This window comes from Rhinolophus ferrumequinum, chromosome 8, assembly GCF_004115265.2.
Source record: "Rhinolophus ferrumequinum isolate MPI-CBG mRhiFer1 chromosome 8, mRhiFer1_v1.p, whole genome shotgun sequence".
NCBI lineage: Eukaryota > Metazoa > Chordata > Mammalia > Chiroptera > Rhinolophidae > Rhinolophus > Rhinolophus ferrumequinum.
In genome coordinates, this window is record NC_046291.1 from 24,165,479 (window position 1) to 24,237,567 (window position 72,089).

General features: G+C 37.2%; 2 pseudogenes; one reads left to right on the top strand and one right to left on the bottom strand.

Moving 5' to 3' along the window:
- The first annotated feature begins 10,387 nt into the window (after window positions 1–10,387).
- LOC117025958 (gamma-crystallin F-like) lies at window positions 10,388–14,101 on the top strand (annotated as a pseudogene).
- Window positions 14,102–14,201: 100 nt separating this feature from the next.
- LOC117025959 (developmental pluripotency-associated protein 2-like) lies at window positions 14,202–41,660 on the bottom strand (annotated as a pseudogene).
- Between the last annotated feature and the right edge of the window lie 30,429 nt (window positions 41,661–72,089).

Consider the following 72,089-nt stretch of genomic DNA (forward strand, 5'->3'; position numbering starts at 1 on the left):
ATTGATTCAGCCCCATGAGACGTCAAAGGAGGTTTTATAGGAGTGATGACTCCTGAGCAAAATGGACTGTTGAAAATTGCCAAGTGGAAAAATTTCACTCAACAGCACAAGAGAGACACAGTACAACTGGCAAACAGGTATGCATGTGGGAAGACATTAAATCAGGAGCCTACGTCATCTGCTCAGGGAATAGTAAGTATTGAACCACTTCTCTGGACAAGACCTGGGGATAAAACTAGTTGAGCGTTTTGCTTTCATGGCTTTGTCCTTCAACACGGAGCCACCTGCCAGCTAAAGCCAGAAGGCTATTTTCAGTCAATGTACTCCTGAGTCATTTATTAGGCGGCTGCGCTCTTCTTCAAGCTAGGCTGCCAAGATGTGGGTGCTTGTGAAAACAGTGTGGACGGGTGACCAGATTTATGCCAACGAAATCAGTGCCCCAGAGAACCTGCTGATGATGTCAGCAGAAAGGTCTGTCTTAAGGAATGCCGAGACAGACAATGCACAAAGCATATATTTAAAGCCTGACACAAATTACTGTATTCACTATTTCACTACATTGAACCAAAGTGGCTCTACACTTGTACATCTCAGAGCCTTTCACACTGTATGTCCCTACACTCTATTTTAACCTCATTTTCAGGTACTGGTACCATAGAGTAAGAACAATCAAAGTCAAATTTTATTTGGAGAAAAGCCTCCAGGGTTTTTCTAAATTTCTTTATTTAGAAATTCATAAAAGAAGAGAGTAGAAAATTTTCTGTTTAGGATAATACTGAATAAGACATGAAGTTTTTTCCTCAGTGCAATTAATATTGTTTTCCTTTGACTGGATTGGATTGAATTATAATGCAGCGCCCAGACCAGCCCAGGAAGTAATAAAGGAGGCACCCAAGTGGTTATGTTTAAGGAGGAGAATGAGCTCATTCCAGGGAATACATGACGGTTGAATTGGGAGAATATCCCAATTAAAGCTAAAGCCATGTCAACCAGGAACATCTGGCGCCTTTAACTTCATGGATATTTATTCATGGATATTGCCATAAATAAAATGAACTGACTGCCAACACTGCCTTAAAATTCCCCTCAGCTTGACCAAACTTTAGGCAGGCTTCTTTCGGCCTCTAAGCCTGACCTACCTTTTCTTAGAGCACTTTCTTTAGATATCATATACAGGCATGCAATTCTTTCTTTGCTTCTTTGAGATATAAATCTTTTCTAAAAAACTTCTTGCCAGTTTTACAAACCAGAACAGTCTTCCTCAAAGACCTGGAAGTCATCTCTTTGAAACGTAATTATCAGGGAGGGTAGCGGCCCCGTGTCCCAGTCTCTGTGGGAGAGTAGGAGGCTATGTTTGGTGACGTGTCTTGCTCTTAACTTGTAAAACTATCTGCTGCCATGAAGATATGAGAACGTTCTTTTCTCCCTTTTTGGTAAAGCCAGTTAGCAAACGCACGTGGCCTATGAGCTCTCCCTCACACCAGCATGTCAGTGAGGCTTAAACGAGCATAGCAGTTTTTTAAAGGAGCAATTTGTCTGTATGACTTCTCACACAATACCTGTTTTTAACTTTATTTATATTGTACTTCCAAAAATTAGAGTGAAACTGAAAGTACCAAAACAAAACAAAACAAAACAAAAACACAGCCACTATGAAAACAAGACAGAAAAGAATCAAGTTTTAAAAAGGAGAGTCAATAATGGAGGAACATGACAAAATTTTCTACTGCAAAATACTTGTTTTGTTCATAGATTGCTGCTGTGAGAAACTTGACTATGTGCCATAACATTCTTTCTATCCTTGTCCAGCTCAGTTATTGCCCCTTCCTTTTTTTTTTTTTTTTTTTTGGTCTGCTTGTTAATAAACACTTACATTTAGCCAAATTTTACCTCCTTACCACCTGGTGGCTATTTAAGGTTGGGAAGAGGATATATAGGCTCCATGTAATTCCAGTCACCAGAGGCCAGCGATGTTTCCCTGGACTTTGTTAATCAGCCAAACAGTGAAGGGAGTGTACAACAAAGACGCAGCCGATTGAAGCAACATACAAACGAATATAATTGGAAGTTCAGCATTTTCTTCTGAAACCTTAGTGACAGCCCTTTCTATTGGTTACCTCTCTTACTCTGTGCCCTCCCTCCTGTCATCAGTCACAACATGTGAGGTTGACAACTGTTAGGCAGTCTGTTTTCTTCTCTTACGTTGATTTTCATAAAAACCAAAGCGGGGGCCGGCCCGGTGGCTCAGGCGGTTAGAGCTCCATGCTCCTAATTCCGAAGGCTGCCGGTTCGATTCCCACATGGGCCAGTGGGCTCTCAACTACAAGGTTGCCAGTTCAACTCCTGCAAGGGATGGTGGGCTGTGCCCCCTGCAACTGGCAACGGCAACTGGACCTGAAGCTGAGCTGCGCCCGACACAACTAAGACTGAAAGGACAACAACTTGAAGCTGAACGGCACCCTCCACAACTAAGATTGAAAGGACAACAACTTGACTTGGAAAACAGGCCTGGAAGTACACACTGTTCCCCAATAAAAGTCCTGTTCCCCTTCCCCAATAAAATCTTTAAAAAAAAAAAAAAAACCAAAGCGTAGTTCAAAACTAGACATGGTTCCTAGACACGGTTCCTCAACTCTAGAAATGTAATTTATCTCATGAAGAGACATGAGAAAAGCAAAGATGTGTGTGGGTCTGGGAAAGTGAAATTTCTAGGTGCTGACAGGATAAAGGCAGGGGAATAAAAACTCACTGTCCACAAGAACAAAAGACCAGCACCTTCAACAACGACATTTTTGCCTCCCTCTTCTGTAGAAGGAACTTGTCTAGAGACCAGTGACCAAAAGTCGAAAACAAAAGACTAAAACATATCTCAGAGCCTTGAAACAAAGATAACAAAAATGTTAATAGGAACAAGAACTAGAAGAAAAATAAAAAATAAGAAATAGAAATTTAAAAAAAAAAAGAAGACCAAGTAGAGAAAGATTTTAGGAAAGTATTTGCCTTTCTTGATCCCTTTCAACCAGAGAGCATTCCATTTCTTCTGCAGAACAGAGATGATATTAAAGAATTCATTTGATTTGAGCTATTAAAAATGACAGAGCTCATTGAAATGAGAGTTTAAATAAGTCACCAAAAAGACCCCTTTAACCTTCAGCTCCTCCTACTCTGTTTTAGAGCACTCTGTTCTTTCTGTCCTCTTATTATACCACAAGTATTTTTTTTATACCAATTACATACTGAGCACCAAATATAACTTTAAAATCAATGAGTGAGAGGTCAGGGAAAAAATTGATTGTCAACCAACAGATTCTGTCTTCTCCCTAAGAAATCACTCTTGCAGGGAAGAACAAAAAAGAGGCCCTTTTTTAAAAATTGCAATTTGAGGTGGGAAATGATTCCATTTAACTTTGGCTTGAATGAGCTCTGTCCTTTTTGTATTGCATTTTCTAAAGTTCAGGAGTCAAAATCCATGCATTTTTATTTTAATAGCACATCCTCATGACTACATTTCCTTGCTTTTAAATACCATTTCAGATTCTGGCTTTAAATATTTGGAGCCGGCAACTTGAAGGGTTGTGTTGCTAAGAGACTAACTCCTAGGTTGAAAATCAGAAATCCAGGCTTCTGTTTGCACATCTGTTACTGATTGTGTAGGACTTAGTGGAAACCACTTCTATGTTCTGCACATCCATTTGTTCAGAAAAATTATCTTTTTATTAACTTCACTGCTAAAGGATCAAATGTAAATTCTATTGTAGAGCAGGAAATTAAAGAAAGTTATTAGTAAGAAAAGACAAAATTGGTTTTAAAAATTCCAAGATTCTTTTGTGTGTGGCATTGTGAGCCGTATACCCTGAAGCCTTCCTCGGTGTTTTTGTTAAACAGCTTTATTAAGATATAATTCACATACCACCACTCACTCATTCGCCCTATCCCTGGGCAACCGCCAATTTACTTTTCATCTTTATAAATTTGTCTGTTCTGAAAATTTTCTATTAATGGTATCATGCAATTATGATCCTTTGTGACTGGCTTCTCTGGTTTAACAAAAAGTTTTTAAGATTCATCCATGTGTAGCATGTACTTTTTTTTATTATCAAGTAATATTCCATTGTATGAAAATATATTTTGTCTACCCATCATCGGTTGATGGACATAAGAGTTGTTTCCATCGTAGGCTATTATGAATCATGCTGCTATGAGCATTTGTTTTCTTTTTTTTTTTAATGTGGACTTTTGTTTTCATTTTTCTTGGGAAAATACCTAGCATTGGAATTTCTGGGTAAGTGGTAAATCTATGTTTAACTATTTGAGGAAGTGCCAGACTGTTTTCCAAAGCAGCTATACCATTTACTTTCCTATCAGCAGAGTATGAGGGTTCCAATTTATCCACAATCTCTCCAACCTCTCCTTGTTATTTTCTGCCTTTTTAAATTATAGCCACCCTAGTGAGTCTATAAATAAATTATTGTCTCATGGGGGATTTGGTTTGCATTTCCCTGATGGCTGATAATGTTGAATATCTCTTCATGTCCTCATTGGCCATTTGTACAAAATCTATTCAGGTCTTTTCACCCATTTTTAATTCAAGTGTCTTTTTATGACTGAGTTGTAATAGTCACTCTGTGTTATTTCCAAGTTTCCAAGTCCTGTAACTCCCAGCACAGTTGATTTCACTCGATGAAGGACAGCAGTCACTTGTCCCCTGCATGCCACCTTCTCCCGGATATGCATTTTCCAGCACAAAGTCCCTCCATTTATAAACAAGGATCCCTATGGGAAATTTAAGCTGGGGTTTCAGTCTAAGCAAAAATTTACTTCTAATGATGACTGAGCTCGGTTTAATTGTCAGAAAATAAAAGCTATGCAGCCCACTATGTTTTCTTTATTTGCAGTAGATGCCAGAGAGCTTGGAGACAATGGTTCACTGCCCCTAGATCTGCTCAACTAAAGTGCATTTTGTTTACTTCAAATGAAATCTGGTTTGTCTTAGAATTAAATGCCTCTTCCCCCATGTACTTTAATCTCTAAATCATCTCAATTCCTTTCAGAAACAGATATTACAAATCTTTAGGGGAAAAAATGCTGGAAGATGTGAAAAAAAAAAGTCACTTTTTGTTCCCGTTATGCCATAGAAAATGAGCAGTGCCCCTGAGAATGAAGTCTAAAACTACCTGTAACATATTAAATCATAGAGATCCAATCGTCTTCACCATTGACAGCAAAAAAAAGCCATAAAGTCTTTCTGAATGTGAGATGGTAAAGAGTGGAAGGAGCTTTTGAATTAGTACAAGTGAGGTACAGTGAATTGTATTATTAACAGTGGCCTGGTGCTGCATCTTGCCCATTACCTGCCAGAGCCTTTTGTTATATGCAGGTATCACACAGTATCTATTCTCTTCCTCCCCACAGGTAAGACCGAGGCAAGATGTCAGATTAGATACGGATTTCTTTTTTCAGATCGACAAATCCCTCCCCTTTCAACAATCATGTATTTGACACAATCTCTTTCAGTTTTCACTTTCCTCACTTTTTTGATAAAGCACTACTTTAGTAGATTATTCAACAACACTCCCAAGCAGAAATATTTGCATTTTCACAGAATATTCTTAAATAGGTGGAAGCTTCCATAACCAAAATAATGCATTTCTCGTAGTAGACTTATATTCTTCTAGGACATAATAATATGCATAAAAACTTGTCTAAATAATGACATTGTGCAAAACACTGCCTGAATAAAATTTGGTATCTCAGGCGGACCTCTCTAGAAATAATCAGATTTCAATTTTAAAAGAAATTCATATTTACCTGGTTTCAATTTTGGACTTGGATCTTGCAGGGACAAGATAATGATTCATCATCCATGAAGGAAGAAAAAAGTGAAAATGCAAACAGGAGTTAAATAAATTAAATCAAATACATGTGCATTATGGTCCTTAAAGTTAGTAACAATATTATCAATTGAATTATTATTATTATTTTACTATACTCATCATTAGTATTGTTATCTGATCCTTTGATATCAAAACCACATTCTCACAGTTGACCATCTTTTTTCCTTTTTGAACATTATGATAAAATGAGGATACATAGATGAATCAGATGAAAGAAGTGACAGACCCTCACTTGCACCTCTCTTCTATCTTGATGATGTTCAGTGAATTTTTAAAGTGCCAAAAAACCTAAACCCCATTTTCTCTGCATTCAGTCAACACTTTCTTTCAATCAACATTTTGTTCCACTGGATGAGCATTCTTTTATCCAGTTTAGTTCCTTGTCCCTAGAAGAGACCTTTCCATTTCATACTTGTTTTCATATCACAGTGCATTGATGGGCAATATTGGCATCTGCAGCAAAGGAGACAAAAGAACCCAGAAGTTTGTTTCTCAGACTGAAGCAGATTTCAGTTCCAATGTTCACTCCCTCTTCCTGGGTCCTTCCCTTTCTCCATTGATCTGCTTCCTTTCTGACAAAGGAAGAACGGAACCAGAATAAGTGAAACTTTATAAATGGATGATAAATCCTGATTGTACTAAGAAAATACTTTATAGGCTGGAATAATTTACTAATGGAGTTAAAATAAGAAGACATTGAGTGTAATTTTATCAATATGTCATGGAGACATAGTGGAATTCAGAGAACCAAGACTTGCTGTTCTAAGTTATTTTTCTATTATTTTGTTATTTATTGATGGCAACTCATCTGATAATACAAATCCAACAGTGGAATGATTAGATTGGTATATTTTGTAAGTCGAATACAGTCAACTCTTAATCTCACATGCAGTCCCTTTAAATTAAGGAAAGATCGCTTCTCAGCCTTTTGGCTAAGATCAAGTGTAAATTAAGGAAAGAAAGAAAATCAAACTAGCATTTATTAGAAGTCAGACACTATGCTAGGTGGGTTCCTTTTTCTCAATATCCTCATTTTACTGATGAGGAAATGGGAGGTTTGAAATCCATGATTTTCTTAATGCCTTCCACATAGCAAAATGTTCTACCATGAATCACCAGGTAAATAGAGCAATCAATTTCAGTGAGGAAAGGAAGTAACGGGCACGGTTATTAAACACCCAGTCTGCACCAGGCACTGTGCAAGGCAAATAGATACGATGTCTCACTGTCCCTGTTTTACAAAGAAGTGAAGACTTTGAAAGGCTTGTTGGTGTGCCCAAAGCCCCAAGTCTGTGCCTGGAAGAGCAAGGAGCCAGAACCAGGTGTTCCCGACTCCCAAGACCATTCTCACCTCACTACGCCATGCAGTAACTTGGGCTAAAGCTATTAGGCCAACAACATGCAGGTGTTTTACTGGAGCTAAGCTCTTAATGTAATGGGGACGACTATTCAAAACTACAAAGCTCATAGGCACAATTAAGACAAGGACATGGGAAAGGCATTTTTTTTTAATGCCCCTTTATAAGTGGAGGAACGTGTGATATCTCCTCTTCACTAATCAGTGCTCAAAGGCAGGCTGCATGTAGCTGGAGAGTTTCTGAGAAAGTAATTTAGAAAATGTTTCACTGCCTTCATTTTACACATATAAAATACAAAGTTGTAAATAAACTCTTGAATCCTGTGGACAGATCTACTTTCCTTTCTGCATTTCAGTCTCCTTTATCCCCTCTCCAATTTGACACTGTAATTGATTTGGCTAACATCTGACATAAACTTGTGAGTGAAAATAAGCAGTATCAGTGTATCACAAACAGTCCCTTGTGTGAAAGGAATACTACTTGTAAAGTTAAGCTATTATCAGTGTGTATTTGTTAAGAGTCAGATATTTCCATTTTCTCCTTCTATTGATTAAGTATAGCATTCAGCTCCTTTAGTGGCTAGGGCAAAGGGTTTTTCATGAAACTAATCAGTACACATAGCTTTTACTACAGTAACTCTTTATCTCTCAAGTGCTGTAAAGAAGTGATCGCCTCAACATTCAGAATCTTTCGTCAAAATTCTAGTTTCCATAACTGTGGAGAATTTAGTCAGTCAGCCTGACAGCATCTTTATAGCTACAAATATGCCAGGGTACAAATAATTGAACGTCAGAACAGACATCCTGGAATCTTTCTATTGGTCTCATCTTGTAAAAAAACACAAAAACAAACAAACAAAAAAAACCTGCCTGAACTGAGTTTTGAAAACCAACACCTGATTTAAAAACAAAAGAGCTTTCCTCTCTGATAAGTCTTTTTCTTTGCCTTTGGTCTATTAGCATAGCACTTTGTACACAAAGGGCAGCATGCAATATTTAGGTTTTTGCTGGGCATATTAATAAGTAGGTCATAGATTTCTCAAATTCTCCAGGTTTTATTTTTCAAATTCCATAAAAAGCTACCTTCATCCAGCTATGTGACAAACATTTTCAAATGTTTCTGCAAAATCTCAGGGCTTGCATCTTGAAGGGAACATCTCTCTCTTTTTGAATTCCTCTATAACTGAAATGCAGGGTTTTACTGTTTTCCCATATTTGGGACAAGAATTTATTCCTTGGACCTAGCAAAAAAGCCTATGGATGCGCCAGTAACATTGATAGAGCAGGAGGCATCTGGGGTCCCTATAGTTTAATTATCTTCCCTCCCAGGCCATATACATCGTTTATATTTCAGGCACCCCAGTTAGACCCCAATTTATCTGAATTTTTTGTTCTACAGTTGAAAAGGTGGAATGAATACAAAGAGGGAAAAACAGCTCTTGTGTATTAATGAGACCTGGTGTCCTCTTGTTAAACATTTGCACTCTGAATCTTATGCACAATACCCTCCGTAACCTTTTTTAAAAAAGAATTGTACAGTTTGTATTCAGCTCTCATTCCTTTTGACATTTCATCATTGGTGCTCAAGTTCAGGACCCCCAACTGTTCTTTCTCTTTTTCTACCATACTTATCATTTTTATCTTTTTAGCAGTTTCCTACACTTTTTCCTCATCATTACAACTCTTATAAAATGTGGTTATTCTACTAAATACTAGCATGTGATCCTGCTCAAAAATGATTAAGGCACTGATTTGGCCAGATTTGCCCAGAGTGGTTAAAGAGTCAAAAGTGAAATTTTTTAGCCAATTATTTTTCATGCTCTTTATAAAATCTGTAATAATGTCAACAGTGTTTGAAAAGTTAAGGGAGAAATTAAAAATCTTGTTTTTCTTTTAGATTTTTATTGTTTCTCTTCTTTAGTTTATTTGCTTTGTTTTTTTGCAAAAACAATAAATGATTTAAGAGAAGAATCAGAAAATATAGACAAGTAAACTAAGAAAATAAGGAACATATAATCTCACCTATATAGAGGCAACCACTGTTAATATCATATAGCATATTTTTGTCAGATTTCTTTCTATACACACATGCATACATATATAATTTCATGCCAATTTCTATACACATTTGTGTGCACACATATAATTTTAGTGTATCAAATCTGATTTTAAGAATTTATCTTTGACTATAAGGTCCATCTCACTAAATATTTTTAAATGACTCCATGGTTTTTAATTTATGGATGAATAGTTATTCGTAAAAAAATACTTTGTTGGTCTTCACGTTAGTTAAAAAGCTTCTTTATTACAAATAATACAGAGCAGCCAAGATTGAATAAAGATGGGTTTGAAAGTTAAAAAATCTTGAAGAACTGACAAAATTGTTTAAAAGCATAAAAGTTTGAAATATAACCCTTGGTTTAATAAATTTTCAAACTAGTGAGCAAAATGGTAACTGGCAATAATGATTTCCAACTGGCTTTAATTTTTTTTTTTTTTTAAAAACAATTTGGTTTTATCAGCTTAGTAGGAATTTTCCTAGTCTGTGGTCCCTCATCTCTCCCACACTCTCCTTGGATATGCCAGACAATTCTATGGGTTTAACCATTACCTCCATGAAGAAGTTTCCCAAGCCGACAGCACTGAATATATTCATCAAAGGTCTTTCAAGATCACTCTGCTCAGATAATCAACAACTCACCTTGATCCTGAGATACACCCATTTTATGTTCACTACAAAACAAAAGTTTGGTGTGAATATGTGTATTTTACAAAAGCAAAAAAAATGAAAAACATGTAAACTCTGTTTTCAGCAAAACTATGAGAAGGATAAAATATGAGAACATAAAGCTATACCTCAGGGGTGCTAGAAGTAGTAGACTCTGCCGAAGCTGTGCACGGAGAAGAAATGCAGCAGACGTGGAGAGTGCAAGAGGGTAGAGAATAGCACAAGGGGGCAGATCTTTGCAAATTCCAGCACCAATCTACTGCTTGTTACTCATGGACTCAAGAAAGTGACAATGCTAGATCTTTGCATAAAACAAAAGTTTCAAGACCAGGAGAAGGACAGGGTAGAGGTTAAACAGAAGGCAAACAGAAAAGACACCTGAGTGTCTTCTACCACCTTCTTGTGACGATGTACATGGCTGCTGAACAAGACCAGGCAAGGAATTATGGTGAGATAGTAGCCCAGCTTCTGGCTGGTGAGTAGTCACTTCCTTCCATCCTGCCTATAGCTCTTAATACATTTTAAGTTCTACTTTCAAATTGGAGAATATGGTTATATTTGGTCCCCCATCACTGTACACCAGCAACTTCTCACATTCCCGTTACCTCCTTGGCCACCCAAAGCATTTAGGTTTACTCCTTTACGTAGGTCAAGGTACTGTCTACAGAAAGAATTTTTATTTTTATTTTTTTTGCATGTAACTCTTTTATCCCAAATCTTCAGAAACCATTGATTCACATGCATGTTTTCCTTTTATGATTATGTTGATTAAACATCATTGGGCCTGCTTCGTACTAGGCACATTCAGCTAGATCCTTTGGAAGATACAAATATGTTTGAGACACTATCCATAACTCTAGAAGTTCAGAATCTAGAGGCAAACTTTCAGCTTCCAGAATGAAAATGCTATAACTGAAGTGCCATCACTGAGCAGAGAGAGGGAGAGTGGGAAAAATTATCTGAGGAAAGAAGAGACTTGTGCCTATAGAATGGAGGGTCATTCACATTTGTTGTCAAAACTTCAATTCAGTGTGGTTAATGGAACAAACAAGGCTAAGACCCACTTCCCACATTAGTCCTACCTTTATTTTTGCTGAGCCCTTCCGAGGAGCCTGAAAGGAAAACAGGACTACATGACTGCGTGAAACACACAGGAAATATTTTATTAGCTTCCAGATGGAGAAAAGGGTCCAGGAAAAATATTTCAGTAGAAATCCATGGCTCTCCTCAAAGAGCCCACTCTGGCACTCATGGCCCCCAGTCATGGTAGCGCCTGTAGTCCCCACTTTAAATGGCCTATGGGAAAGGCAAGTTCATTCACTGTCCCCCAACCCCCCGCCCAAAGTTCCACATTCTCACCCCAAGAAAATGCTCTTTAATCTAAACGCCTCACCCTGTATGTAGCCCTTTCTGACCTCAGACCTGGTCACTACCCTGCGTTGTTACTCAAAAGCAGATCATTCTGAAATTTAAAAAGAGAAAATATGTGATTAAGATTATTAACTCGGTTAAGTGCCTTGGCCCAGTTCCAATTTTCTGAATAAGTTTCATTTAAAAGCTCAAGGGGCACCAAGTGACAGTTTTAACCCTGGTTATCAATTCGAAAGCTCTAGAGAGTTTAAGAGGAAACATACAATAAGTCCCCCGTCTCAGCCCCACAGTCATTACATAGAAAAGAGAGAGACAAAGTCCTCTAGCCCTTTTGCGTTGTTCCTGCCAACGCAGCAGCCATCCTGCTTTGTAGACCCGCGGCGCCGCGGGCCCATCCTGCACTCTCTCCTTCCGTGCCAACCAGCCTTGGGGAAGGTGAGCCCAGCGCCCAGGCCGGGAGGGGCCCCTGCATACGGGGGCGGGACGAGGCCTCACCTCTGAGCCTCTCTCCCCTTCCCTTCCTTGCAGATCACCTTCTACCAGGACCACGGCTTCCAGGACAACTGCTACGAGTGCAGCAGCGACCACTCCAACCTGCAGCCCTACTTCAGCTGGGCAACTCGGTGCTCTTGGACAGCGGCTGCTGGATGCTGTATGAGCGCCCCGACTACCAGGGCCACCAGTACTTCCTGTGGCTCGGCAACTACCCCGACTACCAGCAGTGGATGAGCCACAGAGACTCGGTTCCCTCCTGCCGCCTCATCCCCCACGTGAGTCGTCCAGTTCCCTGCGTCCTTCTGTGCCCTCCCCTCACACCAGAGATACTGATGCAGTATTCATACTATGAAATGGTAGCCTTCTTTTTCTGGTTCTAACTATATTCTCTTTTCCTAGAAGTAATGCAATGCTTCTAACTGGAAATTTTATTTTACTTTGTTAAAATTAAACTCACTTCTACAGGGAACAGGTAGTTAGTGCATGGTGTTAGTTCAGAGTGTCTATGCAACAGGTGATGAATAAGTAACAGATCAACTTATTGTCAGATGGCCTTAAGCTAGTAAATTAGACTATTTCTCTTTCCTCATTTGTAAAATGGGGCTAATAAGAGTAGCTAATTCATAGAATTGTGATGAGGATGAAAGCACGGTACCTGGCACATGTCAAGCCACCCCCTCCCCAAAATATAAACTATGATTATTAACATCAAGGGTCTCTCAAGGCCTGCCTTTTGATTAGGCAAAACAAGTAACCAACAATGTGACACCAACAGCTCCTGCAGAGCCCACTCTTACCCAGCTAACGCCCCAGCAGCCCGGAATTCCAGTTAGTGATTCTGTAACTTGACTGTGACAGAGTCCTGGGAGAAATATACCACTTTCAGGAAGGTTGAAACCCCCTCGGAGGGTTAATGCCTGGATAGGACCCAGACTGGCATTAGGAGCCTGAAAATCTGGGCTTCCCCCTCTCCAGTCCAGACTCTTCTAATTACTGACCGCAAGCCCTGTCGGTAGTTTTTCATAAAAGAAGAAAGAGCTTATAATGGTCCTCCACAGGTGTCGGGCTGTGGTGAAGATCAAGTCAGAAAACATACACTTGAGTCCTTTACAAACCATGGATGACAGACACCTTATACTGCAGACTGAATTGCTTGTGAGAACCTTTCCTAAAGAGGATTTAATGGTGGAAGAAGAAAGACATTGAATGGGTACCTGCTGAGAAGGAAGATAAAAGAACAAGTACTCAAAAAGAGACTGACAGGATCTGTTTAGGACAAACAGCCTAACTTCGTGTTTTTCTAAAGGTTTTATACTCCTTTGACTCTGGACAGGCCTCCCTCACCATCTGGAACTTCCATTTTTGTTTATTATCCAAAGCAGATTCACAGGAGCACATATTACAACTGAGAACTGAACCTAATCTTTATGATGTTTCTTGCTTCTCAGGATTTTAGAGTAGGTCTGCTTAAAGCAGAAAGGAAGGGATTACGGATTGCCTGGTCTGAACTCTTTTCCAGGTTTGCCACCAATCGGTGACCTCATATGGGGGAAAAGAAATTCAACTTCCTTTTCCCTTACCTTCTTCTAATGTTATTGAGATTCAGACTGATACCCTTTTCCCAGGGATCTTTTCTTTTTGTAAATTAAATACTTAATTATTTTTATGTCATACAAGAAGCATCTCAGTCCACCACAAGCCTATGAAGAAGAGAGCAAAAAATGTATAAAAATATTACTTAAGAATGGTACTAAATAGAGCCCATGCATAGTTCGTGTAGCTTTTGGCCCTAGAAAACTCTAGGGAGCACCATTTATATCTTGATCTATGTGAATGATACCCCCTTCAGTTTTGCATGGTAAAACCTACCCAAATGCATACAGTGGTCCTGGTGTTGGCTATCTTTTTCATTTGTCACATTTGAAATAGAAAAGATAAAGACATGGCCATCCCCCCAGGTCTGTGTGTGATTGGTTGCTAAACGCTAGGTTTTCTGACTTTTCTGACTTTTGCTGATTGCCGAATCCACAGAGCAGCTCCCACAGGATCAGACTCTACGAGAGGGAAGGTTGTAGAGGCCAGATGGTGGAGTTCACTGAGGACTGCTCCTCGCTTCATGACGGCTTCCAGTTCAATGAGATCCACTGCTTCAACATGCTGCAGGGCTAGTGGGTCCTCTATGAGATGCTCAACTACCGGGGGCGGCAGTACCTGCTGAGGCCGGGGTGGGATTTTCCTCCAGGAGAACCTCTCTAGGATCCTACCTGCTGCTAAGTGAGTGTGGCAGGTATCACTAACACCTGAGGAAGGATGACAGGGGTTGGACCGTGAGGAAGCCCTGTTTAGGCTCATGGCCTTAGCTCTGCTCCCTGGGACTGGGTGGGACCAGGGACATCTGCAGAGACATCCCCAGGGCTTCAGCTCTTGCTCCCATCCCACAGGCAAGGAAACCCTTGACTTTGGAATTCATGAGGTGACTCCCTGGTGATTATTTATCACACTGTAACTATTTAAATAATGTTTGTTTGTTTGTTTTGTTGTTGTTTTGCATCTAGCTGCTGACAAATGCAAGTTGACTTGCAAATAGAGCAGCATTTAAATCCCACAATTTTACAAAGCTTCTGCCTCCTCTGCCTTTCCCAGCCCTAGTCGGTCTCTCGTTAAAGCTCTGGCTCCAGGAACTGCAGTGTTCTTCTTTCCCACTCCACCAAGACCCACAGGAGCTCTGGGAGCCCCATTCTCTTTAAAGCAGGCTTTCTGGACCTCAGCACTATTGTGACATTTTAGGCTGAAAACTCTGTTGAGGGGGGCTGTCCTGTACATTGCAGGATTTTTAGCGACATCCCTCTTCTCTACCCACTAGATGCCAGTAGCACGCGTTTCTCCCTCCCCAAATTATGACAACCAAAAATGTATTCAGGTACTGCCAAATGTCCCCATGGGGGACAAACTCATCTCTTGTTGAAAACTACTGGTCTGAAAGTGCTATACATCTGCCTAGCAATTTCACCATTGTTCACGCCACTACAGTAATGAGGTGGTTTGTAGACAGTGTTTCTGGAACTGCAGAAATTCTTCAGCAGTGTTCTGGGGCCAGCCACTCAAAGAGAAAGTGGGAAGAATAGGAGTATAGTGTAAGTCCTGCTAGTTGTTTTTTTCTTTTTTTTAATGCAAGTGACTGACTTAAGCTTTGATTGATGCATCTACTTCAAAGAAGTGCACATTTCAAAGATCTTGAATAAACACTTTGCCAGCCATATGACTAGATGAGGAGCCAGCCCCCTACCCTCTTTGTTTTAGAGATCTTGGTTATTTTCCATAAGTGACCATTTAGGCCTCCAGTTTTTTTCTTTTCCCAAGCTTGAAATTCCTGCTCTTTTGTTTTGAATTCACCAATAAAGAATGAGCCTAAGATACCGCCTTTGACCCCAAGAAAAACAGAACCCCAGACTTGTACCCTATCCACCTCTCCACTTCCCCCTGACCTTGCTGTGTGGCCTCAGGTGTGCCATGGAATTTCTAGGACCTGTAAGTAATACACTTTTTGTTCAAAGTTTCCTGATGATTATTATTGAGGGCATCTTGCAATCAAAATAAGAAGCGCAAGGGCTGGTCCTGCCACAATATCGGTTATCGATAGGCTGCGACCAGCACAACAGGGGGAGGGCCCCTGATCTTATTCCCTCACTTCAACCAGAGCATTTTCAAGTATCTGTTTTATATAAAACCTGATTTGAAAATAGGTTTTATTGCTGGATAATAATAATTTTTTAAAAGTAAATATTTAAAACCATTGGTTTTAGGTATTGTGACTCTCATAATGCCCTTTAAAATACATTACCTACTAACCACCGTAATGAAAGTGCCATCCTTTTACAGATCAGTGTAAATAAGTTTCCAGGACAGCTGGCTAATTCCCGGTGAAAAGATCTTGAAATAAATTTTAATGTGATCAAGTCTGGAAACATTGGATCATGGCACCATGCTAAAGAGAACAAGAAAGAGGTGAATACCACGTGGAAAGTTCTGGACAGAGTTAGCCTATGAACAGTGGGCTCACGAAAAGGGACTCTGGTTAGCTGACCAGGAGAAAGTGGTAAAACTGGGCTTTGACAGATTCACAATCTGCTCTAGAAGCTGATTTCAGTTGGGGGCTCTATTTTGATGGTTTCTAAGTGATTCTTTAAAGATGAAATGGTTTCATTTCATGACGATTTTAAGGATTTATTTATTTATAATCATTGAGAATTAGTTTCATGATGTTTTTTAATTTCAACTTTACTTTCCATCTTCTAACATGCAAGGCTTAGTGCTGAGAAGATTTCTTCTTAAGTGAAACTTTCCAGGATACCAGAAATGAATAACAGCAATTTTCATTATCTCAGAAATATGGAGAAAGTTTTTATTACTGAATGAACAGAAAAAGACAAATAGTATGGAGACATTGAGCACAGAGCTTAGCAGGAACATAATCTGTTTTTATCCTCCCTCTCCCAAATGCTCTACTAAGGCACTTAAGCTTTTCCTGCAAGCTTTTGAGGAAAACAACAACAACAAGAAAACCAGTCCTTTAGAAAATAATTCAGGATAAAATGGGGAATTGGAGCACCATAAAATAAAGCATATAATACCATGTATGTTGGCAAGAGAACACAAAAGACTTGAATCACCAGGATCTTTCTTCTAAAGGCTTATAGCATGTTGTCCCAAAAGGGCGTAGCAAGTTTTTTTCTAGCTGACTGTTTTATTATTTGAAACTTTTGATCAATGTTTATTTTCCCAAGATAAACATCAAATAATGAATTCCCTACTAACTGTATTCTTTCCTGAAGTACTTTTAAGGCATCCTGAGGATAAAATATTTAAAGCCAACAAGTTATATTTTGACTCTAAATCATATGCCATACAATGAAATTCTATAATTGAGTTTGTTTCAGAAAGAGGCGGCTGCAATTCCCCAACACTTATCACAGAATAGTACCAAAGTTCTCAAAGGAGCTAAGTGTGTAAATATAAAGTGTTATTAGCATGACTATTAATCATTTGAGGCAGGAATAACTCTGGCCAGCACACATGTCTTCTATCAAGGCCTTACAAACCATCTGCATATTTAATATGAGGACTATTTGCTTTTAATACATTTGTAACATTCATGATAACAGCAGAAAATAATTTAAAGGCAATTCATGCTTGATCAGTTTGTGATAACAGTTGTGAAATGAAGACTATACAAAACGTATAAAAAAGAAACCTGCCCTTTATGTCAGCATGCTAAAATAGATGCTAAAAATAAAGTTAAATCTCCAATTTTGAGGCAATAAGAAAAAGAGGAAAGAAGAGGTACATTCCAAAATGTGGATTTTAGGATATTTAAATTATAAATACATCTGTGATGAAAATACATTTAATAAAAAAAGAATTCTGACCCCAAAATGGCAGAGGAGAAAGTAAAGTTATAATTGAAGTTTAAGATTTTTTTCATTTTAAAATTGACAACTATTTCGTTTTACTGAAAGGATTAAAATATAATACATTTTAAACATCTGATTTCAAATAATTCAAAAAAACTAAGAGAAAAGAAATTTTAAAAAATATTCAGGGAGCAGAATTGGTGAACTTTTTTAATGGAAAAATGTTAGTCATTACCTCTTTTCACCAAATAGTCAGTGACAGACTAGGAATTATAGCAACTGTCTTCTGTGATTTTAGTGACTGTCCAAATATGATATCATTGCCTGAAGAGTATCAGGCAGAGGAGAGAGAGGCTCCCATTGTCAGGGGTGTGTACTACACTAAGCATCTTTAATCCACCCAGCATGTCTGGTGTTCTAGAATATGATTTCCATTGGTTACCACGGACAGTTGCAAATGGAATCGAGAACCTTCTGGTCAGGGACCTTAAGAGTTCCTCCAGCACTTCACCCTTATACTCTTTTGGAAGTCTGCACATACCATAGTCTGGGGAGCTGATTTTCCCTTCTTAAACTCTTCTGAGAAGAATTCTCAACTTCCGTTGGTGAAACATTTAGTTAGGGAACATGTCCTTGAGATTCAAATTCATCTTTTCTATGTTCAGTTGGAAAAGAGCATGTTAATATATACAAAGCCATTTCAGAACTCAAAAGGACTTTGGAAGTCATTTGGGGGACCATCCTCATTTTGCAGATGAGGTCTCAAGAATTTGTATCAGAATCCAGAACAGAACTTGGTTTTCTTTAGTTTTACGTCAATGTTCTTGCCATTGTGTCATTTTGTCTCCCTATAGCTAAACAAAGCTCCGTATCTCCTAGCTTCTTTCCATTCGTAGTAGGAAAGTGGCACATTTGTAGGTCTACCATCAAACTTTCAAAGTTTCCAGAATGTTCAATGTTACCATTCAACAATATTAGTATTAAAAAAAAAAATTCTGGAGAAATGAACCTCCCTAACACCTGTCTATAAGCATTTAAGAAAATAAAATGTTTTCTTAAGGGAAGAGAGTAACTTGTCAGTGTTTCCATTAAGTCAGTCTATTAATGCCATCGCTATTCTGTTCCACACAAGAGACCAAATAAAAGGAGCTTTATGATTCTCAAAGGAATCTGAAGACTTGTGATCTCAGGTGAGAAAGTTTCACAGATTTTTCTATTTTTCAGCCCTTAGGGCATCCCAAAATGGGTTTTTGTTGTTGTTGTTGTTGTTATATAAAGTATATGTTCTTAGGAAAACAGAACTAATGCCAATTTAGTGCAATTTTAAACAAAGCATAGCTTTTGAGGTAGTCCAAACTTAACCCCTATGGAGGAGCGCCATCCTTAATAGCCATGGGAGCTATGACCTGGGTAATTTTCTTAGCCTGAGCCTCCGTTACCTGGTCTGTACAATGAGATTAATAATACTGCTTTGAAGGTCTTTTGTGAAGAAGAAATGAGATAATCTATGAAAAGTGCTAGAACAGGAGCCTCCTGGGGAGTGGCCACATGGTGATCTCCCAGCCTTAACTGAAGTAGTCCCATCACCTGGTCCAGATGCACCAAAAGCCCATGACTCTGAATCTCTTAACAATTTCTCACTTTTTGATGACATATACTTGTGGGGGTTTTTTTGCTGTGAATTTCTAAATTTTTGCAATTTCTAAGGCAACATTAGTGATGCAGAGATGAAGAGCCTGTCCCATAGTGTGGTTGTCAGGCCCTAATGAGCTGGTGAGAGAGAATTCTAATTATTAGCATTTCTGGAAATGTTTGGTGGGGAGGGAGGAGAAGTTATTTCTTCAGGGCTTAACCTGATTAATAAGGTGATAGGTTTGAGATCATATAGGGGTAGGGTGTCTGCTTTCTGTCTGTTTCCCAAGGCACCTAAGTTCCTGGGTTAGTATTTTTATTTTTATTTTCATTTTCTTTTTTATTGATAGTTTTGCTCATTTCTTAAAACTTAAGAGACAGAGATATAAATCTTGAGTAAGTGTCCCAGAAAGGAAACTTTTAGCAGCAGCAAAGCCAATTTCCTGTTCCACAGAACAGCTAATAGTCATTGTCCAAAAAGCTGCTTTACATACTAGCATGTCCAGGACTGAGCTGAAATTTCTACCCAGGAACTAAAGAGGTAGTAGAAAGTCTTCTGCTCTGAGTTATGCATCACTCTTCAGCAAAAATTGATTGGACCAAATTTACTAAAGAGCCATCTGTATAGTGAAGCAATGGTTGAAGGGATTAGAAAATTCTAGCACACAGAAAACAAAAAACAAACAGCAGTGCAGGACCATCACAGCTGGTTGAAATGTTTTAAAAGATAGCATTGTTATGTACATGCCCAAGTGCATAGTTGACAACATGAGTAGAAAACAAGGAGCGTGATTTCCGCTGTAAGTAGAACTAACAAGTCAGCCTGCCCGGAGCTGGCATGATATACTTTATGAGAGAGTTGAGTTCTCTTTCAGTAGGGTGAATAAACACGTTGTGTTTCAACAATCAGCACAAGAGAATAGATGGGATGTAAGTGTCTGTAAGTGGTTAGACTACATGACCTTGAAGAACTTCTTGCACTCTGAAATACTAGCATTCAAAAAATAATTCATTAACTCAAGAAAACATTTGAACTGCTCGGTGCTAGCTCCACAGAAAGGAGAAATCGATCCCTATCCTCAAGGGACCTCTAAATGCAGAAATCTGCACAGATCCAAGCTTCCAGGGAACAATCAGAACCAAGGAAAAGAACTAAGGCAGCTCTACTATGCATAGAATTTGGAGGAATTCATTTCACAGAGTAAGGTTTTCTGTGAGAAGAATACGCTGAGAATTATGAAGTAGGAGGGAAGGCTAGGAATTCAGAAAAGACAGTAAAGAGAGTCATGACTATGCTTCTACTCAGTGAGGAACACAATGTCATGATTTCAGGGCTAGAAAGTGACTTCGGTGACGCTAAGCTTGGAAGGATTTTGGTTCCCCCCCAATTAACAACCCCCATCCCATGGTCCCCATCTTTGTATAAAGTGCAAACACAGTTTTGTTCCGCAAAATGAGGTGTATACACATACATGCTAAAAATGAAGAGGTTTCTTTTTAGATTTCTTTAACTGCAAAACTCTATATAACTTCATCAAAGTTGAATGGTTGTGTGTGGGGGGGGCGGGGTTTCCTTTCTTAACAGCTTCCCTAAGCACCCTATGATTCCCTGAGCTTTTGTGGGAGACAGAATAAGTACTAATTATTTTAAATAATTTGGAAAAATAATTTTGTGCATTAGTCTACTTTTCCTGGCTTATATGAAAGCAAAGTTGACCTCCGCGCAGGGAATGCAAACTCAGGTCTATAGTGACTAAGTGTGAAGCATCAATACATGAAGGAGGACAGCTGTAGCTTGACAGATGCTATGCTGCCTGCACTACCAAGCACCTGCCTAGTGACCTTGCCTTTCAAGCCCTGTACAGGTCTGTATGACCAAACAAAATACTTCTGAAGATTGGTTGATTTAAGGGTCATTAGTTTGCAACAAGAAGGTTTCTAATATTCAGTTCTTCCCAGAAATAAACTGAAAACCTGCCTAGCAAGAAAAATTGGCAAAGGCTCACAAAGGTGGACAAGTAGCAAAAAATCCTCAGGAAAAATGACCAAGAATTAAGAGGCTGAAGGTGCCATTACTGCTTTCTGCATTTAGCTGTTTCACCAGTTCACCATCTTGTGCTCTGGACTGTACGGTGATGGTCTTGGAGATTGCCGTAGAAGGATGTGGTGACATGTAGAAATGGAAAACTCCATATGCAAGGTTCTCACATTTACAGATGCGGCTGGAACCCAAAGAGCCTACCTAAGTGAGCCTAAGCAACATGTGCTAGGCACCTCAGTGAGTTCACATCAGAACCAGGCCTGGAAACCGGTTATCATGTGTCTCTGAATCACTTATTATTTGATAGGAGAGACCAGAATACCAATTTACTCTTCTTTTTGTTTTTCCCAAAATGAAACTCCCGTTAGGTGAGTGAGCATCTATGAACATCATTTATCAACTTGAGTCTGCCCCCTTTTGGTCACTCAGAAAGACAGCTTCCTTACTGGCAGCTCCTGGGATTTAGAATGTCATTCGGTCTATTGGCAATGGAACAAGGATGTTAAGAACCAGGTGGCAATTTTGGTGAATGATGGAAAACAGGGAGATGCCTCTTTGCTTTGTTTTTAACTTTTCCTTAATTGCTTTTGATTCATTAGAACAATAGCACATCTCTGATATTTCCACCAGTTATAGGTGACCTCTGGCAATACTTTTAATCCTGACTTCCAACCACTTCTGTGGTCTCTTAGTCAAATGCTATTCAGTCTAATTCCTGGTCAGATTTTCAGTGGTATGAAAATTTATCTTAGGTGTGTTCTTCGTTGTCTAAATAAATGATGTGTTTTATCACAGAAACTGATTTGATTAAATGTTGTTTTTTAAAAAAACTTCCATTGTTAGTTGCAGAAATGCAAGATACAAAAAAAATGCTTTTTGATTTATTATATATGTCCTCATTTAATTGAGCTATCCTTTCTTCCAATTCATAATGAAGTTTTAGTGTCTTGATGAATATTGATTAAATTTTCCTACACCATATGACAGTAAGTTATATTATGAAATTTGTGTCTAAAACTTTTAGGCACTATTGTCTCAAAGCATGTAAATTTTCTAAGAACAAAGTTTTTGCCATTATTTAGGTCTATTATTTCTGGTTGCTACTATTCACTCATTAGATCTCCTCTGAATATTTGATGCCTTTCCAAATTCTAAGTAAATTTAATACATATGAGTATATTAATTTGTCAAGCTGTTGTTTGATATTCAAATGGAGAGCATTCAAAGCAAAACATTTTTGAGCTGAAAGAGATCCCAAAGATAGTCTAATTCAGCTCCAGTATTTCATTAAGGAGAAACCCAAAACAAAGGAAGGAGACATAACTTTTCCAAGGTCTCACCATTAGTGTGTGATAGAACTGAGACTACTAACCAGCATTGATCTATTCACTCTTCGTGAGGTTTGTGACACATGATGCAGACTCAGCCATAGACCCTACCCTTTTGGAGGTCACTATTTAAGAAAAGAAAACCCTGAGAATCCACGCTGTAGACATGTAGTGTAAATAGCGGCATGACTTACACAATTCTTTTATTAATTTCTCCAGTGAAGTATAGCCAGGGGCTTATTCCTTCACTCCTGAAAAACATCAGAAATGCCAGAAATACAATGCTGCCATAAAATATACAAGAGGCACAATCCTAAAAAAAGTGCATATCTTAAATACCAAATGTGTAAACTTCATATGGAAGTCTCCTGAGGTTGTCAAGAGAATGTCCCTTGCAGACCACCAGCTATTGAAAAGGTCATTGACCAAGGGCCCAGCTACTGCTCTGAAATTTATTACTACGTTCTGTGAAAACCATGCCTTCCAACTGATGACTGAACACAACAGGGAAACTCAGGCAGGCCCATTCACGGGAGCCATGGGACTCCTCTGATAACCGAACTTGGCTATGGACTTCCAGATGGTTTTGCTGAATTTCCTTAGACTACATGGCAGTGTCGGGGGCTACACACTAGTATGGGGTCCTGTCTCCCATCTTCCCTCTCTGTTTTCTTCACTCAGCGTCAGGGTTGCTTCATAGTTTCACAGCTCCCCAATACTATTTCAGCTCCTTCTCCATCTTCTTTCCCACAGAAATTTCCTCTACTAAAATCTCTGCACATTTAACTTGCTGGGCTGCAGAGTTTTAAGAATTCACTCCAGGATTCCAGAAAAAGACCATTCAACCCCTTAGCTGTTCGTCAACATCTTTATTCTTTCTCTTCTTTCTGCTTTCTAACCTCTGTTGACCAGTTAGCAATTCTATCCCATTAGCCTACGGCCCAATGGCCTCCACACCTAACATGCAGCTGCAGTGTATACATCATTGGATCTTAATCTTGCTACACAAATCTGTTTTCCTAGGGGGGGTCTTGGTAGTCTGTCCACCTGCCTCCAGGATAGGATTGAAAAGCTTTTATTGGAAGCAGAAGGACATACTTTTAGGCCGTTCCAAACTAGTAGCTATCGTCAGCCATAATTTAAAGAAACAACCACATTTGATAAACAGGAGCTTTAAACAGATTCATCTTGATGCACATTTTGGGTTTTAAATTATAATAAAAACCTTGGAAGGAAGCATTATAACTATTATATGAATGCAAGGTTTTATTCTTTACTACATAACAGAAATAGGAATGATCTCTGAGAGTAGGAAAGGAACGTGTTGTAATTAGTGCCTGCTTGGTAACTACCTAGAGATGGCCACCGGAGGAGTCATCAGGGAAATAACATCACTGGGGTCCAGCAAAAATAGAAGTGAGAGGTAATGAACAGTCTGTGTAATATCAGAACACCCACAGTGGGAAAGTAGTGGCCCTCACATCTAATACCCTAAGTTATTATTTGGAAAAAGAGTAAATAAAAGGCTTGCCTGTGAGATTGAGAAAGGTACAAAGTGTTAATAGACTGCTATCAAAATAGCGGGAAAGTAGCCTCTGGAATCCCAGCTTTCTGCCTTATACTGAAACCATTAATGGTATCAGGTCCCTTTGCTTTGCCTTTGTGTGAGATGCTCTATATTTTAAAGATCATTATACTTACAGGGTAATAACTGAATCTGAATTAAAGGAAGCAAAGTAGTCATTGAAGGAAGGAAATGATTTCATGCAGCCATCATTTTCAAAATCTATTCAACTTTACAGTGAAGAGAATATTTTTACCTTTTCATAGGCACTGGGATTTTCCACTGGCCTGGCTTTGCCCCTCATTCACTCAATGACCAGTTTCAATTTATGGAATCTCCCAGTACCCTAGTTTTCTCTTCAGAAAAATCTTCCTAGGAATAGTAGGGATAATTTTTATGTGTTATTTTCCTTGAACAAAAGCTAGCATGGGACAAAGATATAAGTAATAACAAAGTGACACTGCTTTAAAATCTGTATTTGTATTTACTCATATATTCTTCACAAGAACCTCTTAAGACATTGTCAGTATGTCCATTTTATAGAAGCAAAAATTCACTCATAAGGAGGTTAAGGAATGTAATCAAAACCACACATTTTGATCACACAAAATCACATCTTATGTGGCAGTCACAAAATGGTGTCAAACTGAGCAATCTGATTCTGGACCTTGTACTCTTTCCTCCAGGACTCTGCAGCTCATGCTTTCTCAGCATTGTCATTTCTCAAAATATCCCTTTGCTCTAAATTATTTTTCAAATTCTTTTCAAGTGCTGCTTCCCATATGCTCTCAAATCCTCTCAGTGGCTCACTTCCCTTCAAATGTAAAACTCTCTGATGACGTCCTCTTCACCCGTGTCCACTCTTTACCACCTTCCCCAGCCATTCTCTTTCTTAACAATCCTGCTCACTCCTTCCTTGAATCTCCCCACCAAAACCTACATAGCTTCCTCTGCCTAAAACTCTCTGTGACCTACTACTCACTAAATCCAGGGGATTTGTCCTTGAGTTAACCCCTAGCAGCATCTGACACTATGCCCTTCTCATCACTCTGCACCCTTCATCCAGAGGTTACATCATAAGCTGACCTCTTCTGGATTTTTTTTCTTTCTTTTTTAATTTTAGTGTGTCTGAATTAAAAAGAAGCTCTTTCCACCCTTCACTTTGAATATTTTCAAATATTCTCTGCTTTGAGCATTTCTCACTAAAGTTTCACACTCTGTGCATGTTCTCCTGACTTGATCTTCCCCAAATCTAAATCTCTACAAGAGGTAACTAAATTAGTTACAAATCAACTAAATCAGCATCTTTTAGTAAGGCTAAGCATCATATATTTTAAAAGCTACCCAAGTGATTGTAATGTACAGTCAGGGTTTGGTTAAAGTGACAAAGGTCTACATATTGAGATTTTTAAATAAATGTTATTGTTAAGACAAAAAGTCATTATACAATTTACAGTGTGATCTTCTATTATAACTAGCAGTAGAGAAAAGAGTTTAGAGAGAAAGAGCTTCTGTGGGAGGGGATAGCTCCTGTTTTTAAAGATCCTTCCCAACAATAAGCCACACAATTTTTTGTGTTTGTTTATAGCATCTTTATTCATAATTGCCAAGACTTGGAAACAACCAAGATGGCCTTCAACAAGTGATTGTATAAACAAATTATGGTTTGTATATAACAAATTATCTAGACAATGGAGTATGCAGTGCTAAAAAGAAGTGGGCTATCAAGCCATGAAAAGACATTAAGGAATCCTAAATTTATATTGCTGAGAAACAAGTCAATCTGAAAAGGCAACAGTGTGACACCAACTGAATGACATTCTGGAAAAGGCAAAGCTATGGATATAGAAAAAGTATCAGTAGTCAGGGGTTGGATGGAAGGAGTGTTGAATGGGTGGAACACACAATTTTTAGGGCAGTGAAACTATTTTGTATGACACTATAATGGTGGATATGTCATTATGTATGTGATAGCAGGGAAAATAAGAGAGTGCAGGGAGCAGTATTTGGGAACTCTAGTTTCTGCTCAATTTTTTTCTGAAAGTCTAAAACTGCTTTAAGAAAATCTATTAATGAAAACAAAACCAAATTATATTCCATATAGCTAAATGCCTGAAGCAGCCGTGGCAGTCACTTTTTGGCAAACCTCAAGTGCAGAATCTAGACATTCACATCTGTACTCAATGCATCAGGCAACACTGAGGATGGTCAGGACAGAGCAATCATTGGCATGCAAGTGGTTGGCATGCAAGTCAAATTAGCTGTGAGCTGTCCACCATGTATTCTTAATTAAGACGTGGCCCATCCTAAAGGAATGATGTGGGTGTGTTCAAACTGGATTGCTTGTCCTTCCCCATCATCCTCTTATTCCTCTTAACATATTCAAGGCACAACATACTACATTATCTTCTACTGTGTTTCCTCGAAAATAAGACCTAGATGGACAATCAGCTCTAATGAGTCTTTTGCAGCAAAAATTAATATAAGACCCAGTCTTATTTTACCATAATATAAGACCAGGTCTTTATAATATAATATAATATAATATAATATAATATAATATAATATAATATAATATAATATAATATAATATAATAATGTCATGTCCTGTCATGGCATGTCATATCACATCACATCACATTATATAATACAATTATAATATAATACTAGGTCTTATATTAATTTTTGCTCCAAAAGACACATTAGAGCTGATTGTCCAGCTAGGTCTTATTTTTGGGGAAACATGGTAGGTCTGGGTAGGGGAAAGTGCAGGCCAGTGAAAGAAAGAGAGGCACCGAGGGCTGACCTGCATAGACCTGCAGGTGAACCCAACACTTTGGTTCTGCCAAGAGAGGTCTGCCATGGACCACACACCACCTGACACCAGAGGTTTGCAGCAGAAAGTTCTCAGCAGAAGTAGGAATGGAACATGAATTCACAGCCTTAGGTTGAACAGCTCTTGCAGCATTTCTTACCCTTACTGCCAACATAACTTCCTGAGCTGAAGTTATTGGTCAGCTCAAGAAGTTAGGTTGGCAGTAAGGGCTTGTCCTCTCTATTGGTCATTTCCTTTCTTTCACTCATTTTACAGCTTTTCTGACTCCTTGCTTCCTTGGCCACCATCTTGCTTTTCTTTGCACTTCACTGCAATGTGGCCTCCTGTGGTGTTTCAGGAATATTCTTTACACTGTCTCCATACTCTTCACTCACTTGTTTTTCTTCACAGTAAGCTTGTTACTTGAGCCTCAGATAAACATTTATTTTCTTGCCATCGGTACTCAAATTAAATTGTTGGCACCAGTTCTGCAAAGTGTCCCAACCACTTTATTAATTGGAAGCAAACTGGTTGCCAATGAGAGGATTGGTTTGGGGTAAGCCTTGAACTGTTCATTCCTTTAAGCAAGATAAACTTTACCATTTGTCTAGGAGTCTTCAGGTTGGCTTCTGAGGTTGAAGAAACGCTTGGTTCTATTTGGTGTTCTTCATTAGGTTCCTCATTAACTGGAACCAATGTGAGAATCACATTTTCTTCATCTAATTCATCCTTAAGGATGAGAAATCTTTTTCGCTGCTATCAGAATTTGAGCTTGCCATTTCCAGGAACACTCAGAGGACAGCAAAGCCAGCATGGGGGTTAAGGACACCCACAGGTTACTCCTTTTAACCTCCACACATTCTTTATTTTATTTAGTTCAGTAAAGGGATTATCTCACCATCCAATAACAATGTCCCTCTTCTGTACCATGTGGCCAGAGATAGGGAAAGTCTTCTTTTTACTGGATTTCCACAGACATAGACTACAGAATGTGTGGTCTCCTGAAAATTAGAGGAGATGAGTGTGTTTTGCAATGCCCAATAAAAATAGTTATAAAGAGAATGTTAGATAAAATATCTTTCATCTCCCTCACCCCATAGTCATGTTTCATTGCTTTCTAAAGACTTTCCCTTATCTATTTCTGGAAACTTCATCTTTTGGCTTCATTCAAATACCATCCTTCACACTTTATTTTACTGGAAAAGTTAGTCCCTAAGCCTCTCCTCAGCTACAAGTCTAACTTTGCATGTTAAAAGATTCTGCTCCACCCTGTCATCCAGGTTTCTACTTTTTAGTGTAATAATAATAATAATAATAATAATAATAATAAACTGGAAGAGGCTTAGAAATTTTCATATTCTCCAGCCAGTGCCTGTACGAACCAGCATATATTGTCCATTGATATAAATCGTGGGAAGCTAAAAGAATCCTACCTTCTAATAATCACAATATTACTTTTACTGTCCTGCTATCATTGGGTCTATTTGTTGAATCCAACATTCTCCTATCAGTTGATGACACCCTCTACTCATGCCAGTTGCTTTCTTGATATGGCTTTCCTGTTGCTATGCTTCATCTGCCTTTTTTGTTGAAAGACCTGTAGTGAATTCTCAATTCCAGCTGCTTCCTTGAATGGCAGCACAACATAAAGAGTAGAAAGAATCAAGAGATTTAGATTCCAATTCTGATTCTGCTGATATGTAACCAGCTTTGTGTTCTTGTATCAGTCAGTTATCTTCTCAAATGCCTTAGTTTCCTGACATATACAATAGGTCAGGTAGTACCTACTGTGTATGTTGTTGAGGTTGTTTCATGTGGTAGAGTTCAACACAAGAGAACTGTAACTATATTTTTGCCCAAACTTTTACATGTTGTATTCTGTCCTCCAGAATACGCTCCTTCCCAGCCTCTAGCTGGGCTCAGCCACCTAGGATTCACATTGTCACCTTCCCTAATCTGTTTGTCTGCTTGAAATCACACCTAAATTATTGTTCTATGTTCCCTGATTACTTTCTGTTCGAAATACTAATGATCTTGCCTGTTACCTCTAAGATAGTCTTTCTCAAACACTCTTTTATCCTTTCATTGCCCTGGTCATTAATAACTCTATTGTCTAGTTTACAGAAATAAAGTTTTTGAATTGTTTGTCTACTGTAGCATTCCACAAAAATGGTTAGATAGATGTTCACAAAACTTGGAAGGCATATTTGGGATGATCTGATTTAAAATCTACATGTGTGGTTATATACAAAGTGCAATCAGAACACCTTGAGACAGCCAATTTTAGGACTTCTACCCCTGTGGACAGAGTATCCTAAAATTTGAGAATATGCTTGATGTGAAATGACTTAAAATTGGCTTCATGGCTTATGTCTAATTAACTTTCAGAAGTCTTAGTGGACACGTCAAATAGATAGGCAGCCAGCCCTCTGAACTGCCGAAACTGAGGAACAGTTAGATACCATTTTGAATCACATGCTGTAGAGAGAAACCAAACTAAAAGACAAGTAAATTGACCCACCATCAAAAATCACAAGGACAGAAGATTGGATTGCTGGTGTTGACACATATTCAAGCTGTTTGTCACATGAGCAGCTCCATGTGGTCACTGCAAAATGAGTAAAAACAGAAGTGACTTTTACATATAAGGTTGTTAATGACTTTACAAAGTGTCATTAGGTAAACTAGCTGGTTGGCATATAAAACAACGTTCCCCCCTCAAAGGATACCAAAAACTGAATTTAAGTTTCTAAAGTAGTTCTTAACCAGGAGAGCCCTGCAAAATCACCTGTAGGTGTTTTGAAATAAAAGCCCTAACATCAAAGATTTTGATTCCGCAGACCAGGGGTGGCATCTGGACCAGAGCTTTTGAAGAAACAATGAAAGTAAGACATTTAGACAAGATCTAATTACCAAGCTCCTTGAAATGAACAAGAATGCTGCTATGTTTGAATTCATTCTTAGCAGGAGCTGTATTTGAGAGAATTGATTTTTGCCGCAGAGTACTTTTGAACACACAACATAAAATTATTCTGGTTTTTATTGTTTTTAAAATCAAGACATTTTCTTAAAAATACATATTTCAGGACAGATTTTAAAAAATTAAAGTAGATTGAGAGATATTTTAAAAGAAATGTAATAGGAGAGAAAAAAAGCATCTATAATGCCATAAAATTTTTAGCACAAAATCTAAGGATTAAGGAAGGAAAAAGTGGGATAGTTTTCATTTAAATTGTGTTGACTGGCTACATTCTCTAAACTGTAGACAAAACTGGAAGATTTCTTTCTGGAGGATGGTAAGAAAAGCCAGTTTCAACTCTCAGGTGGGTGCCAATAAAAATCTGGCAATCAGTCCTCAGAAAATGCCTACTAATATCTTAGCAGAGGGTCTTTTGTTTGTTTGCTTATTTTTTTCCCTACAATTCCAGGGTTCTTTCCTTAGAGAAAAAAAAAAGAGATTGAGGATGGATATTTTTTTCTAGAAATTCAGATCTAGCAAATGAGTCTTTAAAAATAAAGATAACTAATAGGCTCTATCATTTTCCCATGTACGGTGTTTTCCAAGTGCTGTATTCAACAGCTCAGCCCACACAGTGCCTGTTATTTGGGCTGAGGCTTGAGATTTCTAGAGCTCACAGCCCTCATCACAGGGAAACACATGTACCCTTCCACCCAAATGTTAAGGAGGTCTTCTAATGTAAACTCTTCTTATTACTAGGGAGCTTTCACAGACCGTCTGAAGGCTTCTCTGTTGAAAGAGCTGAAGGCTCTGTTGAAAGATAGTGGTCTTTTTGTGTGTGTGTGTTTTGAGTTTTTTGGGTTTTTTTGTTTGTTTTTAGTGGGGAACAGTGTGTTTCTCCAGGGCCCATCAACTTCAAGTAGTTGTCCTTCATTCTAGTTGTGGAGAACACAGCTCAGCTCTGAGTCCAGTTGCCATTTTGAGTCTTTAGTTGCAGGGGGCACAGCCTACCATCCCATGCGGGAATTGAACCAGAAACTTTGTTGTTGAGAGCTCGTGCTCTAACCAACTGAGCCATCCGGCCGCCCCTCTGGAAGCTCAGCAGCAGCTCATTGTCTTCAATCTAGTTGTGGAGGGCGCAGCTCACTGGTCCATGTGGGAATTCAACCGGCAACCCTGTTGTTCAGAGCTCATTCTCTGACTAACTGAGCCATCCAGCCACCCTGAAAGATAGTAATCTTTTAATCCAACTAGCAAATTAGTTCTTAGAAGGAGTGCTTTAATATAAATAAGCAAAAGAATACTTCTTGTGCAAACTAAATATAATTTCAACCCACTTTTCGTACTTTCGCTTTATTAAACCTACTCAAAATGATGCCCTCAGTGGATATTTTTATTTGGCACTATCAGTGAAAACAAAATGTGTTTCAGTAAATATTTGTTAACATAATTACTCTCATCCCGCAATGGTAGAAGGAACCACTCTTATAATATTTTGCTTTTTGCATATGGCTTGTTTTCATATGAGGCCATTTGCTGCCTGAGTGGCCACTGCTGCTGCGCTGCCCCATGGTTCTGTACCTGATGGGACTCGTGTCTCTGCACCTAGAGAGACCCAGTCAGTCCTCGTTTCCTTATGTGTACAGTGATATTTTTAAAATAGTGTGATAAAGTTTAGCATAAAGAGGTTAATTCAGCAAAACTTGTTTAACTCAGCTTCAGTAAAAGGCAGAGAGTAATTTAAAAAACGGAAAGGAGGAAATAGCCCATCGTGGGAAAATGTGCACACACACTCATTCACATACGAGTAATCCAAAATGGCCACACCATCTCTCCGTGTGCAGCAATTGTCACTGTATCTTTTGTACTACGGAGAAAGAAAAGAAGCCAACATTCACCCTAATGGGAATATGGCAAGGAGCTCTCTGTGGTCGCTCACACTCTTAACTCCCAGTGGAACAGGCCACGGCCTGTCTGTTAAAATGTTAATACGACATTAAGTATTTTGCCAAATCAGTGATCTGTTTTCCAAATCCTCCATCCCCTATGAAAAAAACACGGCATCCATGGCATGAAGTTCTTTTCAAGTAATTCAAATTACATCAAACTTTTAAAAGGAAAAAACAGCAACAAATCACAAACACTTAACAGTTATGCAGCTATTCCTTTGATTTATGTATTTGCTAGGCCATTCTAAAAATGGGTCTGAAGTTCGCAAAAATATTGTGTTATGCTCACAGAAGAGATTGAGGGTTGAGAATTGTGGCTTTCCCCCATGAACATAGGAACAAAGGTCAACAATGTAATTGTAATGCCATTGCCTAAGCTACTATATCGCAGTGTGGACCACTTTTTAGTGTGGAAAAGGCAGTTCTGAAGAACTCACTAGGTGTATCTCATTTCACCTGACTCTATTTCAGTCTTAGAGGGTCAAAAATATCTTTGCTCTGATAATAAAATGAATGCTTACAAGTTTCCGTAAGAAAAAGCAAAGTTTTATTAAAATTACCATTCTTGGGGATTATCATAACTGGAAATATTGGGTAACTAGCTACCCACAGCCAAACTCACACTCCTGTTGTACATCACCTTTATTTCTTGGCATATTTCTTTCTCTTGAAATAGAAAAAGAAGGTGAATCATCTGGATCTGTGAGATTCAATCAAACAAACAAGCCAATGGACAACAACAATAGCCACAACCACGGGACACACGCTGCAAGGCTCCATGATGTCAAGCCTGGCGTAACTGCAGCAGTCTCCTAACAGTTCTGTCCTCTTCTTTGGTTCAGCTCACAGCTGTTCCCATCACGGCCGCTAGAAGGAGCTAGTCGACATGCAAAGCTGTGCCCAGCTTTTCCTAACTTAAAACCCTCCGGTACTTTTTCATTTATCTATGGGACAATGACCAAGTTCTTTCACAGAACCGCTGGGTTTCTACAGGGCAGCATCTCTCTCTTCTTAGCTTATCACAGCCTTCTCAACTTTTGCCCTCTAGGCTCTAGTCACCTGCCTTCTTCCAGAGTTTTGATCTTGTGGCCCTCCTGCTACGGGGTTATTGCACATGCATCTGTACCGGCCTTGGGCATCTTCTATAAAGAACACTTCACAACCAGTCCTGCCCCCCCATCTATCCTCGGTTTATTCTTTTCATCTCAGCTGACACTGTTTCTCAGGGAAGCCCTCTGTGACATCCCAGTCTCGATCAGAGTCTTTTATAATAAGCTGTCAAAGAATGGTATCCCCTTTAACACTAATTTCAGGTATGATGAATTTATTCTTTTCATTATTTGATAAATTCTGTCCCCCAATAAATATATGTTTCATGAACCTCCACTATGTAATCCCCCACATAAGTAGCACTAAATAAATACTTGTTGAAAGAACACAGAAATAATAAATAATTGGCAAATACCACAGGAGAGCAGATTTCCCTCGATTTATACTATCTAGTCTGAATTAACTAGTGCTGGTGTTTCCTCTTGGTGCAATATTCCTCTTGGCGGAGGTAAGACTTTCTTCAGGAAGTTTCCAGTAAGAAGAATCATGGGATTAACAATTTAATGTCATGCAATCATTATCAGCACAGGGACACAGCCACAAATTTCAGAGAAACTAGAGAAAGATAAAAATCTCTCTTATTTACCACATTTCACTTTCAAGAGACCACAGGAGGCTAAGAAACTGTCCACTGACAGAGTCATTTTTGGCATAGGGCAGAAGATTGTCAGTGGGATTTTATGGCACTTTTGCAGCAACTATTGTTCTCCCCCAGACTGCACCACGAGGGGATGTTTTCTCGTGATTGTTGCTGAGGACCACTTGCACACTCCTGTGATAGCTTTCGTCCTTAGAGGCTCCTGTCATTGCACCCCAGGCCCCCAGGTAAACTATTCTAGCTGAATTCTTGCTGGTGTCTAGCTGCACCTGCTCAAGGTTATCAGGGATTTGCCCCCCATGTCTGCCTGCAGGCTTCTGCCTCTCCTTAGATTTGGGTCTTGTTAGTTCTCCAAATCTCAGCTCTCAGATAGGTTCAAGAAAAATCACAGCCTACCAGGTTGTCCAGATTTTGGGTTTTGTTTTTATAAGGATATAAACAACATTCTTTTTGGCTTCCTGCATTCCTAAGTGGAAACTGGAATTCAATCATTGATGTTTGAATGTAAAATAAAACTTTAATTTTAGGAAAGTCCCTATTTACTTGGTCAAATTACATTAGTAATTTTTTATATATTACTGTACTTGATGTGCTTATACAGAGGGTGCCAAAAAATATATACACATTTTAAGAAAGGAAAAAACTGAATTAAAGTTGTAATACTCAATATATACCGATAACAAGAAATGAATACAAGTCATGTTTGACTTCTGCATTTCAAGAGGTGCTCAAAGTGGTTACCATCAGTGAAATTTTAACACAGTTTTTTCCTCTCTTAAAATGCGTGTACATTTTTTTTTGGCAGCCTCTGTATTTTGTTGAGGATTTTTGTGTCAATATTCATGAGGGATATTAACCTATATTTTGCTTTCCTAGAAATGTCCTTTATAGGTTTGATCACAAGTTTATGCTGTTCTCATAAAATGAGTAAAGAATGCCTCTCCTATTCCATATTCTGAAGGAGTTATAATTTGTATATTATTTTATACTTCAAAAGTTTTATAAAATTTATTAGCGAAGTAATCTAGGCCTGACTTTTTTTATGTATGGGAAAATGTTTAGTTACCAATTCAATTTCTATCTAGATATAAGACCTGTGTTAATTTTGGTAAATTGTGTCTCACTCACACGCTGGGATTCACCATGCTCCAACATCTTTGCCTCTCAAGTCTGGGCTTGATTTTAGACTTTGTTTTCTTTTTCAAATTTTCCCCTAAATTTTCTAATTGTTCTTGGCTGGAAAACTGGTCTTAACAAGGTAGTTCACCACTGCTGGAAAGACAAAAACAGAAGCTCTTTATTAAATATACTGATCTATGTTCCAATCACCACTGTGTGTGTGGGTGTGTGTGTGTGTGTGTGTGTGTGTGTGTGTGTGTTCAAAGATTCATTCAGAGATGAATTAAAAGATTTATTCAGTATTCAAGTTTTGGATATGCACACAAAAATGAAGATATTTCTCTCCCATATAAATTGAAATGTCAGACCTTATAAATACATTCCTGAATGCACCATGAATACCAAGGAAATTTCCTGTCATCCTTGACTATGTCATCTGTCACCTATTCATGGGGACCAGCAAGATTTCTAAATTTGGCTGGAATGTGCCAGTAAGATAGCTGATATTCTGTAGTTAAGATCAGAAATGGAATAAATTCACTGAGAATTATCAGAATGTGAATATTCCACACTACATTTTATCCAAACTTAATGAGAGCTATTTCAGCCTGCTTGGAAATGGAACATAATTTTGATGGAGCGGGTCCTTGGAAGAAATGCTGTAACTGAGAGTAGGGTAATTAGTTAAATACAGATGGATGTATTAACTCTTCAATTATATCAGTAAAAATAGCCATCAACATTCATCACTTAGATCCAAAGGAACTTTTGTTTTTATATTTTAAGTTATTTCATGAATAATTTACAGAAGTAAGAATAAAGGGATAGGGTTAACTTTACTGAAAATTGTAATAAAACTAATCATAACATCCAAAGTGTTATTCTACATTATCTTGGTTTTAACAAGATGATTTCAATGTAATTAACGCTTATTAATTGGAATACATCCATCTTATAGATATTTCAGATTTCAAATGCATCTCTAATAGGTTCTAGGTTATGCTCACGTCAAACTCTTCTCTTTGTACTTGAATCATCAAAATTCAATACTTCTGAATTGCTGACACCTCACAATTTTGTTGGAGAGATGATAGCCATTTTTGCTCCCTAATTACAAAAAAAAAATTTCATATTTAGAAACCTTATTTAGAATGGTCAATTGAATATATATTTTTTGATTTCTACATCTTCAGTTTCCTTCTAATCACCTTCACGTACATGCCTACCTTTAGTGTTTCTCCCTATAAACAGTATCAAGTAAAGTTTGCAGGAAAAACATTATAAAAATAAAAGAATATGGTCACATATTCTTTCAGGAAATTGGGAGGTCCAGGTTTTTGTCACAAAAACATTGTGTGAAGAAGTGCTTACTATAAGATGACTAACTGGATGATAATACAATATTTCCCTTTTGTACCTAGAAAAATTTTGTTCATCCATTAGTTCTTGACTTTGAAAAAAAATTGGTGCAAAATTATCCTGTGCATTAAACAGAAATGTCCCAGTTCTGATACATCTGCCATTCTCAGTTAATGCTGGGAGCAGCCTGGGGAAAGTGTGGCCTTGATGTGACACCTCCATGGCTCTAAAGGTGTGACTGATGGATGCTGTCAGTCAGTTATTCCTTGCAAATCACTCTCAAAAGATTTGGGTGGCCCAGCTTCATGGCGACCAGTGAATGAGGACCAGAATAAGACTACTTTTCTTTTGTTTTCCTTTTTCTTTTTCTTTTTCCTTTTTTTTTTTGCATATCTGATCATTTTTTTATTGAATGCCACATAATATTTATGAATAAATTATACAAATAAATTGAAGCTATGGATATTATTTTCCTTCGACCAAGATTTCCATTTGTTTCTGAAAACCTAGTACAGTAAGGGTAGGAACACATAAACCTAATTTAACCAGTGATTGATGGGACTTGGACATTAATTTCAGCCTTGAGGACTGGTCTGTTTCTGTTTTTCCCTTATTCTCAGTGCACAACCCTCAGGAGTCCCGACTGAAAGCCTGACATCTTTATCACATCATCCTACTTAACAACTTTGGACCTCCTATTTTTCCTACGAGCCCCATAATGCTGCTCAAAGCCTGTCCACATTCTCCATCTCTCAGTTGCTAATCTCACAAAGCAAATTCCTCGAGAAGAAAAGCAGTGCCAAATACTGCGCTTATCCCTTGGGTCACCTTTCATTGCACAATTCTGGCCCCTTAAGGTTTCCCTCGACTTCAAGCATTTCAGGTTTTCTTCTAGATTTTTTTTTTTTAATTAACATGTTCTACTTGAGAGCATAATTTTATTCATCCATTCCACTAACATTTACTAATCATCTTCTAGATTTTAGAATTGTTCTTGATTGGAAAAATTGGTCTTGAACAAGCAAAGTAACTATTGCTGGAATGATATGTTATTTTATTATTGTAGTAAATCTGCTAATATTTTTTATTGGAATATATATGTATTTTCTTAGTATATATCCTTGACATTTCATTTTGTGTTTTTGTTGTCAGATTTTGGTATTCAGTTCTAGTCATTTAGTATATTTATTCTGCCTTAAAAATGAATTTAAGCTCCATCTTGAAATGAGGATGTTTTGAAGTTTATAATAATTATTGAGGGAGAGAAGAAACTTTCCACTAATTTCTCCATAAATTATAAAAAAGTTATCTGCTTTTGTAGCATTCTTCTCTGATCTTTCTCAAAGACCAGTTATAGCTATATTGTTGCTCTTCCATTATTTGCTCTCCATAACTAGTATTTTTCTATTTTTATTTTTTTGTCCTTTACCCTGACATATTTTAAGTGCATGTTCTATGCCACTATTTAAATTTCTCTACCACATTTTATGCATTTGTTTTCTTTTGAAATCTACATAAATCCAATCATGCTGTGATTAATTAAAATCTATACTTTTTTCATGCATCTCCCATTTCATTCATTTTTGCTCCCCCCACATTTCATTGCCTCTTAATTTCACCCATTTCCCTTCTATGTCATTTTCCCCCTCACCTAGGGGTTATCATCCTCTTTATTTTCCCACATCTGAAAAGTTGTGTACTCTTTACACAATGATTATTATTGTGCCTTAAAAAAGAAAAAATCCTGGCATATGCGACAACATGGATGAACCTGGAGGACAGTATGCTAAGTGAAATAAGCTAGTTGCAGAAAGACAAATACTGATTCCACTTATACGAGGACCTGAAATAGTCAAACTCATAGAAGCAGAGAGTAGATTGGTGGTTGTCAGGGGCCAGAGGAGAAGGAAAGGGGGAATTCTTCAGTAGGTATAAAGTTTTAGTTATGCACGATGAGTAAGTTTTAGAGAATTGTTGTACAACATAATACCTGTAGTTAACAGATCTGTCACCTCACGTGTGTGTGTGAAGAACATTTAAGATCTACTCTCTTAGCAACTTTCAAGTATACAATACACTATTGTTAAAATATAATCATCATGCTGTACATTAGATCCCCAGAACTTATTTTTATTATAACTGAAAGTTTGTGCCCTTTGACCAACATCTCCCCATTTACCATCCCCGCATCCCTGCCCCTGGAAACTACCATTCTACTCTCTGTTTCTATGAGTTCAGCTTTTATTTACAATAGTCAAGACCTGGAAGCACCCTAAGTGTTAATTGAGAGATGAATGGATAAAGAAAATATCATATGTAAAACTGGCATGCCTAGAACATTGGTTGTCACAGTACGCATTTAAAAAAACCAGTTCATTTCCATCATAAAGAATAGTGGTAACCCCTTCCCCCAACCTTGGTAGGAAAGATAGTAATGTCAAGTTGACTAAAACCTTTAGATGTATTCTTTCATTTATAACATAAGACACTCTGAGGTGGGTATTATAATAATCCCATTTTACAAATAAAGAAATCAAGGCTCTTAGCGATTAGGTAAAACCCCTGACTACAGAGTCAATGATAGGATCTAGGATCCAAGCAAAGGAAATTTCCATCCAGCAACCACACTAACCATTGCACCATCTTACCTTCTACTCACCTTCATTCTCTTATTTGCTGCATCTTCTCCACAGTGGGAACCTAAATGCCCAAATATTCTCATTTCCTGACAGCAGTTCTTACCGTAATAAATGTTAAGGAGTTTCTGGTGAGAAAATTTACGGCATCAGAATCCCGTCTTAATGATTGATGATGCTGTTAATTGTCTCATTTCCTGGGTCCTTGACAGTGTCAGGCTCTATCTGCAGGAATCTGTTCGCTAAAAGGCTTGGCAAGGAACTTTTATGTTGCTACTGCATTAACGTAAAATTGAAAAGAACATGTGGTTTTAGAGTTTTCACATTTAAATCTTTATATAGCCAGCCTGACACGTAAAAGTTATATTTGGACCATGTCTTGATAATTTTCAGAAAGAAAAAAAGAATTGCATTCTGAGACATCAACCACATAAGCCTCAAAGAACCAACTTGTCATAGTGAAAACGGTGTTTCATTCTCTCATAGCCATTTTTTTTATATTCTATAAAATGTTCTTTGCCCTTTTATGGCAATACTTTTACTTCTTTCACAATACCGTTTTATGGGAGTTGCACATCTCATTCCCATAGAAGAATAATGCATTCTTATGTGAAAATAAGAAAATATAGGTGGATTGAAACAAAAATTGAGTTTCTGGGCTCAATTTTGGGAATGACTCAGTAGACATACTTTTCCCTATTCCTCCTCTTAAGTACAACTAAAAACCCTGGATATTATACATAAAACAAACATAAGAAGACTTTGAAAGGTGAAGCCAAGGAGACAGGCCACCTAGAGACCTCAGAGCCTGAGGAATGAAATGACATGCTGATGAGTTCCTTGGGCTTTCTTTTGGTCTTGTGTATCACAGTCTAAGTATTAGAGAAGTTGACAGCCTGAAATTGCCAATGGTCTAAGGAAAATAAAAATAAATAAAAGCCTGTTCTCACTAGTATAAAACAGGAAAAGGAATCCTAGCAAGACAGAAAACTTTTAGATAATCTCTCGGCTTTGCCAAACACAAAGTAAAAAGTTGCAGCCACACTCCCACCTCACCCAGGAAAGGTTGAGAGGAGAGGCTAGTCTTCCATTCTTGCCAGACACTGATGAAGTGCCTCAGTGCCCAGTCAGAATGGTGTCAGAGAAGGTCAAGTGGAAGCCAGGACATCCATCCACACCAGGTGGTAAGCAGGCCTCCTCACTCCCATGGCATCAATGGACTTCCGCCGCTCCCCCTCTTCACTGGGGTGGTGTCAGAGGCAGTGTACTGGAGAGTCAGGGCCTCCTCCAACATTCAGTGGCAACAAAACCACCCAATACAATATCAGAGAGACAGTAATGAGGAGCAGTAATGAGGTCCCCCGCCCAGCCAGGGTGATATCAGCGAAAGCCTAGTGGAAAGCATGATCTGCCAGCTTCCCCCAGCAGTACCAAGAAGCCCGTTCTACGTCCAGGTGCCAATGGCGTCCAAGAGGAGACTCTAGATGTCCATACCTAGCTTTGCCTACTAACCTCTCAATTTGATGAAAGAGCTGCTTAATGTCTGTGTGTAACCTCAGCACTGAAGATCACCACACGTATGCTCATGGGCATTTCTGCTCCCAACACATTTCTTCCTTTAGGAGAAATCCAACCCGTCCTTTCCAGCGTAATATATCGAACACAATAGCACAGCATTATCACTTCCAACAAGACCACTCCAAGGGTAACTATACAAGAGGAAGATATTGTTAAAAACAAAACAGAATAACAAAAAATAAAACAAACAAACAACACCCCCTCGCACACACTAATTCTCCATAGCACCATGGTACATGGATGAAAGGAAGGTAACCCTCATTAATCCCCTGTTGCCTTCCTCATTCACATTCTGCTTTGGCTGCTCACACCACTGATGTTTAGGGTCTCTGCTGTATAATTCTCATGCTGAGGCACAAGTCATATGGGCAAGAATTGCATCCAGCCTAATATCACTTGACTGGCTATGCAGTGGGATCTTGTGGTTTCTCTTTCTATCCATTTGAAATAGAGTGCTAGTATAGGTGACACTGTAGGATCTGGATGAGGCATCACAGAAGCCCAAGCTCCAAGGTCATGATGGAAAGTAGACCCTCTGACAGCCTGTTATGGACTCAATTGTATCACCCTCAAATTCATATGTTGAAGCCCTTCCCCCGTAAGGTGATTACATCTGGTGATGGGACCTTTAAGCAGGTAAATATCCACTAAGCATTTGTAAGTGCTTATTAGATGTCGAGAAATGTTCTAGATACAAAATACAACTATGCAAAATAGATCATGTTCTGATTCCCATAAAACTTATATTCTAGTGAGTAGAAAGAAAATTAATAAATTAATTAATTTCTGGTAGCAAAAGCGTGCACTGAAGAAAGCAAACCAGAACACTAATTGATAATCTAGAAAGTGACAGAAGGAACATGTGTGTTTTCATATGATATGGTGTTTAGAAGAGGCCTACCAAAGTTTCATTTGTTGTTTTATAGGTACATTAGGTGTCCTTCTGTTTAACATCCATTCATTCTCTTTTGAATAGACTACACACTTTTCTCATTTACAGGACATTTATCTTCTTTTTGTTCTGTAATTCCCTGATCAGGCAATTTTATAACAATTAAGAGAGTACCTTAATGAAAATTGTCTTTTTGAATAGCCATCTATTACTTCACCACCCTCTTAGTATACTTCTATTCATATAATTAGAATAGGAGGCAACCATGGATGAATAAAGATTAGAAAATAGCTTTGGGGCTCTTATGGGATTCTGATTTATTGGTTTTTCATTTTGAGATAAATAATCTATTGGGCACACTGTGTGTTAAGTCTCTAGCAGATGTTTGATAGCCCTGTTGCAGCAGTTGAATTTTTGAAAAAAATATTTGTATAAATCATATCATGCCACTTTTCCAAATACTTCAATTTCTTTCTGCCCAACTCAGAATAAAACTTACTGTGCCTTATATTATTGGGGCGAATGGCATAATAAGGAACAGGGTTTATTTTCTTTTAGATTTTGTTTACGAAGTATAAATATATTACTGTTTATATGGCACGCTTTCAAATTTTACTAATTTGGTATCTCATAAAATTCAAGTTTCTATAGTTTAAAAACTATTGATAGCTTTCTTGGATATATAATAACATGACCTTTCAAAAACTGAGAGGAAATTAACATTTAACATTTCTAAGTAATGATATTACCATGCATATCTTACATTGGAAACTTACCTGCTTCTGACCTGAATTTCCAGTTAAAATTAAGATTTTTCTCTGCATCTTGGCACTGACAGAAAAAAAGTAGAACAGATCCAATTTGGGAAGATAATTTAAATGCCATTGGAAATATGAATGAAGCTGCTTCCATCTCTAAAATTCTTCCAGAAATGTTATCTGATCAAGATAGCATAAAATAAATGAGTTTAGGTTAGATAAATGAACCTCAAACATGGGTAATTTTATTCCTCATTCTTTTCTTGTTACAAAAGCAAAAGCACAGGTGAGCTTATTATTGTCCCCTTACTCTCTTTTAAACAGGATATATTATGGAGATTCTGATGAAGAGAGTGGGGTGAGGGGGTCTGTACATTTTGCACTTTGTTATTATTATTCTTAACCATTCAGCAGGAATGGTGGGCCTACAACTTTAAAAGCAAATCATAAACAGGCAACCTCTACAATTCCTGGAGCACGTCTGTGTGGATGTCAGGACCATGCCTTCCCCACCTCCCCCAGGCTTCAATCAGTGGTTGAATTGAGGAGACAATATGGAACTCCCCCAGAGAAACGCCACAATCTCACTGTGAAAAGAGTGCATCTTCCTTGTTCCATCTTGTAGAGGGAACCTCTGTCTACTATTGAGATCACTGAGCTGTATGTTCACCACCCAGGCCTAAATCATTATTGACATTCACAGTTGTATTTTTTATAGGAGTCAAATTGCCTTTTGTGAAAATATGAATGAGGGCAGTTTCTGAATTGTGTTGCTAAATGCGGTGTTGGTCAAAATAAATTCACTAAGGTAGCTGAAGAATTAAAGAAAAGCCAAGATCAATAGTGTTTTCTTAAGAAGTCTAAAATGGTAGTTGCCTCTCTTCCATCAAAGGACAAATTTGAAACTTTGACATATGACACCAAATACGTCCATTTGCATATGTTTTTAGGTATTGCTAGCTTTGACCCTCTCCTAAAAACAATTATTTTGCAGTGTTAGAATTATATAATGGAATCCAGTCATTTTAAAGGGGCTATCAGTATGCGAAAATGTCAATAGAGCAATTTATAGATCATTTCCCCTAAAGAAGAACACAGCTAAGATATTACAAAGTGTCAAAAACTGAGAAGTAAAGATATGAAAGCCAAGCGCTGTGAATCAATGTTCAATTTATAATCACACAATAAAAGGCATGTTCCTTAAAAGAGAAAGCCTTTCCAAAGAAGCGCAATACATATTCTGCATAGCTGTCATAACACTGTCATTTATCTTACCTGTAGTCTTGAATAATGTAAAAATAGGTACCTATATATAACTCTAGGCAATGTACAATAATGAGCAAGTTTCCAATTTCCATGATGTTTTTCTTTGATGTTCTTTGGCTTGACAGTCAAGATCAGTTACTTAAAATGTGAATTTTATGTTGGCTTGACAAGACTTACACTTTAGCATGTTTAATATAACTTTGGTATAGTCTCCATAGTATACTGTGCGGCTAGGTTTTTTATGTACTAATATGCAGATATTCAGAATATACTGTTAAATGAGGAAAGCAAGTTGCAAAACATTGTATATGTAGGAAAGAGATAATTAGGAATCTGTATTTTTATTAGCTTAATAATGGCCTGAGGAAATGTCAGAGAATGTATAAGGAACTAATAAATAAATTTATATAGAGAGTAAAATATATACAGGTGACAGGAACACAGAGATTGAGACTTCTCAAAGTATGCCTTTGTACATAATTTTGATTTTTAAAACGTAAAATTATTACCAATTTGAAAATTAAAGTATATTTTAAAATAGTTATTAGATACTCTTCTGTCTTCCGGACCCAGTTCCACTGTGGGGTGGGTTTTTTTCTCTACATACCACCAAGCGTTCTTGGACACCAGTAGGGTAACCTAAAAATTCAACTCAATTCTGACTCAATTCTGACACTATCTACCCTAGTGACAGAGTCCACAGGTTAAGTAAGGTTAAGGTCTCAGTCCTAGAAGACAGCCCCCTCACCCCCACTTCAGACCCAGGTTGTTCCTTGTGCTTCTAGAACCCACTGGCTGTCAATCTGACGTTCCCACAGCCCCTCTATATATCCGATTAATTTTCTAGAGCAGTTCATAGAACTCAGAGCAACATTTTACTTACTAGATGACCAGTTTATTATAAAAGGATATAATTCAGGAACAGCCAGATGTAAGAAATGCATAGGACAAAATATGGAGAATTAGTTTGGAGCTTCCAATCCCTCTTCAGAATACTACTCTCCCCAAATCTCCATGTCTTCACCAACCCAGAAGCTCTCTGATCCCCAATCTTTTGGGTTTTTATAGAGGCTTCATACATAGACATGAGTGATTCAATAATTAGCCATGGTGATTTAAACTCAATCCCTCTCCCCAAAGGTCAGAGGTCAGAGGATGGGACTGAAATTTCCAAGCCTCTAATCACAGGGTTGACTCCGCAGGCAACCAGCTTCCATCTAAAGAGGTCCACAGGTAACCTCATGAACATAGCAAAAGACACATTTATAGGTCTCCTCACTTAGGAAATGCCAAGGGATTTAGTAGCTCTGTGCCTAAAACCAGACAAAGACCAATTGCATATTTCTTATTGCTATTCACAGGGTCACAGATACTTATTAAAAATCTGTGACCCATCCAAAGGAAAAGATTATACCCTTTTATCATTATTAATGCCAAGTCCTTCTTGATATATTATCAAGAATTTTTTTAAAAATAACACTAATTATCTCTCTAAAATTTGTCTTATAAGCTCTTCTTTACTTTTACCAGTATCAACACTGGACAGACTTGCCTAAATAGAGAGAAACTAAATCCTTTTGCATATTATATTACAGGAAAAGAGGGTCTTGGCTTCCTGCAGGAAAGAATTCAAGCATGAGCCCATATGGAGTTTAAAGTAAAAGTTAGTTTATTTAGCAGAGAGTAACTGAGAAAAGAGTGACCACCCCACAGACAGAGTGACGATCTATAACCCTGCTAGTGGAAGAGAGATTCTCTCCATGCCCCAGGCTAGGGTTTCTAAGTGTTTTCTGTTTCCATGGAAAATTTATTGGCACGGGGGAAAGAAGAACAATGGTAAGTTTATCTTTAACATCTGTGACATACAAAAGGAATAGGGGCAGGTTTGTTGTTTTTTTCATTTGTTTGTTTTTTTAATTAAAAATTTATTGGGGTGACAATGATTAGTAAAATTACATAGGTTGCAAGTGTACAATTCTGTAATACATCATCTATATGTCATATTGTGTGTTCATCACCCAGAGGCAGGTTTATTTTTAACTCTCGTGAAGCACAACCTGTGTTTTATTTACAGTGGGCTTAACTACCTGTAAGGCCACAATGGAATCTCTAGTCTTTGGATAGTTTGTTCTGATTAAAGTCTTCCTGAGTTCTGTGTTGTGGAGTACGTAGGCAGCAGGCTTGGAATCCAACCTCCTAGTTCCTTCTTCTGCAGAAATAGTCCTCATGCCCTTTCCCTATAATATTTACAAATCTCTTAAGAAAGAGAATATATTTTTCAAGGTGAGTTAGATATCTTCGTAGAGATACAAACTCAATGCTATTTATTATGGTTCCAACCTTTGCACTTACAACCTGGGTGGAGATTGACTCAAGCCTACTTTGAATTCTATTTAATCTAATAAATATTTTTGGAGCCTCTACTATATGTCAGTGAATAAAACCTACAGATATTCCTGTCCTTGTACATATAACATTCTATGTTGTTGAGAAGGTTAAGGAGACAAACCATAAATAAGAAATGTAATAATTTAATAAATTTTACATTATTATTATGAAGTCCTATGAGAAAATGAAAAAGTAGAGCCATGTAAGAGGGATTCAGAGTACCAGAAAGAAGGTTGGGGAATTGATTTTAAATAAAACAGTTAAGGTGTACCTAGTTAAGAAGGTAGCATTTGAACAAAGACAAAAAGGATGTGTATTAGCCTCATTGATATCTGGGCAAAAAAGTTTTCTAGGGAGATGGAATAGCTAAAACAAAGGACCAAAGGCATAAGCATACCTAAACTACTTAAGGAACAGCAAAAAGGCCCTTGCCAAACATGGAGAACAGAAAAACTTAGGAAAAAAAAAAAAAAAAAAATGGACTAGAACATATATGTCATGTGGGCTTGGTTTTTATTCTTGAAGTGAATAAAAATGAAGTTGGAAATCATTGTAGAGTTCTGAGCAAAGGTACCATATGATCTGATTTATGTTTAAAAGAATAAATTGACTCAATCTTACTTTGGTAGAAGGATAAAGGCAAAAGTAGAAAGATAAAGAACATTTATGTATGAGGTTATTGCAATAATCCAGGCAAGGGATATAGTGGTTTGGGCCAAAATTGTAGGTGGAATGATGGGACGTATTATCTAGGTAGAGCCAACATGATTTGCTATGATTTGCTGACAGATTTGCTATGAGAGAAAAGGATGTCAAACCTGACTTCACATCTATGGCCTCAATAACACAAAGAATGAAATTTCCTTCAACATAGACTGGGAAGTGTGATACAAGAGAGAGTCACAGGCACACAGCAGTAAGACCAGGGGAAATACAAAAACACCAAAGGAGGACTAGGAAAAACTTCTGAGAGTAGGAGGATGTAGACCAGAGTAAAGTAGTTCTCCAGCTATCTGGTCCAGTAGTGCAATCAGTGATTTGTGATAATCTCATTGCTTCTATCCCATTCACCATATCTCTTGGGAGACAATGACTTCTGCTGCTGTTTGTCTTGGAAACTGAGGTTCTAAGCTCTGCATTGTCCCAGCCAAGAGTTAGGACTATAACACTTCCTCTGAACTAAAGGTTATGACTATAATGTAAGCTTATAATTTAGTTAACCCTCCAATGTCTATAATAAAAATGATAACAATAGATAATGATGGCCCACATGTCTTTTACATTGAGTTTATAGTATCATGTATAAGTTTATGAAGCAGATTTACTTCCCTGGTTATTTTTTACAATTAATGTTTAAGGAACTTGATTTCATATAACTGACTTAAATATTGTTTAGGATTGAGAACTGAATTAATTCAGTGTAATTAATTAATTCTAAGTGGATCTGAAATCTTCCATTAGGTCTATAATTGTAAAAGTTGAGAATGAAATATTCCCAATATCATAAGTACTCATATATATGAGGCAAAGATAATCTTGTTATGGGGGAAATGCCCAATTCCAGACACAGACTTTTTATTACACTGTTCTTATTTTGGCTAAGATGTATGTCTTGTTTGTGAATCTGTGATCTGTATATGAGAATGGTGATACAATTTTATTGAAGTGTAGTAATATAGTAAAGAAATATTGAGAAGGCTTTTAAGATTTGATCCACTGAGGGCAGATTATTGATTTTTTTTTTAAGATTGTTTTATTTAATTGGGGAAGGGGAACAGGACTTTATTGGGGAACAGTGTGTACTTCTAGGACTTTTCCAAGTCAAGTTGTTGTCCTTTCAATCTAAGTTGTGGAGGGAGCATCCCAGATCCAGGTCAAGTTGCCATTGTTAGTTGCAGGGGACGCAGCCCAATCTTGCAGGAGTTGAACTGACAACCTTGTGGTTGAGAGGACACGCTCCAACCAACTGAGCCATCTGGACACTGGGGAGCTGAGTGGAAGTTCATTGACTTCATTCTAGTTGTGGGGGCGGGGGGCGGCGCAGCTTGCTGGCCCATGTGGAAATCGAACCGGCAACCCTGTTACGCAGAGCTCACGCTCTATCCAACTGAGCCACCTGTCCGCCCAGATTATAGATTTTTTAAAAATATATTATTATGTCTAGGTGAGTGTCATCTAGGTGTCCCCTGTGGTGTGGTGTAGTAGGGTTCAAGACTAGTTGCACAACATTAACATAGGTAAAAAAATAAGCTTCATTAAAAAAAAAACAAACAAAAAAAACTGCTAAGACCAGGTCAGCCAAAAGAAGAGTGAAGGCACAGCTTTCCCTCTTCTACAGTCATCCCAGGGAAAGCGTGTCAAAGACAGGGCACTGCTGCTGCTGCCCACATGTCAGTTGGAGGAACCCGCTTCATCGTTCGGGTCTCCATCTATAAAGGTTATGTTTATAAAGGGCATCCATGAGAAAGCAGCTTTGTCAGTGAGGGAATATACAAGCTGCTCGGTGCCAGAGAGTCTAGATTTAGAATGGTAACTTTTAACAGGAGCTGCCTTGGAATCTAGATGTCCAGCTCCTGGCAACATTGACATCACCCTACCAAAGCCCCTGTTCTCTGATATGGTTCCAGTCCCTCCTGGTTTATTGTTCAGGCAACCCACCGTAAGCTCCCAGAGTCGCACCCAGACAACTCTGCTTGTTGCTTCACATAAACTTCCCATGTGTGTCCATGTGTGGGTTAAGTCAAATATTTTTTATATAAAACACAGAGCATTTTCATAAATGTCTGTAACAAGAGATATTGAAATAGTTCCAGTCTGACAGGACAATTTTAATTTTATTCATGACTGAGTCTCTGACATTTCATGTAAACTTCTGAAAAATTTAACCTTCTTGAGTGTGGGAGGACTTTCGCTTATCAAAAATGTTTATATTATTGTTCATTCCAGTGATAATAAATAGCTTTATAACTGCATTGGGTTTAGAAGGCTGTAATTTCCCCTGTGGCTTTGAAAACTTTGTTTTAACTCTTGTCGATGTAGAGATCATTTCATCAATAATTGAAACAGTACATTTGTTCCCATGAGCTAGCTAAAAGAATGAAAACCAGGCCCTGCTACAATTTTTTATTAGCTAGAATGTTTTAAGCCAGCGTTTTTTCCTATTTGTTCCTTAATCAGCAGTCAGGGAACAATTACATAGAGTATTTTCGGAAGTCTTAAAATGCTATTTAATATTTACTGCTTATTTTCAATTACTCACAAAATCCCTTTAATCATGTCATAGATGCTGGGAGTAAGACAAATCGCACTACTCTCAGTTTCCAGTAAGTACTAAAACTTAGAGAAATAATTGTTTTATTTCCTAAAATCTGTGATGCTCTCATGTATACCAAAATGTTTGAAGGGAAGAATTTAGAACAGTGGTAAGGAAAGGAGGCAACAATAAGAAAACCCAGACAGTAATGAACTACCCTCCCTTTAATCAGCTAGCACTTGGTGTTAATTCCAGGGATTCAAAAAATCTATGAACATACATCGAATATATAGCAAGGAGTGGACCCAGGCGGCCATGAGCATGCACTGCCCAAATCTCTTGCTGCGGTGAGCACAGCTGTGTGACAAGCGTAGCTACTGTCTCTTTGCATCATCGCCCACCACGTTTTCCCCGAGACTGTGCTGTCTGCACACTGCCCCCAGCCAGTGACTGAACACAGCAAAAGTATTAACTCAGGTCTGTTCCCTTGAAACATGGGTTTCCTCTGATGTGCAACTTTGTCGTCTCCATCAACCTGACAGAGAGCTCCTTAGAACTGTTTCTTACTCAGTCGTCTTTTCTCCCCAGACTCCTTCACAGGTATCAGATCTGCATCACGGTCTGAAGGTTCTTTCTGCCTACTCCTGCTCCTCTCGTCTATCTTTCATATTTCCCTAATACATCTGTCACGTTTCCCCCAGAAATCTCTGTATCTTTAATTCCATCTTGGCATCATCTTCTTGGAGGGCCCAGCATAATGCACGCTTATTTCTCACGTCTCACATCACGCTAATCCTCTTCTCACTCCGCCCCAGCAGACACAGTAATTTTGGTGGAGTCCCTAAAATATGGTAAAATGTTTCTATTTCAGAGCATTTGCACTCTCCTGGATTCCTGGTACACAGCTCTCCACATCATCAACTCGCTAACTTTCCTTCTTTCAGGTCTCAGGTTAAAAAAAACATCATCAGGAAGATTTTCCATGACCATCCTATCAAAAGAATACCACCATAGGTCGGCCCACTGTTTATTTTATTCAGAGCACTCAACAAAATCTACATATGTGAGTGCTTTGTGTAGCTTAAAAAAAATTTTTTGTAATTGAATTTTGACTGTCAATTCCATTTATAGATATTGAGTTAGATATTGAGTATAGATATTGAGTATAGATATTGAGATATTAAAGTCCTTTTAGTATCTTTACTTTGTGGTAGCTTTATGGAATAGCTAGGGACACGTGGCGATTCCAGCGTATTGAAATGTATTTTGCATTGCTTCTCACAAATGTAAGATAAAATGAAATATTTTAAAGTATTTCTGAAGATGAATACTTATAGAGAAAGAAATATTGCAATGGTGTGGATGGAGGAGAAACAGACAATTCCAGAAAATAACTTTTTTCAGTGAATCTCTTAACAATTTACTAGAGCAGTGTTTATGAAATTCTAATCTGTGGGCAACTATGAGATATCTTCTTCTCTACATCACCACTTGGCTGACTCTTCTTCAGCATGAAGCTTAGGAAACTTCACTGCCCATATTAATTTGGATTAGTGGCATCTCTCATGTGGTCCAATATCACCCAGCATCTCATAGCACTTGTACCAAGGAATTTATCGCTCGACCTAGAAATTGTCTAGTTATTTATCACTGTCTTGTAAACAAGACCCTGAAAAGCAAAGAATATAACCTTAGTTCTACTATCCTCCAACATTATTACAATACCAGCCACAAAGTAAAGCCAAAAAACACCAGCAAAGAAGAAAGGGTTTATATGAAATCGAGGGTTGGATAACTTAAGTTACCATATACTTCTTTTTTTTATTATTATTTAAATTTATTGGGGTGACAATTGTTATTAAAATTACATAGATTTCAGGTGTGCAATTCTGTATCACATCATCTATAAATTACATTGTGTGTTCACCACCCAGAGTCAGTTCTCCTTCCATCACCGTATATTTGATCCCCCTTACCCTCATCTCCCACCCCCCAACCCCCTTACCCTCTGGTAACCGCTAAATTACGTTCCCCAGATTAATTTTCAAACCCCGTGGCCATCCTGTGGTCACCGACTGCCCTTCAATCCCTTCACCCGTCCCCCCCCCCCCCCCCGCCCCTCTAGCAATCCTCAGTTTTTCCTCTTTGTCTCCAACACTGTTTCTGGTTAGTTCATATACTTCTTATATAACAAATTATTAAAGAAAATTCAAAACATCTTTTTTTCTCTTTTTATTGTATGAAATATATGTGTGTATATAAATAGAAATTTCTGGAAGAGACTTCCATTCTGTTGCTATGTTACATTTACAGATCACTAAATCCACAAGCAAATAAGATACCATAAATGAGAGTTAGCACAAATAAACAACAATGAAAATTTTTTAAAACATTAGACCTGTAAGGACTTTAGATATTAAATAATCAGAAACATAATATAAAATAAGAATATGTGAAAATTTTAAAATAATAAAAGATGACCAGTAATACCATCCTATTTAAAAATGATTAGAGATTTTAAAAAAGAAAAAATAGAATTTTTATAAATGAATATATACATATATAATTGTTGATGTCAGAAACATATTACATTATTAAAGAGCAAACAAAATGTAGTTGAGAATAGAATTAATAAACTAGAAGATTGATTTCACAATGTTCTAGCTTTCCAGAGAGTCAGATAATGGAAAATATGAAAATGGCATTAAGAGATATGGGAGAATGGAATGCAAATAATTCATGAGTAACTTCTATGAGTTTCAGGAAGAAAATAAAGAAAATAAAAGGGAGACAATATTTTCAGAGATAATGCCTAAGAGTTTTTTAGACCTAATGGAATACCCCAATTTTCTGATACAGGATGAAGAATAAATAAATTCTTGCATAAACATGAGAGTACAACTTCAGAACACTGCAGACAAAATGGAACTACTAAACACCAGCCACAGAGGAAAACAATAGAAAGAAATGACAGACTTAAAGCAAACTTCCGAATATCAACAATGGCTTACAGGAGACAATGGAAGAGTATTCTCTGAGTTAAGAGGGAAAATAACTGTCAACCTTGAATTGATACTCAGAAAAAGTATCTTTCAAAAACTGGAATTAAATTCTTTATTATATTCGAGATAAATTAATAGGGGGAAAATTACCTGCAACAGACTCAAGCATTTGCTTTAAATAGGCTACCATATATTTCAGGATGAAGGAGAATGACCATGCAAGGAAGATCTGAGATGGAGGAAAGAATAGTTAACATTGAATTTGTTCAATGAATGAGTAAATTCTTAAAACCTTTATAAAATAAGAAAAATAATAATGGGTAAGTTGTAGAGTTTTTAAAAAGCAGATGTAAAAATGTTGGGCAAAAAATAATTTGACATTCCCATGTATCTGTAAGAGTGGCTGGACAGAGCCACTCTTACATTTTCAGAGATGAGACAGTTCTTCTTTTTACCTTTTCTTTCTAATAAATAATCAGAACCCTAAAGTACAGTATGATAGTTCATATTTTTCTTTTATTTTTCACTCAGACTACTAAACTTACATCTGATTTAATATGAAAATATCATGCAGTGATTTCCAGGAAAAATCACTCGGGTTTTTTTTGTTGTTTTTTTTTTGTGTTTTTTTGAAAATTCCAAGCTATAAAGGGCTTTAGGATCATCCATGCCAAAAGCTCAGTTTACTGTAGAACCGGAGAGGCTGTGACTTGCCCATGCTGACAAGGCCAGAAGTGAACCCTGAACCCCATCTCCACACTCCAAGCTTCATGCTCCTTCCCCTGAATTAGCACAATGAAGCCAAGAAACAGTGATGATGTTGATGTAAAAAAAACACTTAAACCCTGCTTGCCATCTACTGGGCATAGTTCTAAGCTCTTAATTCATTTAATTCTTACAATAACTCTATGAGGTTAATACTATTATTACCTTTGTTGTACAACTGAGGGAAAGAGAGGTTAAATAATTTGCCCAAGGCCCGACAGCTAGGAAACGGTGGTGCAGGGATTTCCAAAGCAAGCAATTTGTCTCTAGAGTTCGTGTTCTATAGCATTTACAATAGAACCCCAAATTGTTGATAACCCTCAGTATTCCCATCCACTCATATCCCTCACCCTCCATCACCACCATCAAGATGCCTTTTTTATGGCTATAGGTTGGCTGAATGGCTCAGAGCCATTCTACTTACTACTTCCTCCCCCTGCATGGCTGAGGTACTCTCCCTTTTACTCATCAACTTAAATACATACTGGAACAAAGAAGAGATGAAACAAAAGCCTAATCAAGTACAATTATTTCTGAATTTATTCTGACACAGAACTTCTGATTCTGTTTCTCCCAGCCTGTTCGTTGTGTAGGGAGGGAAACTGAAGCCCACACATAGGCAGTGCATCCAGATAGTGTGAAAAAACACAGAGACAATAAAATTTCTTTTGATTTTCAATCCGGTGCTCTTTTCATTTGCATTCAAAACATGTCAAACTCTTCCTTAAATGCAAGTGAAAGCTTATTTGGCAATATTTGTAGTTTCCTGTAATCCTTAGCCTTCAGATATAAAGAGCTTTTTATTTCTTCTTCTTCTCTTCCTCCTTAATTTTCCTATTCCACCTCTTTCTCCTTCTCCATTTGCACTTATTTCCTTCTCCTCAATCCTGCATTGGATGTGGAACAAGTGGAATTCTCATGCACTGCTGATACGAATGTAAAATGGTGCAACCACTTTGGAAAACAAGTTACTTAAAAAGTTCAACGTGCACCTACTATGACCAGCCCTTCCATTTCTAATTACTTAATGCAAGAAAAATAGAGCATAAGTTCATACCCAGCTTATACAAGAACATCCATCATGGCTTTATTGGCAATAGCATAAAAACTGGAAACAATCCAGATGTTCATCAATTTGTGAATGAATAAACAAATTGTGATAGATGCATATAAGGAAATGCTACTTAGCAACAAAAAGAAAGAAACTATAGGTACGATCACAAATACAAATGAGTTGCAAACAATTATGCTGAATGAACAGAGCCAGCCAGACCCAAAAGAATATATACTCTGTGATTCCATTTACATAAAATTTTATACCATGAAAGCTAATCTATAGTAATAGAAAACAAGTCAGTGTGTGCCTGGTCATGGGAGTGGACGAGGAGAGGGGAGAGTAATGAATTACAAGAGAGGTTGAGGACACTGGGGGTGGTGGGTTTTTATTGTTTTGCTTATGGTGATTATTTTGATGATGTGTACATATGCCCAAACTTATTACAATGTGTAATTTAAATTTGGCACTATAGTGTATGGAAATTATACCTCAGTAAAGCTGCTTTTTATAAATTTTGTTTTAAATATGTTCTTTCTGCTTGCCTTAGTTATTCTTTTATGTATTAAGGTGGTATCTGGCTTAAAAATTCCATATTTGATTAGCTAATTCCTCAAAGTCCTAGAGAAAAATATCAGCACCAGAATACAATGATCAGCAAATTAACCATTTTATTATTTCAATCTAGATCCCCAATAGGCTGGTCTTGAACACATGGGAAATGCCTGTTATTTATATGAGAGCCAGTCTGGAGCCTAGAACTGAAAAACTAAAGTGCTCATTCTTTCCATTGCCCCCACTTTATTCAAAACTAGCCGGGAGAAGCAAAGAATGGCCATACCAGAACATTCTAGCAAGTAAGAAAAGAAAGAGGAAGAGTTCTGTTGGGAGCTCGACCATTCCATTTTCTCGAGGTTTCTATGTGGTAGAAAGACAGAGTTAGGGAGTTTCCAAGTAGGAGCTGCCTACCAAACCATCTGACCCGGCACTGTGACAAAGAGACTATGTAAAGACAAGGTAGGAAACCAAAAAAGTCTCAGGTCTGCCACATGCAAGCGACCTCTGGCTCCTCCTGACTTGTGTAGGTTTTATTGGTGGTGGTGGTTTGCTGTTTCTTAAAAAAATAAATAAATAAATAGATGTATGTAAAGGGAGAAATTACCTTATGTGTTCTGCATAAGAAAGTCTTTACACCCAGAAGCGTGTTCCAGTAATATGTACCCAAATTTAAAGAATCCATATAAAGACATACCTCTTCTTTGGGTTGGGCAAATATACAGAGACAATTAGGAAAAATGGGCTTTTTCTGGGCATCTTTGTAAAAGTTAATAGCAAAAGCAGATTATATCAGTATTTATTTTAGTATGGTACGGGGTAATCCAAGGAGGTACAGGTTATTATCATGGCTGTTGGGAGTTTGAGACTCTTAACATAGAAGGTTTTTAATTCCAAGCTATTATTTTATTATTATTACTGCTTCAATCTTAGTGTTCTTGTACCTCAGCAAAGGTGAAGAAGCTGTTGTTATAAAGTTTTGAAACAGAAGTTCAGTCCTCCTTAATGCAGATTGTGATTCACCATATCTGCCAATCAGGGTCTAGTCCTTACCTAAGCTTTTGGGAAGAATAGAAACTGTATTTTCCACAAGTGAAAAGCAGGACAATGTGCTTGGATGCAGGAACCAACAGAACTGTCCCAAATGGTATTTGGCCCAAAGTAGACCAAAGAGATAATATTTAAAAACCCTGAAGGGCATATGCAAAATTTGATAGCATCACGCTGAAAGGAGCTTCATGTTGCTAGAGTAGATAAGTCTTAAGTGATTTTCTTCCATCAGATAATTTTTGGTCAAAAAATAAAATGATAGCTGTACGAGTTTCAATATTTGTTCAACAAGCAAACATCAAGTGTTCATGTGGCACCTGCAGTACACTGGACATTTAGCTAAGCATGAGACATGTATAGAAGGATGTGCATATGATTCAAAGAGCTGGCAATGCAACTTGAAGAATAAAGACTGACATATTTAAAGTAATTGTAAAAGAATAAATATAAGTATAATCAAGTGTGTGATAGTTTTCAAACTTTAGGGTGTTTATGAATAATCTGGGCTTCTCAGACCCCAACACCAGATATTTTAATTCAGTAAGTCTGTGGTAAAACCTAAGAATGTACATTTTAAACAGTTACCCAGGTGATTTTAATATAAATGATCCAATGTCTCACACTTTGAAAAAGAGTAACAAAAAATCTAATGGAAAGATGTGTTGAGCTTGTAGCAGTTGGTAAAATTTTGCTGAAGAAAATGTGATTTAAAATTATTATTGTACAACATGATAATAAGTTTGATTTATTTTTTTTTCTTTGGATATTTGGAAAGGTGGGCTACAGATTATTGCATTTAGGGGAAAATAAAAATGCTGTTGTACATTCATTCACTTGATTGATCTCTAATTCCCTAACCCAAGTAAAAAAGGGAAAAACAATAAGTGAAGGCAAAATTACATATAGATATGGGAAAATTTAATGGTTGCCTTCCTTATATTACGTGGAAGGTGTTCATACCCAGAGACTCTTTCCCCACAACTTCCTTCCTTGGGCTAAAACACTGAAGGCTTGAGTTAAAATGTAAGTGCTCCACTGAAGGGCAGTATGGAGAGATGGCACGAACCCTGGAGAGACACCAAAACAAAAGAAAAAAATACAGCTTCTTTGAGAGCAGCTGGTGTTTTTGTTGAAAAAAATCATGACTAATTCCTCATCAGCAAAAAGGCATGACTATTGGTGATAAACAAACACATCTCTCCTTTGTCTGACATAGGAAAAGAAATGTATTTATTTCAATTAGTAAAATGATTTTTATGATTCTGATGTCAGGGGACAAGAGGACTGCATGAAACTCAGAAATGAATTTACATCTTGGCTTTTCAGAGAACATGTTTTTGTGGGGGAGGGGCATTGAGTATAACATAGCCAAATCAATAATTATAAAAACTAATATTAATATATCAGTTTAATTGATATATCAGATTAATATTGATAAACATATGTAAAACTTGATTTTAGCTTTAGTTTTGCATTACATAAATCACAGTGGAATGATAGATACTATTGTTTATTTGATTTTTATGCCATTCTACACCCAAGGTTATGACAGTGTAGCAAGGGCAAAAAGTTAGAGGGGACATCTGTGTACAAGTATAAAGGAGCTCTTCTCTTTAAGTCTATTCCTACTTTCCATGGAAAGACATTGAAACTAGTATCTGGATTTTCCCCGTACTGTAATAATTTATCTTCACAAATGGTAATGTAAGTCGCATTATGATATTTTCCCTCCTTCCTCTTCAAAAAAAAGGTAAAGGCATTCTCATTGATCATTATTGCATAATCTCATGTCAAAAATCTTTTACCAATTCTAAAACTCAGGGCTTTTTAAAATGGAGTATTGCTCTTTTGTTGTGTGCTGTGTTTCTGAGCCTCTGGAGGGAGACGCATTAGTTATCTGTGAAAAATCAGTTTCAAATCCCAAGTCTGTAGAAAGTTCTCTACATTATGTGCTTAAGCATTAAAGGAAAATCTATTCAGAGTATTCAAAGTAGCTCTGAGTTTTCCCACTTCAAGGAGGGAGTACGAATGAGGACTGTGGGCAACAATATTGGTAACCAAAGCAGTCTTTCCCTCAGACCTACTGACAGCATCACCAGGACCCCCCATTCCTCTTCCCTTTGGTCATTCAGAATCTCTGGAAGTGGCCCTTTGGGCTGCTGAATTGTCTCATTTTTGCCACTCCCAGTGATCACTGAATGATTGCAGGAGTCTCTATTATTCTTCCTGTTGTTGGCTGCACACATTACTGGCATTGCCTCAGAAACCTTCCTCTCATTGCTATTGCTAATGCTTTTCTGCTCTTCTCCACCGATAACTGCAAAAGAGTGGATGAGAAGTACCCTCGCCCTGACATCTTTATTAAACTCATTGCATTATATTTCTGAGTTGTCTGTGGCGCTTAGTTTCTCTGTGTTTTTCGTGATGTGAATTTTAAATGTAACTGACTCATTCAATTCACTATCACTTTCATTTTATGCCACTCTCTCCTGTCTTCCAGAAGCCACGCACAGGTTTCCTAGCCGATCTGATGCTAGGGTAAGAATCTGACAACAGATTTGAATATGTACAGCTGATGCTACAATGAAAATCTTCACTCAATTTCAAAATAGATAATGCAACTTCAAATTCTAGCATCAAGTTAAATATATACACCTCCAATCTGACCTCACGTACTGTGAGCCTTGCCTCACTTGCCATCCCCTTATATAGCCTGAACTACATTAAATCGTTACGTCTTCCCTAAGTTTTCTTATGTCCAGTGCAGCCCACCTCCATTCTTCTTAGCTAAGCCACCTCAAATCTACACATACAAACACAACCTCATTTGACTTGTTCTGAACTAACTCTGCAACTTATGGGAATCTCATACTGCCACTCCTAGCCATGTTGATCTCGTTCTCTGGTGAGTCTCCTTTTAGAATACGCTGGTGTTTTTGCATCTTAAGCTTCTGGATTGTAGCACGTCTCTCACTGGCTTGGTATTTTTTGGACTGCAAAACCAGTAACTATTCATCAATCATGACTGAGTTCTTCCTCCTGTTAAAATGTCCCTACAGAGACTTCCAAGAAATGGGGTCAATGTTTTTGATTCTGACCACTGAGCCATTGACTAGCTCTAGCTCCAGAAGAGCCTGGGGCTCCACGCACCCAAATTAGAAAGATATATTCAGTCACAGTCAAATATGCAGTATGGTCCCCTCACCTGGCATGCTGGCTTTGTACAGCAATAAAATCATATCTGCTCTCTATATACTATAACCCATGTAAAAGTGAATGAAAAGATTGAAATGCTGCATTATAGTATATATTAAGTTATAACAGAGTCCCCAAAATATAGTGGCTCAAACAAGATGGAAGTGTATTTCTCTGACACGTAATAGTCACAAATTGTTATCCCAAGGGATTTTGCTCCAAGAACCCAGGTTCATCCTGCGGTGATGCCCTTGCCTGTCTGATCAAAGATGACTTATGATATTTACATTCTAACCCAATAAAAGGGAGGGAAGAGAGGAATGGAATGCAGGAAATGTTCTTTGTAAGGAATTTGACCTGAAAGATACAACCATTTCTTCTGTCATATATCATACTCTGGAGCTTAGTCCTATGGCTAATTGAAGCTCAAAGGAGGCTGAAATACTAGTTTCTGGCTGGAGAACCACATATTCAGGTAAAACTAAAAGGGAGGTTCTATTACCAAAAAAGAAGAATGGACACAGAGGGAAATTAACTATGTCTGTCCCGGGTATATATGTGTGCTATTAAAACAAAGGGGGAAAAATCTATCCCATCTAGCATGAGCACAACCTTATATTATGGTGATTTGAGATACCTGCAAAGTGCCATAGAATCCCAAGAAATTGAACTTCTTAATGAGATCATAAAAAAAAAAAAAAAACGGATGGTCCTTAACTAAAAGTGAGGAGATTTAGGAGGTGCTGCCATTTATTCCGGTTATTAGTTGCACGGTTGCAACTAATTAACCGAAACTGATTTTTTGGTTATTAGTTGCACGGTTATTAGTTACCGTGCAAAAAAAAAAAAAAGCCAACTTTGAGAAAATTGATATAAAAGTACATCATAAAGACGAACCTTATCTCTAATGCCTATACTTAATACCTCTTAATTAAATTCCTCTGATAATATTTAAACAACATAAATAGTCAAATTGGGCAACAACACTACAGAATGTAGATAAGAAGACAACGTATGTTGAAGTCTGCATGGCAATGGATTGAGAAGCACAGATTTGAAACAGCAATGAAAACAGTTCCACTTGCCCACCTTTACCTTCCCCCACACATACACAAATGCACAACATAACAAAGGCTGCAGATTTGGCCCTGAGCTTCTTGGAAGCTAACTTTTAAATTAACAGGCCCACCGAATCATAAAATCTTTAAAACTTGATTGCTTCAAACTGAATCAATAATCTCGTTATACTAAATATTTATCAAAAGGAAACAAGAGGAAATAAATTATAAATCCATTTCTTTCTCTCTATGTTATGTTCTTTACTGAGTGGTAGGTGCTTTGCTGTCCTGAAACATTTTCTTAGAGTAAATCTTCATATAAACCTAATTAAACCCTTTTTTTCATTTGCTAAAAAAGTATATTCAGGGAAAATAATACTTTTTGGTCTAATGCAAGGTAATTGTCACGAAGAAAAACAAAGAACAAATTGGAAATAAGGAATTACAGATAGTAAATATGTATTGGATCACTTGCCTCTGTCTACGGAAGAACTGGGCTGAACAATGGGTCTGATCATTTTGTCGTGGCACTAACGATTTGTTATGACAGTCCTGATGGCACTTTACCTATGACCAGTCCCAGTATTTATGCTAGAGGATGGATCTTAGAATTCTTTCTACAAGGAAGGTACCAAGGCCAGAGCCAGCCCATCCTCCAAAAATATAAACAAAAGATTTAAGTTATAGAGCAATTACAAGGGGTGTAGGAGACCTAAAGGAGCTAAGTGGGAGGACCAGAAAGAGGAGTCACCCATGCAAAGGTTGCGGGGAGAGCTCCAGAGACTGTAAGCTTCTTTACACATTTCTCTCATGTTTGCATGGCAAGCCCTAGACATTGAGGGGCCCACACATGTAGGATAATGCTTCCCACAGAGTTTTCTCCTAGGGTAAGATACAAGAGACACTTACTGGGTAATAATCAGTAGTTCTCGATATCAGCTTTAAATGGCACTGATGCTGGGGTTCCATATCCAGAGATTCTGATTTAATTAGTCAGGAGTGTAGACATCCATTGGCAGCCTGGGTCTCTTTTTTTTTTTTTTTCCAATATCTATGCTACATTTGGTTCTTCCCCACCTTTCCCAAATACAGATCAACCATAACAATGCTTATACAAATAATGTGTAGTATTATGAGAATATGGAGAAATGAGACTACATGAAATGGCAAGACTTTACATAAAATTAATTTTAAATAGTGTATTAGTTTTCTAAGGCTGCTATAACATAGGGCCACAAACTGGAGTGGCTTAGACAACAGAAATGTATCCTCTCACAGTCCTCGAAGCTAGGAGTCCAAGATCAAGATGCAGAAGAGTTGGTTCCTTCCGAGGACTGTGAGGAAGAACATGTTTCATGCCTCCTTGTAGCTGATGGTGGTTTGCCAGCAATCTTTGACATTCCATGGCTTATAAATGCATCCACCGTCTCTGCCTGGATGTGTACGTGGCTTTCTCCCTGTACCTGTGTCTCTTCACATTGTCTTCCCTCTGGCCATCTCTGTGGCCAAAACTCCTCTTTCTGTAAGGGACACCCATCATCCTGGATTAAGGTCTAGCCTAATGACCTCATATTAACTTAATTACCTCCATAAAGACCTTATTTCCAAATAAGGTCACATTCTGAGATACTGGTGGTTAGTACTTCAAGATATCTTTTCTGAATTCAACCCATAACAAACTATTTATTTTTCCCAAATTTCTCTTGGAGCTATAACACTATATTTTAAGTATGGCTGTTCTTCCCAGCCTCTGTGATTATTTCTGTGTTCCTCATTCATGGTTACAAACATTTTCAGTTTCAGCTAGCTGGCATATAAAAGACTTAAGCAGTTCTCCAAATAAGTCAGTAAAGAAAACCTGCCAGATGTTTTGGGAACAGAGGCCTCCCAAGCTGCCTACTGTGCCTGTAACATTTACATGTGGACATTTTTCACCATTGGGAACTCTGTGAAAATCAAGAGAAACAATGAGAGCTTAAAATTATAATGAATACCCAACACTTACAGATATTTGCATGATGTCAGCACCATCTTTTCTCTCTACCCATGTTTTTGTTTATTTATTTATATCTCTGAACCATTTCTTCCCCTCTAATTTTCCCTTCAAGCTGAATTTCAATAAAAAGTTGCCATGATTTTAAGAATTGTCTGTTGAATATTAACGGGACATTGAAGTGAAATTTCCTTATAGGCCTGACACAATTGAATTCCAAAAACCGCTTCTTCTTACCATGATTTCTGAGAAGTTGTTAGGTTTACAGTTGGTTAAACTTTCAGTTTGACAGCTATTTTCAATAGTGGTTATGTTATAAAATGTCAAAATTGCAATGCCACTTCCCCAATGGAATCATTACCTGACTTTTCACTTTCTAATAAGTGACTATTTCTCACAGAAACGTTCTGAATGGTAGAGGTGCTACCTTAATCAATGAAGGACAAAGATTTCAGAAAAATAAACTCAACTTTTCAATATTTGGGTTTCACCAAAGAAATACCCCATAGCAAAAGTTTGTCATAGCCCACAATACTTGACCCAATTGCAAATTTTTTTGCGATGAAGGAGGAAATTTAGATCACATGCTGACTTTCTGGGAGAATATTGGCCTCTTTAATGTGATTCTTCAGACGTGGGTGGGTGTGGAACATTGCCTACAATTTCTCTGCGGAACAAACCCAAGTGGTGAAGGATGCTCTTAAAAGAATAATGCCTGAAGTCAATATGAGTTGCAGTTTTGGAGTTCTGTTACTGAAAACCAAAGAATATGATGCTCCAGCTCCAACCTCAATGGTTGTGATTTAATTTTGTATAGGACTTGTGCACTGGAAATTTAAATATGTTCCTCTGCCGATGCTAACGTGCAGTCAAGGTTGAAATGTTGAGTCCGAGAGGAAAAATCATTCTCTTGTGCTCCGTACCTTCTTCTGAACATTTTCTATGCAGGTGAAATTTGAGTTAAGTATGAACAGGCAAACAAAACACAGAAAAGCAGACTGTAGCCAATAAAGACTATTGAGCAAACAAGTATTTGTTGACTATCTACTATGTTCCAATTATTTTGTTGGCACTGGGTTTACTGTAGTGGAAACTATAATGTTTGTCACATGAGTTGGTCTGGGCATACACGGTCTGACAATTTATTTCGCGAACTTGTTGTAACGATGTTGCTAAACTTTTTTGATATCAGAGAGATTGTTCATTATAAATTTGCACCAACTGGGAAAACAGTTAGCCAAGTTTACTATTTGGAAGTTCTGAAAAGCCTGCGTGAAAAAGTTAGATGACCAGAACTTTTCGCCAACAATTCGTGGCTCTTGCATCACGACAACGCACCAGCTCACACAGCACTGTCTGTGAGGGAGTTTTTAGCAAGTAAACAAATAACTGTATTGGAACACCCTCCCTACTTACCTGATCTGGCCACCAATGACTTCTTTCTTTACCCAAAAATAAAGGAAATATTGAAAGGAAGACATTTTAATGACATTCAGAACATCAAGGGTAATATGACAACAACTCTGATGGCCATTCCAAAGAAAGAGTTCCAAAATTGCTTTGAAGGGTGGACTAAGCACTGGTGTTGGTGCATAGCCTCCCAATGGGAATACTTCGAAGGTGACCATAGTGATATTCAGCAATAAGGTATGTAGCACTTTTTCTAGGATGAGTTTGTTAACTTAATTGTCATACCTCTTACAGCTAATTTCATCAACAGTAGGGTCAGTTAAAAGTTACAATCTTTAAATTGAATTCATACAGTCTGGCAAGCTTGCCATTCAAGGCTAACTTATTTTAGCAGTCAAGAATCCTAATGTAAATTGATCCAAAGAGAATCTTCAAAAACAACTGGATTTATAGCTGTGGAAAAACGTATTTCTTTTCTCTTCTACCTTTTTTCAGAGATATTGTGAAAACTTACTGGGTTACACTTTATATCCAAAAAATCTGTAAAGACTTTGAGCCCTTTAAAATTAATTCAATTTTAACCTGCTTTTCTATTATTGGTGCTTTAGTGTACAGATTAGTTTGTGTATGCAGTGTGTTATTTATTAATTTAATATTTTATGTTACATTCTATAATTATAATTTGTATTAAAATACTTGAATTAAAAAAGACAAATGGCAATATTTTTAATTGTACCTACTTCATTGTCAGAAAACACATAAACATATAGAATGTCTTTCACTAACTGATCAAAAGTTTAAATGATTATTTGTGACAATAATAATTATTTTCTCTCCTAAAACTGTGGTTTTTAAAAAAATCAACTCTATTTGTAGGTTGCTACACTTACATGTTAACATTTCAAATGAGAAGTAAAATTAAACACTAACATAACTCTAAAATATTCTTGAAAATAATTTAACTTGATGTTTTACTGAAATAAATTTTAAAAGAGATATTAAGCTTAGGTTATTATAAGCCATTTTCCTCCACAGTGCATACAAACATACACATGCATGCACAGATACTGAAAACTTTTTCCTTTTTACGATTTCATTTTAAACCAAATTTTTCATTCACTTCAACCTAATGAAAAAATTTTAAAGAGGTTTTGAAATAAAGTAATTGAATATTTTATCAGTTTATTATAGGGACATATTAAACCAAATCAATTACCAATTGACTGCAATGTTCAATTTCTCCTCACTCAAATGTGCCTGGAGTTAAATAGCTTTCCTTCTCTATTTTGTTTGTCTGACTTGCCAAAATTAAAAGACAGTGGAGAATTTTCTTTTAATAGGATGTGGAACACAACCAAGAAGAAACAATCACATGTTTTGTCCTAGCGATGTTTTTTTCTATTTTAGTTTATGTTTGTAATCTCAAAATGCTTTTACACTAGTGACTTCTAAAAATTTCATTATTATAAAAGAAATATTTTCTTGTTGCATAATCTAAACAATATCACTACTTTACAATACTTTAATATATTCAAACATGCAAACATATAAAAATACATATTTACATAGATAACAGTCATTATATTAATATTTAAACAATAGAGTATTAAAATATAGTACAAGCAACACTTATTTCAGTCTCATTATTCAATACATATTAAATACAAAATACACATTAAATACTGTTTAAAGAGATATGAAACCTGTCTTCAAATTATTCTAAATGATAAAAAGCAAATAGGATGTAAAACCACATCCATATAAAAAGCATTTTGCTACACAATAAATGTTTTAAAAAATATATATAATTAAGAAGTTTAAAACACTTCAAGAAATTGTAATACCTTCACTTTTTCTCACTGCACTGTGACTCAACAGCTAGAAAATCAAGAACAAGTAGAAAATTACAGGATGGGAATGTAATCAGAAATTTGTTTAGAACTCATAGAGTGGATCTATTTAGATAATTCATGGAAGATCTATTAAGAGTTGATAAGACACTATAATGTAATTTTTTAAAAAAATCAAAAATTGTGTAGGACTCAGAAATTTTTCCATTTGTGGACACTATGTTTTTTGTTGTTTTTTTTATGTATATCATGAAGGATGGAATGAATATGTTTTTCTTTATATTTTTCACCCATTTATCACCAACTTTTATGTATTAAACTGTTGAGTTTGCAAAGGGGATGTGAAGTTTGCCAGACTGATGGTAATTAACCAGAATACCTATAGCCTTCGTTACATTGCACAAAATGCTTTCAACATACAAAATTTTGTTACAACAGCTCTGTGAGGCAGATATCATAATCACATCCATTTTATGAGAAGCTGAGGCTTAAAGAAATTAACTGATTACCAAGATCAATCAACAAGAGAATGGTGAAACTAGAAGCATGCCAATCACTCCTTGGTATAGCTTCACAGCACAAAGTAAAGGTATTTTGTGTGATGTTATAGACGAGATGCAATTCTGATGAAGTTTATACGACACCTTCACTCCCCCTTTTACTCCCCACCCCCTTGCAAAAAAATATCCTTGTTTTACATTGTTCTAACCTTTCAGTGTTTGGCTGAGTTAATGGCCCCAATTCACACCACTCACAATATCCCTGTTGGTTCTTTCATTGTAATGTTGTGGTATCATCTCAGGTTAATTTCCTGCTTATGAGTTTAGAGGTGTGACTTGCTTCGGCCAATATGATGTTAGCAGAGGTGACACCAGCAGTCTTAAAAAGTGCTTGTGTCTTTGGGCTGGCTAGCTCTGATGCTTATTGTTGCCAAGAGGAAGACATACCTCAGGATGGCTTGCTTATTTTAGAAGGAGGGTAAGAAAATCCTGAGGCAGAACTGTCCAGCCACAGTGCCCAGCCAAGCCCAGGAGAGAGCAAGCCTCCAGCTGACTGCAAACATTTAAGTAAACACTGCTGAGACTAGCAAGACCATGATATTGAATACGATCCAAAAATTTCATAGTTAAAACAGTCTAACTCTGAACAAGTCAGTAGAACTCAAGAAATATTTGAGAACGTGTTATTGTTGTTTTCCGCGGAAGGTTTGTTGTTGTCTGCTATGTGTAATAAATTAATTCACAAATCATCAAAAAGATGGCATTATGATTCAACTATGAATTCCTTTTTCTTCCTCCAGTTTTATTTTTACCAAGTTATCCTCTTCAATTTTCAAGATATCAGAAGCTCCTCAACAAGAACACAATCTTCTGATTATAAAAATTCACTCTTAAACATGGAGAAATTAATAGTGCTTTTCATGATCTCAAAAAAACTTCACTGACCTGAGTCAACAGGAGCAAAAGCATTTACTAATTTTTCAGCTATAGTTGGGAAGATACAGATGGGAAGTAGTATTACATGCTCATAAGTTACAAAAAGAAAGCCCAATAACAGAATGGTTTTTTCAGTCCCATTTCAGATAAGGAAATTGTCTCCCTGGCAAAAATGTATTTGTGTGTGGAAGATAGTTGTCTGTACAGTACACACACAAGCCACAGGAACAACGTGTTCTCTGAAAATTACAATATTTCAACTTTCTACATCTGCTTGCCATTCCATGTCCTGATGCTTTTTATTATTCGGAAATATCTTTAACAATAAATGAGCAAATTTGAGCAAAGAGACCAGTTAGTGATCTCTCAAAGGGTAATTGAGCATTTGGTGTTGCTACACCAGCAGTTGGTAGCCAGCATATTCCATCTGCTGCAATTAATTTACAATTAAGATGTTATAGCTGATGTCAATGGCCTTTTCAGATTCTTAAGTACCAATGTAAGGAAGGAAAGAGACGGCACAAACTGAAGCTGATAGATGAGTCAGGTTTAGAGGAAGTAAAACTTGAGTTGTGTTCTGCAGAAGGAAAGGAGTTACCAAATCAAATTGTCCATGTCTGCTGGGAGCACCTGGGCTTTTCATGACACACACCTTTCTTTTTTTATATAAGTATAAAATGCCTTCCTCTAAACGTTGTAGGATGTGATACCCATCATTTTCCCACTATATGATGTTAACCCTGGTACATGGCTGGCATTAAAGAAGATATTTTTTATTGACTTGTAGAATAAATGACCATGATGTTTAAATTTGATTATTGGTAAAATTACAGCATAAAAAAACTATTAATTACAAAAATGCACATCATTCTTTGGTGTTTGATTCCAAAATTAAACTAAAAATTGTTACTATGCCTCTTAAAAGAAAAAAGGAAGTTGAGCAATATTTTAAATTTGCTTTTGAATAAATCATTTTTCCCAGAAGAACTAGTTATTCATAATCAGTATTATTTGAATATTCTCACAATAGCGTTGGTAAATGCTTTGAATTTATCCTAATGGCTATTTTTTCTCCAAAAATATAATTTTCCACTCTAATGTTCTTCTGCTTTAAAAAGAAAATATTGCTTTCTGACAAACAGAAAAAAACACCAATTTTTATGCTGTTGAATTGATTTAAATGCTTAAATATTTCCAAAAGTTGTTTGTCTTTAGCATGTCAGGAACTCTAATACGTGAAGGTATCAACTGGACAAATAATTCTCCAGGTAGTACACCAAAAGAACAGTTTATTCAAGAAAATAAAAAGAAACAAAGCCACCAAGGTGTGAACGGCACACTTCCAGCTGGGGCTCCAACCAGCCACCCACATGCAAAAAGAAGACAGAGCCCACTCCCAAGATGGCCTCTCTATATAAATGAATCCCTTCCCCCAGAAGTTACCACAAAGTTTAACAGGAAGTCAGGACTAGAGAATTAACAAGGGGCCCAGCTCCACCCATAGTCCTCCCAGCTCTACGGCTGATCATCCTAAGATGCCAGTTCACTTTTATCAAAGTTTTGCCACATTTTGTAAATGCGTAAAAAAATATGGAGTCTTTTATTTGAATGTCTTTTTAGTAGCAATATCACACCACACAGAAAAGCAGAGTAGTTGAAAATTACATAGAAATTTCGAATAGCAGAAAACGTTATAAAAGTGTGAAACTACTTGATTTTAAACTAAATTATACAAAATGAAAGTATTATCTTTGCCTTTTAATGAGTTACCCTGAATAAGCTTAGTTCAATAAAACAGAAATTTTCCTTTTGGTTTCTAACTTTTTATCCCTAAAAACCAGTGATACCTAGTATAAATTGTGCTACCCCGTTTTGTAACACAAATAAATTTGATTTAAACCTTATCCTATATTTTCACGGGAACTCTAACATTTGAAAATTTCAATTTCTCCAAGAATTTGCTTGCAATCTTGTATTTTTCCTGGTTTCACCATTCAGTGCCTGATATATTCATTCCATACAGTCTTATTACTTTGCATTCCTCCACCATGACTACCAAAAATAAAATAAATGTTAACCTCACAAGTGCTGTGTGCATGTGTATGTGCATGGAGAAGGTTTTATAGAAGACCTGTGGAGACAAGAGGTCTTGTATCCCCATCTGCTTGTTTCAGAAACAATACACCTGACTGATTTTGTGGACTGCTTTGCTCTTTTCTGAATGGTACTAGAATCTAAAATATATTTTCAAGTGATGAATTATAATGTATTTTCCCCTGTAGAGTTTGATAAAGAATCTGAAGATTCTGTTATCACGTCAAAAGATAGAGCAATATTTTGCTTCTAACTGCTCTAACACAACCATCTTGCAGTTGTTTCTCTATTTACAGTGATTCTGAATGTGTCTTCATAACTTCGGCCGCTGCTCTTTACACATTTTTTGGCCTCATGATGAAAATGTCCAATCATAAATCAGATGGAAAGAATTATGAGCAATCAAATCAGTCAAAATGGTTCACAGATGTAAGAAAAAATTGGTTTTACAAAGATCAAAGGCCATATATTTATTCTACCACAGTTACCTTTCCTGTATGAAAGTATATATTCTGTAGATATAAGAGGAAGCATAGCTTACTGCTTAAGAGAGCACTAATGGTCTAGAATTAAATATTCTAGGTATTAATTAGTTATGAAACCACAATAACTTGGTTTTAAAATGAAAAAAATCATTTCTACATTATCAAGTTGTGAAGTTTAAAGATAATAATGCATGGAACTATTAAGAGCAGGTACATGATAAGTTCCAATAAATTATAGCAATTTTTATTTTTTAAATATTACAATGTAATTCAGGGAATGATGGATAATCTGCAGTCATGTATATTTGGGTTTCAGCCCAGATAAATCATATTTCCAAATGAAGAATTATAAAATGTGGTTTCTTAGGTTACTTCTGAAGCTTACTAGGTCTGTGGAGCGTGTAATTTACATACAAAATCTTATCTCAGCCTCAGTTTATTTACATGTATGTAACAAGGTTATGTCTCTATAGCATCTTCCGGCTTGAAACTACATGACTTCATTTTGTACTCAAGTTTTTTAAGTTAAGTCTCTAAGTTATTTATAGTCTGTATTTGACACCTTTAAATCTCTATCCCTATCTATTCATATCTATATATCTCCATACCTTTATTTGTTTAAAAATAATACATTCAATCACCAAGTGTTGGAGTTATTATGTAATATAGAGCCACTAATATTTCATCCATCTCATTGGCAATATGCATCATATTGAATTACGAAAAAAACTATGGCCCCAGGGTTTGCGGATAAAGAATTGTGGACCTCTGCTATTGCTATAAGTGGGGCAATATTCCAATTTGAGAAAGTCCCAATAACACCCATTGCCTTAGCATATTTATTAGCATCCTTATTGACACCCAAAAGTTTCCATTTTGAACAATAAATTATATGGCCATCCTAATGACAAACGAAATACAATTTACAGTTCCTGCTCTCAAAACATTACCAAATAAAGGAGGATGGAAAAGAAAATAACATTATATCGCTCAGTTGGAATATTGGCTCTCAGTGGAGGAGGCACCCTTCTAGGAGGCATTTTGAAAATTTGTGGGTGTGTTGTGAATTATTACAATGACTGGAAGATACACTGGCTTTTAGTAAGTGTGAGTTAGGGATAATAGATGTGCTTCAATACGTAGAACTGTCATACAATTGCACTTGCTTCTTACAACTTTCAAATGCTCTACTGGATAAAATTCACTACAAATATAAAATGGTTATACTGTGGTCAACGGAAAATTAAAAATTTATTTTCATAAAAAAAAAAAAAACAACCTGTGTACAAAAGCAGTAAGTTAGAAAAAATTGTAGCTGAAGGCATTTGATACTCTCTACCCAAGATATAACTGCAATAAGATAATAGTAATTCTTATTAACCTGGCCAGTAAATGTTTGTTACTGATTCAATAATTTTCACTTGCCCTAGTATTTCATCCATCCCATTGGCGACACACAATAATTTACCTGTATGTGGTAGTGTTGACATGGGAAATGGTGTGCAAAATAGATCCCCCAAATCAGGCAATACTAGAACGTTTGCAAAACACACAATGCTTCTTCATTGTCTCCATTTGAAAAACCTCTCATTTATTTTAGCAAGTTATCCTTTCTAAAATTAAAATAATTACTATTTATTTCTTATATTCATTTAAGTCTGTGGTATTACTAATTTTCCTAGTATGAGGTTTTATTCTGGTGTTCACCTGTATTTCTTCTCTTTCATTGTCCTTAATTCTTGTACGAAATGGATTCTCATGTTCATAAATTCCATTAATTAATTGCTCATGCATTAATATTACGTTGCTGCAATCAACTGTTTCATTACGTTTGAGATCAACATGCCCAACCATGTAAATAAAGAAATGCAGGGGCCCGCCCGGTGGTTCAGGCGGTTAGAGCTCCATGCTCCTAACTCCAAAGGTTCGATTCCCACATGGGCCAGTGGGCTCTCAACCACTAGGTTGCCAGTTTGATTCCTCGACTCCTGCAAGGGATGGTGGGCAGCGCCCCCTGCAGCTAAAATTTAACACGGCACCTTGAGCTGAGCTGCCCTGAGCTCCTGGATGGCTCGGTGGGAGCGTGTCCTCTCAACCACAAGGTTGCCAGTTCAATTCCTCGACTCCCGCAAGGGATGGGGGGGCTGCGCCCCCTGCAACTAGCAATGGCAACTGGACCTGGAGCTGAGCTGCACCCTCCACAACTAAGACTGAAAGGACAACAACTTGAAGCTGAACGGCACCCTCCACAACTAAGATTGGAAGGACAATAACTTGACTTGGAAAAAAGTCCTGGAAGTACACACTGTTCCCCAATAAAGTCCTGTTCCCCTTCCCCATTAAAATCTTAAAAAAAAAAAAAAAGAATGACATTAAAAAAAAAAGAAATGCACATGATTTTATTATGAATTATCGTCCTTTATTTTACCATTATATTTAAGTTAGGGCATCCTAAAGTTTAATAACTTTTTTAAAGTGTGGAGATAGGTTACACTATTACCCATAAATTTCATTTAAGAATAGTAAAGATGGATTATGAAAGATTGGTTCTAAAAGGGGGCATTGAATTTCTTGGGGTTGCTGAATCACTGACACAAGATAATGTGACATAATATAGAATAAATTCCAAGTTATACATTCAGTAGATGCCCAATGAAATATCAGACACAATCTATACAAGGGAAAATTGAAAACAACCAGTGTGCCCACTCTTAAGGAAATGCTGTTATGCTGTATGGTACGTTAACATAATGAAACATCATGTAGTCGTTAAAGGTTATATTTGTGAAAACTAGAAATACATGTGTGATACAATATTATGTAATGAAGTTAAGTAAATATAATAAAATTCAAAATGGTATGGACTGTACAATTTTAACTTTGTAAACCTAAGAGTCCTTGTGAAAGAAAATATGTAAAAATCACAAAATGTATTGAGCTTGGGTCGTGCATGATATTGGAATGTTAAAATATTTCATAAAAATGTTTTCAACAATTTGAAATTATAGTTTAGAAAGAGGAGAGATGAGGAATGACAGTTAGAAAATATAGCTTAGCTGATTGTTTCTTGGCCTTTTGGCTAAGATCAAGTGTAGAAAACATAGCTAAAGTTACATGGTGACAATGGCCTGACAAGAGTTGAGCCTTATTGGCTATTGGACTTTTATTGACCTTGTTCATTTGACTTGAGAGGTGGTCAAATAAGCAAAAATGTTACAAGGGAAGAGGAATAGTGATGGCATGCATGGCAGAGAATTGGCCTGCCAGAGGAGCTCTGCACTGGTTCTCATTATCTGGAGCAGGGGACTGCCCAGAGCCACAAAGGATTATGATGCAATTTAATAAGCATACATTAAAGCCTAAGTAGGTAATACAATTGACAATGAGGTCAACCGCATAGATCCCAGCGGGATGGTAAGATGAAAGCAGTGTCGTAGAGGAATTTCATGCACCATCACTTATCTAAAACAAAATCCATTATTTTGGAATATACACACTTCCAAAACAAATAGCTTCCATGATTTGTAAAACGGTTTTTTGTAATTGGACACTTCAAATGACAATATATTTATTGCTTTTGTTTCTTTAGTAATTCATTTGAATAATCACTGCTAAGTAAGAAAAGTTCAACATAATAATGA